Source organism: Lycium barbarum, chromosome 1 (assembly GCF_019175385.1).
Source record: "Lycium barbarum isolate Lr01 chromosome 1, ASM1917538v2, whole genome shotgun sequence".
NCBI lineage: Eukaryota > Viridiplantae > Streptophyta > Magnoliopsida > Solanales > Solanaceae > Lycium > Lycium barbarum.
The window spans coordinates 82,332,748-82,404,836 of NC_083337.1; the positions used below are offsets into that span (position 1 = coordinate 82,332,748).

General features: G+C 39.6%; 1 long non-coding RNA gene and 1 other non-coding gene across 2 annotated transcripts; one reads left to right on the plus strand and one right to left on the minus strand.

Annotated features, from left to right (window-relative positions):
* Positions 1-22,619: 22,619 nt before the first annotated feature.
* LOC132640986 (uncharacterized) lies at positions 22,620-25,505 on the plus strand. Its single transcript, XR_009582540.1, has 3 exons — positions 22,620-22,900; positions 23,774-23,824; positions 25,216-25,505. It is a non-coding gene; the product is annotated as an uncharacterized LOC132640986 (long non-coding RNA).
* A 32,564-nt stretch (positions 25,506-58,069) lies between these two features.
* Positions 58,070-58,175, minus strand: LOC132618909 (small nucleolar RNA R71). Its single transcript, XR_009574380.1, has one exon. It is a non-coding gene; the product is annotated as a small nucleolar RNA R71 (small nucleolar RNA).
* Positions 58,176-72,089: the final 13,914 nt, after the last annotated feature.

A 72,089-nucleotide genomic window follows, 5' to 3' on the forward strand; every position in this document is an offset into this window, starting at 1 on the left:
CCTCCTAGTCCGTGTCTGCGAGCCTGCCCCGCTACTAATTTAGTTAGCAACTATACTGCATCTCTCATCGCCCTATCCTCCGCTCCTGGCTGAGGAGCTGGAGGCTCGGGCGCTGGAGCCTCCGGAGCTAACGATGGAGCCGCCCCCTGATCCATAGCGGCAGCGGCTATTGCTCTAGGCTCCTCTGATGATGATGGCATAGCAGAGCCCACTGACTGGGGCATAATCTCGGGCATAGTCTGGGCACGGGCCCGAGTAACTCTCCGAGTCTGACTGGTCTCTCCTGCTACTGCTTTGCCCTTCTGGGCAGCTGTTGCTTTCTTCAGAGGTATCACTGTAAACATAGCAATTTGTTACAAAGGAACCATCCTAATAATACAGCTCTATCGCACGATCTAAGATCGAAGGAAAGGTGACATCCTAAATGTCCTGTAGCTTCCTGTTGATAGATGTGGTGCACAACACACCGATAAACAAGACTCTACTAGACACGGCCTGTAGACATTTCGAGGACGAACCGATCTGATACCACTTTTGTCACGACCCAACCCCGTGGGCCATGACTAGTGCCCGAGCTGGACACCCGTACACACTCACTTACCAGAATCGGCGTACAAATGACTTATCTAGATACGAAGATCAGATGTCGTCTCAAGTGGTCGCATATAAACAAATGTATCACACAGAATCCGGCATGGCTGTCATAAAACACATCGCCCCAGAAATATATATATGTATATACATACATGCCGATAAGGCTGTCACAACTAATGGAACCGCCTAAGACATGAATCACACAGACATAACTGAACAGTAACTACTCACAACCCACATGCATGTCTACAGGCCTCTAAGAGTCACAACAGAATCATATGTGTCACGACCCAACCCCGTAGGCCGTGACTAATGTCTGTGCTGGACACCCGAACGTACCCAATAACCCGAACCAACATATTAGCAGAGTATATCAAAATAAAAGTAAGTTGGCGTTACTAGATATCGCAGATGAACAGGTATATCACGTGGAAGCCGATAAGGCCATCACAGATCACAGCAACCCAAAACATATACAGAACCCACATGTATGTCTACAGACCTCTACAGAACATAGCAGAATCATAAGACGGGACAGGGCCCCGTCGTACCCCTAAATAGTATACATATGTACAATGGCAGAAACTGTACCAAAATATAGGCTCCGAATAAAAGAGCACTCCAAAATAGCAGAATAAAGTCCTAAGCGGGCGGATCAGCAAACCTGTCGTCGGTACCTGCGCGGCATGAAAACGCAGCCCCCGAAGAAAGGGGGTCAGTACTGAATATGTAAAGCCTGAAGTACAGAAATAAAATCATAACTGGAACAGAAGGTACAAAAAATGAATGTAATACCCAGAACATCAAATGCATATTTTCAAAACATAAAAAGTGTATACAAAAACATATGCCATATCGTATCTGGCCCCCGCCAAGGGACTCAGTAGACAAAACGTGGTCACCCCCCCCCCCCCCCCCCCGACACTGGTGCCACAACACAAAATGCTCAGAATAGGGAATAACCCGTAACATAACGTATCATATCAGATGGCCATATCAGATCATATCATATCATATCAAAATGTGTGTACATGGCACAGCATACTCCACAACCCATGTACATGTATACCTGCCCCCTCACATCGAGGCACGGCGAACAATGCAGAGGAATACGCTTGACAACATATCCTGGCCCGGGCTCAGTGGGGGAAACATTGAGGCATCCACGAATGGAGTAGTGAGAAACCAAATGCAATATAAAATATCATATATTTCCAGAGACTCAATAAGACATATTGGATGACAAATCAAAATAATGAAATCGGACAGAATCATAGTAAGTGCATCTCGGAAGTCATAATGGATTACGGAGAAATAACCTTTCTACAATCGTTTCCATATCCCAAAATAGTTTATAAGACATAAGGGAGTATTTAAAACATTTCTCATTTAGTAGTTAAAATAGTAATTAGAACATTTCCTTTAGGACCGCTCGAAGACACATCGTAAGTACAAAAAGGGTAGAATCGGAAATAGTGGGCCCACCTCGGGACAACCGAGCGATGGGCTCAGATTACATATATTAAGCTTGTGGGGTCACCTATAGAGATCCTAGAGACATTCTATAACTTTCTAAGCAATTTATGAAAGTTTGCATAATTCGTTCGACAAAACATACTTATAAAATTCAGTTCTATTGAATGAAAAAGTGGCAATTTCAATTGCGGATTCCGATGAACAGAACACTTTCCGAGGCTCAAGTCCGATCCTAGTACACCTAGGACATGCCAAAAGAAGAATAGAGGTAGCTTTACATACCTTATACGCTCTTTACGCCTTTCCAAATTCAATTCCCGTTTCGCCCAAAATCTACAAATGGTCACATTTACCAAATGTTAGCCATAAGACTTTAGGACCTAAATCTTAAATCAACACTTTTCTACAAAAATTTGGGCAGCATCTCCCCTATACATATAGCGTCCCCGAGAATTTAACTCGGCCAAAATAATCAACAACAACCCAACAATAACACCAACAACAACAACAATCACTATAAAACACAATATAACCTAACTAGTCATCTTTCCAACATAATGTCATAACCTTCATTCCAACTTCGTATTTTCAAATCAATATCAACATTCTCGTATTCATCACTAATCAAAATCATTACAACACAATTCGGAAGCATTTCATATCATTTCCACAAAATATTCACAAGATATACAAAATACACAAACTTTCCACCAAAGTCATAATTCATCCAAAGCTTCTAATCTTCAACATACTTATTCATAACATGTTTCCATCTTCTAATTTCATCAACAATCATCACAATTTTCACCTTAACAACTTCATTTCCATAATATCATAAAATCATACTAAGATGACATATTCTTCTACATTCCATTTTAATGCCAACTTAAACCATTTTGTCTTCATTTGCATTGCAAGGATCACAACAACACAACTAACATATTAAACAACATTAATCCATTTCCATTCCAACTTCCATATACCACACGGCCACATTCCATATTTTCAACTTCCATCAAATTCATTCAACTTTCATTTCCAATATAAATTCTACCATAACCACAACTAGAATACAACATAAAATTCAACTCATCACACTTATACACTAACACACACACACGGCCACACATACATATGCACACCCACTTTGCAAACCTCCATATTTCCATAGTTTCTACTTATTTCCATATACTACAACACAAACAAACCTCCATAACATAATAAAAAGGAATTGATTCTTACCTTTTTCCACAAACTTCTTCACTTGAACATGTTGTCAACTCGAAGAAATAAGTGCTCCTTCTTCCAAAACAACTACACCAAGTTATAAAGGACCCTTGAATTAGTGGAAATACCACAAGAAAATAATTTTTGGAGGACGATTTTAAGGAGCTAAAACTCCATGGTCATGGCCGAATACCCCTATTCTTTGGCTCTTGTTGTTCTTGCTTTGTCTCTTTCTAATTTTTATCTTGAAGGTTCTAAGTATTATGACTCATTAATGATCTCTTATATTAATTTAACACATGGAAAATTAATAAATCCATGGGCTTGGGCCTTTAGTTGGCCGGCCACCCCATCTCTTTTGGGCCTCATTTTTCTTTCCATTTGTTTTAGCCCAATTGGTTAAAATTCTTGTTTTGTAATTCCCGAAACTAATTTCTAAAATTTCAATTTTGCCCTTGGCCTTCCTCCGTATTTCCCCACCAATATTTTTCATGAAGAACACACATATATAAATTCAAATCAACATATGACCTTATTTCTTACAAATCATAATTATTTCGAATTTTTCGAATATGCGAAGGTACGGGGCATAACAATATGATGGGACAGGGCCCCGCCGTACCCCTGAATATATACATACATATATACAACGAAAGAGTCTATACCAGAATGTAGGCTCCAGAACAAGGGAGCACTCCAAAACAGCAGAATAGGTGTACTAAGCTGGCGGGTCACCAGAACGAGCGTCTGTACCTGCGGGCATGAAACGCAGCCCCCGAGAAAGGGGGTCAGTACGAAATAGGTACTGAGTATATAAAGCGTGAAATACAATAATCAGGATCATAACTGAAATAAGAAGTATGGAAAACGAGTACAAGAATCAATATACCAAAATATTTGTTTTTGAAATACAAATAATGCATATCAAAATCATGTATAGGGCTTGGGAACATGGTCGCCACCCCGTCATTGGCGCCACAGCACATCATACTCCAGAAGATTTCAAATCCCCGTAACATCTCCGTAATACATCATAGCAACATAACACATCATAACACCATAACATACATAAACGGTACCCGGCCCGCTAGTGGGGGACTCGGGGAACCGTAACACATCATACTGCAGAATATAACATAGTGCGCACGATGACAAAACCGGCTCGGGAGTCGGCGAAGGATATAATAACAGCATGCACGAGCAGAGTAGTGAGAAACTATATGCACATAAATTAATTTTTTAGACTCGATAGACAAGTACACTTACCGACACCTGAAGGATCATAAACACGTTTCGAGTCAACCCGATTTAGTATAAGAAAGTTATGGGCAATTTACTATAGGAACCTTTACGAACGATTCAAAGCAATCCGGGACTGCCTACGAAAGTTACAGACATTATTCGCTTTAAAACTCTCTAAGAACGTATCAGAGCGATCCGAGCTCGTCTAAGAAAGCTAGAGACATTATTCGACATAAGACCTTTAAAAAAACAAAGTTCTGTATACACGTTCATTATCCAATTATACAAAAGACCTAAGGACCATAGTTCGGCTATATTAGGAGTGTAATATCAAGAAGTGAATAAGAATCGTCGACATGCTCGGATCTTATGAAAGGAGTTACCCCGAGGTTTGTATCACATCTTATTTACATCTAAGGCATGCCGAAAGAAAGAAAGGGTAAGCTTTACATACCTTGCCCGCTTCCTAAGATAATCCCAACTCAAGTCTCGGGCTCCCCAAGATCTACAATAACGTCATTAAATACCAAACGTTAGCTACAAGTACTTAGGAATTCAATCCTAAGCTAGCACTTGTCTACAGAAATTTGGGCAGCATTTCCCTTGTAAATTCAACAACCCCGAGAATTCAACTCGGCCAAATCATCAACAACAATACCAACAACCATACTAACAACATCAACACTTAATTCAAAACACATTCTAACATTAGCAACTCCCTTTTACATAATCCAACGACATTCCATTTACATTCACTTCAACTACATACAATCAAGCTAACACCAATGCTCGCACACTCAAATACTAATCCGAAACCATTCAAACAAAACTCAAGAACACTTCAAACAATCCGCACAATATTCAAAATAATCTAACCAATATGCCACTCCACCTGAAACCTCCAAAATGGAACAATAGCAATAACAACACATTTCCGTCTTTCAAATTCATGAACTACACCAACAATTCACACACTAACAACATTATTTTCCATAAATACAAGAAGTGGTATTAAGATCACATTAGTTTCTAAAACAACTCTCCGACAATTACAACTTCAACTAGAATTATTGAACTTTCATATTCATCATAGAATCCATAACGACAACAACCAAAGTACTAAGTAAAAATTGGTTCATCACTCCTACAAAACACAACACATACACGGCCAACACCAACACATAGGGTTTCATGAATTTCATTCATTTCTACATACTACAACATGCACAAACCATCCATAACATATAAAAAGAAGATTAAACCTTACCTTTCTTCACTACACTTCTTAACTTGGCTAGGGTGGTAAAGTGCACAAATAAGTGTTTTGCTTGCTCCAACAACTACTTCACATTAAAGAGGACCTTCCAATTGGTTGAATTGCTAGAAGAAAATATTTTCTTGATCAAGATTTTCCAAGGTTCTTGTTCGGCTAGCTATGGCCGAATAGCCCTTGTTCTTTTTTTTTCTCCAAGTTTCTCTAAGCTTCTAAGTGATGAAGATGAATATGATAAATTTATCATCTTTTATCTAATTATATTATGCATCCATGTGGGCCAAGGCCCACACCACACTACACGGCCACTTGGCCCTTTTTTTTCAAGAATTATTAACTTCCCATAATTCACTTTTAACCCAAAATTTTCCTTAATATTTCCATGAGCCACCTTGTGAATTTCCCTTTTTACCCCTAGCCTTTCTTAATATTTCCACATCAAAATTTTCATAAATAACTTGTGTGTTAAACAAGATCAAAATTATAACCTTGCCCTGAACTTATCGCAATTATCTTGAAATATCCAAATGTAAAAAATACGGGATATAACACAGATAAAAATAATGGGTAACGATTCTGTGATGGCATAATGATGGTTAGAGACATGTTATAACGTCCCTAAGATTGGTATTGAGGTGTTAAGAGAGTACTAAGAAGGTTCCAAAAGGATCGGAGATCAAACGAGTCGACGAGAACAAGTCTCGAAAAACTGGGCAAACATACAGCCAGACATACTGGCCGTATAAAATCCACGGACCGTATGTCCAACGGTGGATTTGGCCCGGCATAATATAGCTCACTGGACCAAACATACGGTCCGTGAAAATTATACGGACCGTATGTTGGTCAGTATAAAGTCCCTCGGCCAGATTTCAATTTTAAATATAAGGGACCCTTTCCATTTTATTTTCATTTCATTTCCACTCTTCACTTCAAGAACCCTCTATAGAATACTCTAACATTCATCCATAAGAAAAATTCAAGGGGAATTGAAGATCAACAACATAAAATACATGGAGCAAAGCATATGGAACTCAAGAAGGATTCATCTTCTTCAAGAAAACCCTAAGGAGGCAAAGTGAAACTTTGGTGCAAGAGGAAGAATTCCATTCAATGCTTGTTCCACCATCATCTAAGGTATGTTTTATGATTTTACTATGTTGTTTAAGGTATTGGAAAGCTAAGATGCTTGGATTGTAGAAAAAACATGGAAAATGAGTTTTTAAAAGGATAAGTAGTGTTACAATTGAATGGTAGTTGGATGGAAATCATGAATGTTGATATGTTGTGATCATGAATACATTATAAGTATCGTATAGACCATGGGATAAGTGTGACGTATGAGGAGATGTGATGATAGGCTAAAACCACTAAATGTGGAGAAATTGGAGGAAATTGGTGGATTTTGCTAAATGTATATGAGCGATGATTGTTGGTCTCTATATTGTGATTATTGTTGTGAATGTTTGGGAGCTGAAGTAGAATATGGGAAACGTAGTAGAAACAAAGGAGATGCTGTCTAATTTTCCCTAGAAATAGAAGCCCCTTCTTATAATTGCTTAGCCAACGATGGCATGAACTCTCTTGAAGGTATACACGAGTGCATCATAAGGGAAGCGAGCAAGCGATAAGAATGGTAAACGTCCAAGGTATGTGAGGCTAGTCCTTTTCTTCCATGGCATGAATCCTAGGACATGATTCTTCTTTCATCCTCATGATTCTCCTACATTCTTAAAGGCTAAGAGTCCAAGATCATGAATAATTATACGAGATAAGAGCAATGTCATGAGCTTAGTAGTGATATGATGTCATTCCTTGCTTATACTCACCTCATACATTAATCCCTTCGAGGTGAGGCAAAATGGTTATAAATGTTCATAATGGAATCGAGGGTTCACGACCTTCTGTCACCTCGATAAAGTATAGTTGTTCTAGAATCTTCATGTATATATTATGATGAGAATATTACGATGAACATATATGATGAGCATGTTATGATGAGAACGATCTTATGTTTAAAGATTCCAAGTTTATGATTTCAAAGACGACATGAGAATGTTGAGCCATCTATTGACTTCTCGATTTTACTCATGAATGATGACTGCATTTTCTTTAAGATTCCAAAAACATATGGATTGACTCCTTATAAGATTATGACCCTATTTTATGTTTCCTCTTGATGTTATTATTCATATATGTATTCTTCATTGATAGTCTCACCTTGTAATAATTGTTCCTTCAAGGTGAGACATGACGATCATGATTGATCCATAATATAGTCGGAGGCTACCGACCTTACGTCACTCCGATAGAGCCATAGCTTTTTCTTGGGCTCTCATGCATGCTATGTATATTATATAAGTATATTGTCACGACCCAACCCCGTAGGCCGCGACTAGTGCCCGACAGGGGCACCCGTATATACTTACTAACCGAATTACGCTTACGTTTACAAATTTTGAATCTCGTGCGTACAAAATCATAAACGGATCATTTAAACCGCTATTTATATCATAATTCATAAACCGATTATGTTAACGTAGTGCAAGGGAGAACCAGACACAAACAAAAAAAGCATCTCTGAACAAACATGACCCATGACCCACATACATGTCTACAGGCCTCTAATACAGACAACAGAATCATATGACGGGACAGGGCCCCGCCGTACCCAAAATAGTCATAACACAAAAGCATGTACCACTGAAAGATCTGTACCAACAGTGTGGGCTCCGGATCAAAGGAGCACTCCGAACAGCAGAACAGATATCCTAAGCTGACGAGTCACCTCAATACGCGTCTGTACCTGCGTGGCATGAAACGCAGCCCCCGAAGAAAGGGGGTCAGTACGGAATATGTACTGAGTATGTAAAGCAGGGAATATAACATATAACTCATAATCAGAACCAGAAGTGTAGAAGTATAGCAGACAGAGCTATAATCAGAATCGAAAATACTGGGAATACTTACCTCGTTCAAACATAAAGAAAGTACTTACTCTTATATCACTAATCATGCATGCAGGGTCATATGCAGAAGCAGACAACAGATCATAACTAACAGATCCCGGCCCTTCCGTGAGGGACGCGGTGAGCAGGACCATACGACAGATTTATTCGTAATGTGATACTGCCGAGGGACATACGACCCGATCCATAAACATCATATGTCAGATGAAATACGGAAAGTGAATAGCTTATCACAGTATCAGAATGGTTCTTTTAAGTTCATAAATTATGCATATCAGAGTCATGTATAGGGCATAGGAACGTGGTCGCTACTCCTGCCTTTGGCGCCATAACATATCATAACACATACACGGTACCCCAGGAACCGGACATATACAACGAGAACCCGGGGACCGGTCACATCATAATCCATATACCCGGTAACTGGGGATGGACATATACCACAGTACCCCAGATCGGTACACAGTAACCGGAGACGGACATATACCACAGTACTCCGGAACCCCACATATACGGTCACCGGGGACGGACATATACCACAGTACCCCGGGACCGGACACATCCTACTCCATATACACGGTAACCGGGGACGGACATATACCACAGTACTCCGGCACCGGATACACCATACTCTGGAATTATATATATATATGGAACCCGGCCCCCAAACAAGGGACTCGGTGAACCATACCGGCCCGGGACTCGGCGAAGGAGATCATAACATATGCACGAGCGGAGTAGTAAGAACTAAATGCACATAAATCAAAACTCAATGAAAGAATCGAATGTGCTATCAGGATATTCGTAACAGATTACTTATAACCGAATGCTTATATCGAGATACTTATATCAGATTACTTATTTCAGAATGCTTATGTCAGAGTACTTATATCAGAATATTTATGTCAGAATACTCGTATCGAAATACTTGTGTCAGAATACTTGTATCAAAATATTTATGTCAGAATATTTATATCAAGGTACTTATAACATAATATTTATAGTAGAATACTTCCATCAAAATACTCATATCAAATTACTCATAACAGATTTCTCATATCAAATTGCATACCCACATCAGAATATTCACATCAGAATGTTCATATCTGGATACTTATATCAGAAAATACATACGAATTATAACGAGCTCGGAACGATGGATGATATCAAAATTGAGCCTTTAGAATTGTTTTACATATCCAAATACACTATAAGACTCTTTGGAGTAGTTACAACATTTATCATTTAATAGTTGAGAGGGTAGCTAAAGGTTTCCTTTAATTGATGCTCGAAAACAAGTCAATCGTGCAATAGACGCGAATTCGGAAATAGTGGGCCCACCTCAGCTCAACCGAGGTGGCGGACACAAATTACGTATCTTAAGCTTTATGGAGTCGCTTATAAAAGTCTTAGTGTCATTCAATCCCATTTGTGGAAGCTATAGATGGTTATGTTGATTTCCAACCAAACATAGAATCTCTAATTCAATTCCATTGAATGAAAAAGGGCTAAATTCAAACTTGGATTTCTAGAAATAGAGTTGCCCCCGGAGCTCGTATCCAAACCTATTATGTCTAAGACATGCCAAAGAAGGAAGGGTAAAGCTTTACATAGCTTTTCCGCTTCTTACGCTACACCAAATTCAAGTTCAAAACTCTCCAAAATCTACAAATGGTCACATTTACCAAACATTCATTAGAGTCTTTAAAAGTTGAATCTTAAAGTAACGCTTATCTACAGAAATTTCGGCAGCATTTCCCCTGTAAATGCGCCATCCCCGAGAATTCGACTCGGCCAAAATACCAACAACAACACCCACAATAATACCAACGACATCAACAATCACTACAAAACGCATTCTAACATGAATAGTCATCCTTTCTATATAGTGCCACAATTCCTATTTCAACTTCACACTTTCAAACTCATATCAATATTTTCATATTCATTTACTAACCAAGATCCTTCCAATTCAATTCGGAAGCATTTCATATCATTTTACAAAATATACAAAAATATATAGAAATTCCATCGAAACCACAATTCATCCGAAACCTCTAATCTTCGACATAAATATTCATACCACATTTCCATCTCCTCATTTCATCAACAATATTCATAATTTGCACCTTAACAATTCATTTTCATAATTATGCAAATTTCCCATAACTTTACTAATTTTCCTACAATCATTTTACACCCAATTTTCATACAATTTTGGCTAGCATTCTCCCACTTACTCCACAAGACCACTACAACACAATTAACATAACAGATAAAATTTAATTTTTCTTCTCCAATAACCCCATTTTCGTCCACCCTCATATACACATCCATAACACACAATTTTTATACTTTACATTTCTTTCCATATACTACAACATACACATATAATTCTTCCAATATAAAAGAGTAAAATTCTAACCTTTTTCTAATTTTTCCACTTGCCACAAGAAGCACTTTCTTGCCTCAAAATTTATATCATGTTGGAGAGGGTCTTGAGCTTAGTAGTAATTCAAAAAGAGGTGGATTTTTGAACCAAAGAATTGAGCCCCAAGAATTTTCTCTTTTTTTTTTCTTGGTCGTGCCTTCTCTCTTGCTCTCCTCTCTCACTTTTTTTTTCTTTCTTGAAGTTTCTAAAGATGAATGAAAATAATAAGCCCTTTCTAATATTTATTCATCAATAATAATAACACATGGGCTTGGCCCATTTTTGCAAGGCCATAACCGGCCACCCCTTGAAATTGGGCCTTCTATTTCTTTTTTTTTTTCTTTTTTTTCCTAGCCCAATTAATTATGGCCCTATTTTGTAATTTCCGAAACTAATTTCTGAAATTTTAATTTTTGCCCTTGGCCTTCCTCAATATTTCCGCATCAATATTTTTCATAAACAACACACACACACACACACACACACACACACACACACACACACACACACACACATATATATATATATATATATATATATATATTGAATAAAATCAAATATGGCCTTATTGCTTACAAATCAAATTTATTTCGAATTTTCCGAATATGCAAAAATGCGGGATATAACATCCTCCCCCCCTTTAGAACATTCATCCTCGAATGTTCAACTGACCTTAGGGGGTCTCGTGACACTTCGAGGAGGTCTCTTTCTTCCCTTCAAACCTTTTCAAACGTTGCAATTACTTGTTCCTTCTCCCTTCTTTTTTTTTTTTTTTTTTTGTGTACACGCTTCCTCTTTATTCCTGAACATCGTTATACTAAGACCTTCCGTCTTTAACTAGTGGTGAAACCGGCATTAGTCTACTTATAACGGTTATACCATGTCTTTCGCTTTGTCTTTTAGGCTCCGTTCGGTTATTGCCTTTCATGTATTACAACACCGACTGCTGGGGCCCACCGTCGATCGGTGCGGTCATAAATGGGATGTCATACACATACACGTATATTTGCTACCATTCTTCTCACAAAACATTTTCAAACACTTATTCAAACTTACTCTGATCCCAAAACTGTGTTGCGCTTCCTTTTTCTTCGCCGGCCGAGTCTGCCTTAGCCTACCCGACCTATTCAGGGTTTCCAACCGTTTCATATATTCAAATTTTCTTTTAAGTTACCCAACTTTCACATCTGTCTTCTATATCTACATTTATGAAAAATTTGGTGTACTTCCCAGGGGGTCACTCATCCCAGAATTGCTCTGGCCTCAGCACGCATAACCTCGAAACTTTAATGCATTTCGATACCTAAATGCTGGTATAATCGCGTCCACTTCCCGCACAACCTTTATCACATAATCTAGGGTAGGTCGGGGTCTTAACAATTTTCGAAAGGTTGTTGTAGCGGGTCCCACTGTGATTTAGAGAGGGCCCTTTATTATTATTATTATTATATAATTACTGAGTTAGCCTTTTTGGTTTTTAAAATTCACTTTTTTTTTATCTGCATATATATATAATTGTCTCAAACAGTCCTATTAATTTCGAATTTTTATCCTAATTCTTCTAACAATCAGGGGGGAAAATATATAACAAAATAAAGCCTGGACCTGTCAATGCATATATATTTCAAGAAAAGGTTAATAGAATACCTGCGTCCGCATCTGGCGGCGCTGCTGGGTCCTGTCGACTGGTCAAGGCATAGACGCGGTTCGAAGGACCGCTAGAACTGGAGACTCCGCTGCGGCCCCTACCACGGCCTGCTGGCGCTGGCATACCCTGCCCCGTAGGGCGCATAGCCACCGAAGGAGATAACCCAGCAACTGACCCACTAGGCAGAACTGCACCATCTAGACTATCCCTATACGAACACTCCCTCATAATGTGGCCTTGACGGCCACAAGAAAAGCAAGCACCCATGGCACGGTAACATTCTCCAGGGTGGCGTCCCCTACAATGGGGACACCGAGGTGTGGACGGCCTCATCTGACCGGAGCTCCTATCTACTCGCGAACTCGAAGCTCTGGAGCTCTGACCTAACCCTGATCTCTCTGCCCTATCTGATCTCCTGCCCGCAAACTATGGGGGTGTACTTCGCGCAGACTGAGAAAACTATCTAATATGCTGTCGAGACTGTCCGCCTCGAAACTCCCCAGAATACCCAACTGATCTAGCCCTCTTGGGCTGTCTCCTATCACGATCTGTACCTAACTGATCCTCTCTGTGCCGATTCTCCATTCCCTGCGCGTAAGCCTGTAACCGGGCAATGTCTATACCAGTCTGCGATGCCATCACCATACAGCTGTTAATCAAATAATCATCCAACCCCATCACGTACCGATGCATCCGGTCAGCCATATCGGCTACTATGGCAGGTGCATATCGGGCCAAGGAATCAAACTCCAAATTATACTCACGAACACTCCGACCCCTCTGCCGTAACTGCAAAAACCTATCAACCCTCGCCCTCCGCAACTCCAGGAGCAAAAAGTGGCGGAGAAAAGCGGCCACAAACTCATCCCATGTAGCTGGGGGAGCACCCTCGCCTCTGGACAGCTCCCAGGACTCATACCAATTATCCGCAACATCTCGTAATCTGCGCGAGGGTAACTCAACGGACTCGGTCTCAGAAGCCCTGACCAGTCCCAATGGGCGCCGCATCTGCCGAATGAAGTCCTGGGGATCCTCCTCGGGCTTAGACCCGAAAAACTCTGGGGGATTACATGTCAGAAAATCACGGACCCTCAGGCTATCACGCCTGTCATCATTATCATCTCTCAGCCCGCGTCTGCGAGCCTGTTGTTACATCCGGCATTTTTGCATATTTGAAAAATTCGAGATAACTTGACTTGTAATGGATGAGGCCATATTTGGACCTTACTTGGTATGAATGTGTTGGCTATGAAATTATTGACGTGGAAAATATGGAAGGAGATCAAGGGCAAAAATTGGAATTTTGGAAACTTGTTTCATGAATTATAAAATTTAGCTAATTGGGCTCAACAAAAAAATAAGAAAATAAGGCCCAATCAAGGGAGGCCCAACCGGCCAAGATGGCCTTTGGCCCAAGTCCATTAATTAGTCATGTGACTAATTATATTAAGTGGATAACTCTTAAGAAACTTCAAGAAAAATTGAGTGAAATCAAGAACAAGAAAAGGAAGAGCACGGCTAGAGAAAGAGAGAAAAGAAAAGGAATGAAATTTTTTTTGGAGCCAAATCCTTTGGTTCAAAAATCCATTTCTTGTGGGATTATTACTAAGTGCAAGATTCTCTACAAAGTGATACAATTATCTTGGCAAGAGGACAACTTTAGTGGCAAGTGGAAATTGAAGAGGAAAGGCAAGAATTAATTCATTTTCTTATGTTATGAAGTTTGGTTCATGTTGTGGTATGTAGAATTGAGTAGAATTTATAAAAATATGGAAGTTTGAAAAATGGGTATGTTGTTTGGAAGTTGGCCGTGAGTGTGTGTGTTAAGATGTAGGAAATATGAGTTGAATTTTATGTGGTAATCTAGTTGTAGTTATGGTGGAATTTGTATTAGAAATAAAAGTTGACTAAACTAGTGAAGGTTGGAAAATATGAGGCATGGCCGTGTGGCATCATATTGATGATGGAATGTGAATTAAATCTTGTTAGTATGTTAAGTGTGTTATTGTGAAGTGAATGAAAGGATAATGATTCTTGTTGCTATGGAAAAATGGTTGTTAAGTTGTTGTAGAAAAACATAGAAGCTTATTGTAACTTATGTAAATATGGAAATGAAAGTAGTAAGATGCAAATTATGATTGTCATTGATGAAGTCGGAAGATAGAAATAAGTCATGAACATGTTTGCTAAAAGATTGGAAGTTGTGGGTGAATTATGCCTTTGGTAGGAAACTTGTATATTGTGTATACCTTATGTATATTTGGTGAAAAGGATATGATATGCCTCCGAATTATGTTGTAGTGATCTTGATAAGTGATGAATAAGAAAATGGTAAGATTGGTTTGGAAGTGTAAGGTCGGAATGAAAGATGTTATGTTATGCCGGAAAGATGGCTAGTTATGCCATATTATGTGTTTTGTGATACTTGTTGTTGTTATTGATGTTGTTGTTGGGTGTTGTGTTGATATGTTAAGCCGAGCTAAGTCTCGGGGATGTTATATATACAGGGGAAATGCTGCCGAAATTTCGGTAGGCAAATATGTGCTTAAGTTTGGAGTCTTAAGGTTTGAATTTGACAATTGGTAAACATGACCATTTGTAGATTTTGGACGAAATTGGAAGTGAAGCCAAGCGAGCATAAGGCGCAATTGAGTTATGTAAAGCCTACCCCTTCATTCTTAGGCATGTTCTGAACATAATAGGCTCGGCCGCGAGCCTTAAATATGACTCCGTTCCTCGGAATTCGAGATGGAAATCCGCTCCAATTCCTTCAGTAAGATTGAATCACTTTTCTTATAACTTGTCTCTAAAGTGAACTTTTGTATGCAATTGTCCTAAACGGAGTCAGAATGCTTCCAAATGACTATGGACGACCTCATTAGGTCTATTATCAGTAATTTACGTATGTCGCCTCAAGTTGGTCCGAGGTGGGCCCACAAGGCCCCGACACTTTTGTATAACCTAAATTGCCCTATTTCTGTCCGTTTCTCACAGGCAACATCTAGACTATTATTCTGATCATGATATGACTACTTTTTATATAAATCCTACAAAATGGTTTTGACATCTGGAAATCTGATTCCGGTAATAATCTGTCGTGCCTTCCCAAGTAGGATATAGGCGCGTATTATGAACACTATTCGAATACTCTGGTTTGCCTCGCCGTTTGGAATACTTCAGTTTGATTGAGTCTGTATAATGATCTGTATGTATGTGGTTTCTCATTAATCTGTTCATGGATGCCTCAACGCTTCCTTCACTGCGCCCGGGCTAGGTTCTGTTATCGTGCATATTTCTCTGCATTGTTCACCGCGTCCCTCGGTGTGCGGGCCGGGATCTGTTTATATCTGTATGATATTATGATTTGTGTATGGGGATGGCGGCCAGGATGGCATATGATCTAATTCTGTCTGTCCACCGCGTCCCGTACTAAGAGGGCCGGGTTTTGTTACCGCGCCCCTCATGAGAGGGCCGGGATCTGTATGTATGTATGTATGTATGTGCTATCAGCATTTATATAAGCACATGACTCTGTATGACTCTGTATGACTCTGCATGCATGATTCTGTCTGTCTGTCTGGATTATGATTCCGTCCGTCCGTCTGGATTATGATTCTGTCTGTCCGTCTGGATTATGATTCCGTCTGGATTATGATTTCGTCTGTCCGTATGGATTATGATTCCGTCCGTCTAGACTATGATTCTGTCTGTCCGTCTGGACTATGATTCTGTCTGTCCGTCTGGACTATGATTCTGTCTGTCCGTCTGGGTTATGATTATGTCCGGTACATTTCTGTCTGTCCGTTCGGATTATGATTCTGTCCGGTATACTTCCGTCTGTCTGTCCGAATTATGACCTTGTCCGGTATACCTCTGTCTGTCCGTTGGATTATGATTCCGTTCGCTACATTTCTGTGCTTCTGATTCAGACTATGATTATGTTGTTATATTTCGCTTTACATACTCGGTATATTTTTCGTACTGACCCCCGGTTCTTCGAGGGGTGCGTTACATGCCCGCAGGTACAGACGCACCCAGAGATACGCCGCCAGCCTAGGGCACTGATTCTGCTATTTTGGAGAGCTCCTTTTGATCCGGAGCGTGTACTTTTGGTATATATCTTCTGACATCTGTATATTCTGTATGTATGGTAGTTCTGGGTACGGCGGGGCCCTGTCCCGTCATATGATTCTGTATGTCTGTTAGAGGCCTGTAGATATGTATGTGGGTTACGGGTTGCTACGATTCAGGTAGGTACGTATGATTTTGTGACTCTGTCCGTTATGTTAGCCTCATCGGCCTATATGAAATTTCAGTATGTTCGGGTATGTGTATGTTATGGCGTGCGTTGCCTTTGTATTGGCTTAAGTCTGTATACAGCTAGTGTGGATTATCTGTCCGGTATACAGACTTTGTCAGGTAGGTACGTTTGGGTATCCAGTTAGGATACCAGTCGCGGCCCATGGGGTTGGGTCGTGACAGAAGTGGTATCAGAGCGGTTTGTCCTCGGAATGTCTACAGGCCGTTTCTAGTAGAGTCTTGTTTATCGGTGTGTTGTGCTCCACATCTATAAACAGGAGGCTACAGGGCATCTAGGATGTTACCCTTCTTTGGATCTTAGATCGTGCGATAAAGCTGTATGGTTAGGATGTTGCTTCCTTACGAATTGCTATATCTACAGCGAGGCTCCAAAAAAAGAGCATCAGTGTTAGTATTTGGGGAAAATGTTTCTGACCCTCTTCCTGCAGGTGATTGTAGATTGACAAGAATGAAGAGGACTGCTTCTGATGATGGGAGTGGGGGTGCTAAGAAGGCCCCTAGGATATCACCAGGACCGAGTAGGCAGATCCCCAGCTACTCGATTGAGACAGACCCTTCGGAGGATCCAGAGACAATTCCTCCAGAGTTTCTGATCCCCAGAGCAGAGGATCTCAGAGAAGATAGTTATGATACTGACCCTTCGGAGGATCCGGCGACGATACCTCCAGAGCTTCTTACTCCTAGGGAGGAGGATGGCCATGATGCAGATCCCCTCGAGCATTCCTCTGGGACGCCGGAGGAGGAGGTTTCCGGGGATGTGCCAGCAGCTCCTGTGATAGAGCACTATGTTAGACAGGCTTCCCCGGAGAGTGTCACGCCCTACTCCAGTCCATTGTCCTGGCCATCAGTGAACCAGGAATTGCCAGGCTACCTATACTCCTCTGATTCGGACGCAGGTAATAGCGGGGGCCAGGCGAGTGGGGGCCAGACAGACGACGATGATGATGGACACAGTTCCCACGGCAGTTCCCCAGGTTAGACCCGAGATTGATCATTTATAAGTATATAAGTTTCCTAGAATTTTTCGATGTGTGTATGATATCTGTAAAATATTATTCGATGACGACGACGGAAAGTTTAAAAGGATTAAAGACCTAGTGGTTAAAAGCAAGGGTGACTGAGATGTCCCCACTATCAGTGCGAATCTAGAAACCCCAGATGAAGGTGAGTATTGAAGATTCAGAAAGACAACATGGTAATTGTATGGTATAGCCCGGGTGGGACCCACTACGAGAATTTTTTGAAAATTTACTAAGATCCCGATCTGCCCTAAATTACGTGACAAAAGTCGTGCGGGGCAGTCGACGAAATTATACTAGCCTTAACGCGTCAAAATGCATGAAAGTTTCGAAGTTAAGCGTGCTAAGGCCAGAGCAATTCTGGGACGGGTGACCCCCTGGGAAGGATCATAAGTATGAGTACGATATGTAAATGGAAATTTGGGGTAACCTAAGGAAAAGAGAATGTGTGGAATAGCTAGTGCCCTTACAGGAGTAGCGCAGACCGAGGCGGACTAAATGGGCGAAAAAAAGAAGCGCAATACCGCCCGGGAAATTGAGCGAATTTGAATAACGGTCGGAGACGTTCGCAAATAAGATATTAGTAAATATATGTGTATGTATATGATTTTCGTCTGGTGATCATATGGATCAAGAGCCGAGTCCCGGCGACTAATGTTGTGATAGACGAAAGGTTTACTAAGCGGAATACATGAAACGAAGCGGAAATTAGAATACGAATGTTATCAAAGAATAGATAAACTCTGACTACATTACAAACTAGTCCAGTGCGACGATATCTGGAAAAGAAAATGAGTACGGATATGAGAAGAGATGAAGGACAAGAAATGTGAATAAGTAGAATCTTGAAGGAACCGACCAACGAAGCAGGAAATTAATTGTGTAGGAATTGAGAAAAAAAAATTAAAGGTGAGACTTTATTTGGAGACTTGACCTATGAATCACGTTGCAATGCCTAGGTCGAGTAAGAAGAAATCGGAAAAGAGTTCGAATGAGAATTGGAACCATTGCGAATAGATATATGTGATTGCACTTTTGCGATGAGACACAATAAGGGAATGCTATGTATCAGAGGTATAAGAAGGGAATCCAAATAAAAATCTGAGAAATATGGTGAAGGAAAATATCGTAAGTGTACCTCTGTAACAACGCAACAACGATAAGGAAGTGGTATGCATGAGGAAGTAAGAAGGGGCCTAAGGACTATTGTACAAGGTAAGCAGAGCTCCATAAGGATATAAACTTATTTGTTATATCTGATTGGATAATTTGATGAAATAACCCGTGGTACAACGATCAGGGAGAGGCATGAAATGTCGACAAGGGAAATTTTTCATAAATCACTGAAGCGTCAGTGGAAGTGGTCTGATTCTAACCAAGATCCTGTCTGTTGTACTTCTGCGCCTCTGATTTCGATAAGGCTCTGTTTATTACGTCTCTGTACTTTTGAATCCGATTACGTTTTATCCGATATGCCTCTATATGTCCGACTCTGATCACGAATCTGTCTGATACATCTCTGTACGTCTGACTCTGATTACGAATTTGTCTGGTACATCTCTGTACGTCTAACTCTGACCACGAATTTGTCTGACATAATTCCATACGTTTGACTCTGACTACGAAGCTATCCGCCATAGTTCAGTACATCTGACTCTGATTATGGATCTGTCCGATATGCTTCTTTGTATCCGATCCCAGTTATGAATCTATTTGATATGACCTGGAATTAGGATAATGTGGTAAGGAACAGAGGAGTGTGACAAGAAGTGATATTAATTATAATGTTTGAAAAGCTTCGAAGGAGAGGAAGAAGGGACACAACGTCTGTGAAGGAGCGAAAAGCATTCACCCGTTACTAGAATATAGTTCATGACCCAATGACTGTGTGGGATATGAGAAAATACGTTATGAAGGCATATGAGTCAGTAACGTGAAGAATTACTCCATCATATTGTTAAGGAATTCATATTGGAAGGTCAATAAAGGACGATTATAAAATGAACCCTCCCGAGGTCAATTTAACATTCGAGGATGAATGTTTTTAAGGGGGGGGAGGATGTTACATCCGGCATTTTTGCATATTCGAAAAATTCGAGATAACTTGACTTGTAATGGATGAGGCCATATTTGGACCTTACTTGGTATGAATGTGTTGGCTATGAAATTATTGACGTGGAAAATATGGAAGGAGATCAAGGGCAAAAATTGGAATTTTGGAAACTTGTTTCATGAATTATAAAATTTAGCTAATTGGGCTCAACAAAAAAATAAGAAAATAAGGCCCAATCAAGGGAGGCCCAACCGGCCAAGATGGCCTTTGGCCCAAGTCCATTAATTAGTCATGTGACTAATTATATTAAGTGGATAACTCTTAAGAAACTTCAAGAAAAATTGAGTGAAATCAAGAACAAGAAAAGGAAGAGCACGGCTAGAGAAAGAGAGAAAAGAAAAGGAAAGAAAATTTTTTTGGAGCCAAATCCTTTGGTTCAAAAATCCATTTCTTGTGGGATTATTACTAAGTGCAAGATTCTCTACAAAGTGATACAATTATCTTGGCAAGAGGACAACTTTAGTGGCAAGTGGAAGTTGAAGAGGAAAGGTAAGAATTAATTCATTTTCTTATGTTATGAAGTTTGGTTCATGTTGTGGTATGTAGAATTGAGTAGAATTTATAAAAATATGGAAGTTTGTAAAATGGGTATGTTGTTTGGAAGTTGGCCGTGAGTGTGTGTGTTAAGATGTAGGAAATATGAGTTGAATTTTATGTGGTAATCTAGTTGTAGTTATGGTGGAATTTGTATTAGAAATAAAAGTTGACTAAACTAGTGAAGGTTGGAAAATATGAGGCATGGCCGTGTGGCATCATGTTGATGATGGAATGTGAATTAAATCTTGTTAGTATGTTAAGTGTGTTATTGTGAAGTGAATGAAAGGATAATGATTCTTGTTGCTATGGAAAAATGGTTGTTAAGTTGTTGTAGAAAAACATAGAAGCTTATTGTAACTTATGTAAATATGGAAATGCAAGTAGTAAGATGCAAATTATGATTTTCATTGATGAAGTCGGAAGATAGAAATAAGTCATGAACATGTTTGCTAAAAGATTGGAAGTTGTGGGTGAATTATGCCTTTGGTAGGAAACTTGTATATTGTGTATACCTTATGTATATTTGGTGAAAACGATATGATATGCCTCCGAATTATGTTGTAGTGATCTTGATAAGTGATGAATAAGAAAATGGTAAGATTGGTTTGGAAGTGTAAGGTCGGAATGAAAGATGTTATGTTATGCCGGAAAGATGGCTAGTTATGCCATATTATGTGTTTTGTGATACTTGTTGTTGTTATTGATGTTGTTGTTGGGTGCTGTGTTGATATATTAAGCCGAGCTAAGTCTCGGGGATGTTATATATACAGGGGAAATGCTGCCGAAATTTCGGTAGACAAATATGTGCTTAAGTTTGGAGTCTTAAGGTTTGAATTTGACAATTGGTAAACATGACCATTTGTAGATTTTGGACGAAATTGGAAGTGAAGCCAAGCGAGCATAAGGCGCAATTGAGGTATGTAAAGCCTACCCCTTCATTCTTAGGCATGTTCTGAACATAATAGGCTCGGCCGTGAGCCTTAAATATGACTCCGTTCCTCGGAATTCAAGATGGAAATCCGCTCCAATTCCTTCAGTAAGATTGAATCACTTTTCTTATAACTTGTCTCTAAAGTGAACTTTTGTATGCAATTGTCCCAAACGGAGTCGGAATGCTTCCAAATGACTATGGACGACCTCATTAGGTCTATTATCAGTAATTTACGTATGTCGCCTCAAGTTGGTCCGAGGTGGGCCCACAAGGCCCCGACACTTTTGTATAACCTAAATTGCCCTATTTCTGTCCGTTTCTCACAGGCAACATCTGGACTATTATTCTGATCATGATATGACTAATTTTTATATAAATCCTACAAAATGGTTTTGACATCTGGAAATCTGATTCCGGTAATAATCTGTCGTGCCTTCCCAAGTAGGATATAGGCGCGTATTATGAACACTATCCGAATTGTTACATCCCGTATTTTTGAACGTCGGATTAATTATAAGTTGAGGTGGGGCCCACACGTCAAGATTTTTTTTGGGACATGTGACAAATTATATGAATCATATATGTGAAGTTAAACACAACTCAAGAAGGACCCTTGGGCCAAATCAAAGTGAAAGTCCTTCAAACGAATATTTTTAAGAAAACGTTTTCGGGTGACCTGACTTTGGGGGGCAAAAACGATATTATAAGTTTGGAATTTGGAAAAATACCAAGAAATAGAAGTTGTAGATAATTGAATTATCTTTCCAACCATAGGTCGTGGGTTCCCAGGTGACGTCGGGACAAGGAGATATGGACGTTTGAATGCAGAAAGGTTAGTGGGCTAGGCCCAATCCGAGCCCAACCGGGTTAGGCCCATTACCCAAGTTTTTATAAGTGAAAATTTCGGCCTTCCTCCTCATTTTAAGACCTGTAACAACCAGAAAATTCTGGAAAGAGAGAGAGAGGAGCTTTGGAGAGAAGAAAAACTAATTTTGACCAAAATCCGAGCCCCGAATCCCGAAGCCCATGAAGGGAAAAGTGTTGTACGCTGCGTTGTCTTCAATTTGAGCTAAAAATCAACCAAGGAGGAGGGTGATAACGTGGTGGCTGAATTCTTAAGGTATGAATAAGGTTCCTTTTCATTGCTAACAAGTTTATTTAAAGTTTTAACGGATTAGAACGGGAAAATAGCGATATAAATTCGTCCGTTGGCATTGTGAATTATGGAATGAGATTTGAAGAGAATTTTGGATGAAAATAAATGTAGTTCACTTGTATAATGTGGAGGAAAAATGGTTTAAGATGGCATGAAAAATTGTTGGAAAATGATTATAGGAACTTATGTGATTTTAATGTAATTTTATGTAAATATGGAAATGAAGTTTTAAATGTGAATGGCTATGTTGGTTGGTGGATTTGGAGGGATGTAAGTCCATATTAGCATGAAAGGTTGGTTGTTAAGTTGTTATGGGAAGTTTTGTGATTTTATGGTAGATTTATGTAATTATGAAAATGGAATTGTTAAGGTGTAAATTATGATTATGGTTGATGAAATTGGAAGATGGAAATATGTTATGAATATGTAGGTTGAAGATTTGAAGTTTTGGGTGAATTATGTTTTGGTGGAAAGTTTGTATATTTTGTATATCTTGTGAATATTTCGTAGAAATGATATGAAATATTTCCAAATTATATTGTGATGATCTAGATGATGAATGTGAAACCATTGAGGTTAGTTTGGAAATTGAAGTTGAAATGAAGGTTATGACATTATGTTGGGAAGATAGCTAGTTAAGTTATATTGTGTTTACAGTGATTGTTGTTGTTGTTTATGTTGTTGTTGGGTTGTTGTTGATTGTTTTGGCCGAGTTAAATTCTCGGGGATGCTATATGTATAGGGGAGATGCTGCCCAAATTTCTATAGGCAATTATGAATAAAGATTGAATACTTAAAGATTGGAAATTGAGAATTGGTAAATGTGACCAATTGCAGATTTTGGGCGAAACGGGAATTGAATTTGGAAAGGCGTAAAGAGCATACAAGGTATGTAAAGCTATCCCGATTATTCTTTTGGCATGTCCTAGGTGTACTAGGATCGGATTCGAGCCTCGGAAAGTATTCTGCTCATCGGAATCCGCATTTGAAAATACCCCTTTTTCATTCAATGGAATTGAACCCTATAAGTATGCTTTATTGAAAGAATTGTGCAAACTTCCGCAAATTGTTTAGAAAATTATGGAATGTCCCCAGAATCTCCGTAGGTGACTTTATAAGCTTAAAATACGTAATTTGAGCCCACCGCTTCGTTTGTCCCGAGGTGGGCCCACTATTTCCGATTTTACCCTTTTAGTGGTTATGACTTGTCTTCGAGCGTTTTTTTTTAAAGAAATGTTTTTAACTACGCTTGTAATTACTAAATAAAACTTGTTTTAAATATTCCATTAAGTCTTGTAAAACTGTTTCGGAACTTGGAAACGAACTTAGAAAGATTATGCTTCTGTAATCCATTATGACATCCGAAATACACTCACTATGATTCTGTCCGATTTCATTATTTCGATTTGTCATCCGATAGGTCTTATTGAGTCTCTGGAAATATATGACATTCGTTTGAATTATTTTGATAAGCCCCATAATGTATTTTGAAACATGAAAATGATTACAAAAAGCTTATTTTGACATATGCTATTGGGATATCCGAAATGCATACACTATGATTACTGCTCCGCTTCTGTCATATGGTTTGTCATCTGAATTATGCTACTGAGTCTCCGTAAATGTGCTATATTTTAATTTGCATTAGTTTCTCACTACTCCATTCGTGGATGCCCCAATGTTTCCCACACTGAGCCCGGGCCAGGATATGTTGTCAAGCGTATTCCTCTGCATTGTTCGCCGTGCCTCGATGTGAGGGGGCAGGTATACATGTACATGGGTTGTGGAGTATGCTGTGCCATGTACACACTCTGATATGATATGATATGATCTGATATGGCCATCTGATATGATATGTTATGTTACGGGGTTATCCCCTATTCTGCTCCTTATGTGTGGTGGCACCAGCGTCGGGGGGTGGCCACGTTCTGTTTGCCGAGTCCCTTGGAAGGGGTCGGATATGATATGGTATATGTTTCTGTACACACACCTCATGTTTCGAAAATATGCATTTGATACTTCGGATGTTACACTCACTTCTCTGTAAGCTCTGTTTCGGTTATGATCTTGTTCCATAATGGGACCAGGTACGACATATGTTTCCAGCGAATATTATTTATGCTATATGATCAGCATTTTGCTAATCTGGATATTCAGTTCATTTTCTGTATCTTCTGCTTCGATTATGACTTTGTTTACTACGTTTCGTGCTTTACATACTCAGTACGTATTTCGTACTGACCCCCTTCCTTCGGGGGCTGCGTTTTCATGCCGCGCAGGTACAAACGACAGGTTTGCTGATCCGCCCGCTTAGGACTTTATTCTGCTATTTTGGAGCGCTCCTTTATCCGGAGCCCATATTTTGGTACAGTCTTCTGCTATCGTATATATGTACATTATTCAGGGGTACGACGGGGCCCTGTCCCGTCTTATGATTCTGTTATGTTCTGTAGAGGTCTGTAGACATACTTGTGTGGGTTCTGTATATGTTTTGGATGATATGATCTGTGACAGCCTTATCGGCTTCCATGTACTATGTCGGTTCATTTATGATAATTACTAACGCCAATTGATTTTTTTTCATTTAAAAATATTCTGCTGATATGCTAGTTTGGGTTATTGGGTACGTTTGGGTGTCCAGCACGGACACTAGTCGCGGCCTACGGAGTTGGGTCGTGACACGAATACTTTGGTTTGCCTCGCCGTTTGGCATACTTCAGTTTGATTGAGTCTGTATAATGATCTGTATGTATGTGGTTTCTCATTAATCTGTTCGTGGATGCCTCAACGCTTCCTTCACTGCGCCCGGGCCAGGTTCTGTTATCGTGCATATTTCTCTGCATTGTTCACCGCGTCCCTCGGTGTGCGGGCCGGGATCTGTTTATATCTGTATGATATTATGATTTGTGTATGGGGATGGCGGCCAGGATGGCATATGATCTGATTCTGTCTGTCCACCGCGTCCCGTACTAAGAGGGCCGGGTTCTGTTACCGCGCCCCTCATGAGAGGGCCGGGATCTGTATGTATGTATGTATGTGCTATCAGCATTTATATAAGCACATGACTCTGTATGACTCTGTATGACTCTGCATGCATGATTTTGTCTGTCTGTCTGGATTATGATTCCGTCCGTCCATTTGGATTATGATTCTGTCTGTCCGTCTGGATTATGATTCCGTCTGGATTATGATTCCGTCTGTCCGTCTAGACTATGATTCTGTCTGTCCGTCTGGACGATGATTCTGTCTGTCCGTCTGGGTTATGATTATGTCCGGTACATTTCTGTCTGTCCGTTCGGATTATGATTCTGTCCGGTATACTTCCGTCTGTCTGTCCGAATTATGACCTTGCCCGGTATACCTCTGTCTGTCCGTTGGATTATGATTCCGTTCGCTACATTTCTGTGCTTATGATTCAGACTATGATTATGTTGTTATATTTCGCTTTACATACTCGGTACATTTTTCGTACTGACCCCCGGTTCTTCGGGGGCTACGTTACATGCCCGCAGGTACAGACGCACCCGGAGATACGCCGCCAGCCTAGGGCACTAATTCTTCTATTTTGGAGAGCTCCTTTTGATCCGGAGCGTGTACTTTTGGTATATATCTTCTGACATCTGTATATTCTGTATGTATGGTAGTTCTGGGTACGGCGGGGCCCTGTCCCGTCATATGATTCTGTATGTCTGTTAGAGGCCTGTAGATATGTATGTGGGTTACGGGTTGCTACGATTCGGGTAGGTACATATGATTTTGTGACTCTGTCCGTTATGTTAGCCTCATCGGCCTATATGAAATTTCAGTATGTTCGGGTATGTGTATGTTATGGCGCGCGTTGCCTTTGTATTGGCTTAAGTCTGTATACAGCTAGTGTGAATTATCTGTCCGGTATACCGACTCTGTCAGGTAGGTACGTTGGGGTATCCAGTTAGGATACCAGTCGCGGCCCACGGGGTTGGGTCGTGACACCTGTGCTGCCACCAATGTCGTCAGTAACTGTACGACCTCCCTCATAGTCCTATCCTTCGCCCCAGGCCGGGGAGCTGGAGGCTCGGGCGCTGGAGTCCCTGGAGCTACTGATGGGCCTGCTCCGGGCTCCTCTGGTGGTGGTGTGGCTGAACCCTCTGACTGAAGTACAACATCGGGCATAATTTGAGCATGAGCCCGTGTAACTCTTGGCATCTGACTAGTCTCTCCCACCACCGCCTTGCCCTTCTGGGCAGCCGTTGCCATCTTCGGAGGCATCACTGAAAAAAAACACAACCGGTCAGAAAAGAATCATCCTAATAGCACAGCTCTATCGCATGATCTAAGATTCAAAGAAAGGTAACACCCTAAATGTCCTGTAGCCTCCTGTTTGTAGATGTGGTGCACAACACACCGATAAACAAGACTCTACTAGACACGGCCTGTATACATTCCGAGGACAAACCGTTCTGATACCACTTCTGTCACGACCCAACCCCGTAGGCCGCGACTAGTGCCCGACAGGGGCACCCGTATATACTTACTAACCGAATTACGCTTACGTTTACAAATTTTGAATCTCGTGCGTACAAAATCATAAACGGATCATTTAAACCGCTATTTATATCATAATGCATAAACCGATTATGTTCGTATTGCAGGGGAAAACCGGACACAAACCAAACAAGCATCTCTGAACAAACATGACCCATGACCCACATACAAGTCTACAAGCCTCTAATACAGACAACAGAATCATATGACGGGACAGGGCCCCGCCGTACCGAAAATAGTCATAACACAAAGGCATGTACCACTGAAAGATCTGTACCAACAGTGTGGGCTCCGGATCAAAGAAGCACTCCGAACAGCAGAACAGATATCCTAAGCTGACGAGTCACCTCAATACGCGTCTGTACCTGCGTGGCATGAAACGCAGCCCCCGAAGAGAGGGGGTCAGTACAGAATATGTACTGAGTATGTAAAGCAGGGAATATAACATATAACTCGTAATCAGAACCGGAAGTGTTGAAGTATAGCAGACAGAGCTATAATCAGAATCGGAAATACTGGGAATACTTACCTCGTTCAAACATAAAGAAAGTACTTACTCTTATATCACTAATCATGCATGCAGGGTCATATGCAGAAGCAGACAACAGATCATAACTAACAGATCCCGGCCCTTCCGTGAGGGACGCGGTGAGCAGGACCATACGACAGATTTATTGGTAATGTGATACTGCCGAGGGACGTACGGCCCGATCCATACATATAGTATAATACTAACATCATATGTCATATGAAATACGGAAAGTGAATATCTTATCACAGTATCAGAATGTTTCTTTTAAGTTCATAAATTATGCATATCAGAGTCATGTATAGGGCATAGGAACGTGGTCGCTACTCCTACCTTTGGCGCCACAACATATCATAACACATACACGGTACCCCGGGAACCGGACATATACCATGAGAACCCGGGGACCGGTCACATCATAATCCATATACCCGGTAACTGGGGACGGACATATACCACAGTACCCCAGAACGGTACACGGTAACCGGAGACGGACATATACCACAGTACTCTAGAACCCCACATATACGGTCACCGGGGACGGACATATACCACAGTACCCCGGGACCGGACACATCCTACTCCATATACACGGTAACCGGGGACGGACATATACCACAGTACTCCGGCACCGGATACACCATACTCCGGAATTATATATATGTGGAACCCGGCCCCCAAACAAGGGACTGGGCGAACCATACGCACGATACATACCGGCCCGGGACTCGGCGAAGGAGATCATAACATATGCACGAGCGGAGTAGTAAGAACTAAATGCACATAAATCAAAACTCGATGAAAGAATCGAATATGCTATCAGGATATTCGTAATAGATTACTTATAACCGAATGCTTATATCGGGATACTTATATCATATTACTTATGTCAGAATACTTATGTGAGAATGCTTATGTCAGAGTACTTATATCAGAATATTTATGTCAGAATACTCGTATCGAAATACTTGTGTCAGAATACTTGTATCAAAATATTTATGTCAGAATATTTATATCAAGGTACTTATATCATAATACTTATAGTAGAATACTTCCATCAAAATACTCATATCAAATTACTCATAACAGATTTCTCATATCAAATTGCATACCCACATCAGAATATTCACATCAGAATGTTCATATCTGGATACTTATATCAGAAAATACATACGAATTATAACGAGCTCGGAACGATGGATGATATCAAAATTAAGCCTTTAGAATTGTTTTACATATCCAAATACACTATAAGACTCTTTGGAGTAGTTACAACATTTATCATTTAATAGTTGAGAGGGTAGCTAAAGGTTTCCTTTAATTGTTGCTCGAAAACAAGTCAATCGTGCAATAGACGCGGATTCGGAAATAGTGGGCCCACCTCGGCTCAACCGAGGTGGCGGACACAAATTACGTATCTTAAGCTTTATGGAGTCGCTTATAAAAGTCTTAGTGTCATTCAATCCCATTTGTGGAAGCTATAGATGGTTATGTTGATTTCCAACCAAACATAGAATCTCTAATTCAATTCCATTGAATGAAAAAGGGCTAAATTCAAACTTGGATTTCTAGAAATAGAGTTGCTCCCGGAGCTCGTATCCAAACCTATTATGTCTAAGACATGCCAAAGAAGGAAGGGTAAAGCTTTACATACCTTTTCCGCTTCTTACGCTACACCAAATTCAAGTTCAAAACTCTCCAAAATCTACAAATGGTCACATTTACCAAACATTCATTAGAGTCTTTAAAAGTCGAATCTTAAAGTAACGCTCATCTACAGAAATTTCGGCAGCATTTCCCCTGTAAATGCGCCATCCCCGAGAATTCGACTCGGCCAAAATACCAACAACAACACCCAGAATAATACCAACGACATCAACAATCACTACAAAACACATTCTAACATGAATAGTCATCCTTTCTATATAGTGCCACAATTCCTATTTCAACTTCACACTTTCAAACTAATATCAATATTTTCACATTCATTTACTAACAAAGATCCTTCCAATTCAATTCAGAAGCATTTCATATCATTTTACAAAATATTTACAAAATATACAAAAATATATAGAAATTCCATCGAAACCACAATTCATCCGAAACCTCTAATCTTCGACATAAATATTCATACCACATTTCCATCTCCTCATTTCATCAACAATATTCATAATTTGCACCTTAACAATTCATTTTCATAATTATGCAAATTTCCCATAACTTCACTAATTTTCCTACAATCATTTTACACCCAATTTTCATACAATTTTGGCTAGCATTCTCCCACTTACTCCACAAGACCACTACAACACAATTAACATAACAAATAAAATTTAATTTTTCTGCTCCAATAACCCCATTTTCGTCCACCCTCATATACACATCCATAACACACAATTTTTATACTTTACATTTCTTTCCATAAACTACAGCATACACATATAATTCTTCCAATATAAAAGAGTAAAATTCTAACCTTTTTCTAATTTTTCCACTTGCCACAAGAAGCACTTTCTTGCCTCAAAATTTATATCATGTTGGAGAGGGTCTTGAGCTTAGTAGTAATTCAAAAAGAGGTGGATTTTTGAACCAAAGAATTGAGCCCCAAGAATTTTCTCTTTTTTTTTTCTTGGCCGTGCCTTCTCTCTTGCTCTCCTCTCTCACTTTTTTTTTTCTTTCTTGAAGTTTCTAAAGATGAATGAAAATAATAAGCCCTTTCTAATATTTATTCATCAATAATAATAACACATGCGCTTGGCCCATTTTTGCAAGGCCATAACCGGCCACCCCTTGAAATTGGGCCTTCTATTTCTTTTTCTTTTTTTTTTCTTTTTTTTCTTAGCCCAATTAATTATGGCCCTATTTTGTAATTTCCGAAACTAATTTCTGAAATTCCAATTTTGCCCTTGGCCTTCCTCAATATTTCCGCATCAATATTTTTCATAAACAACACATATATATATTGAATAAAATCAAATATGGCCTTATTGCTTACAAATCAAATTTATTTCGAATTTTCCGAATATGCAAAAATGCGGGATATAACATATATGATATGTATATGTATTCAGGGGACATGGGAAAGGTGAGGCGCTATAGACGCATAGCCACCTGGTCAGCTGACATATTATGATCTCATCCCGGACGCGGGATATATGGGTGATGGATCGGGCCGTATGTTCCACGGCATTATATTGATATATGATGATATATGGATCGGGCTGCACGTTCCGCAGCAATATATGTGTCACGACCCAACCCCGTAGGCCGTGACTAGTGCCCGAGATGGAGACCCGTACATACCTACTAACCAAATTTCATTTTCCGTTCCCGCTTAAGTCTTCGTGCATACAAAACCATATACATATCATTTAAGTCATTACTTGTATTATACATAAATTGATCAGGTTATCGTAGTATATAAGAAAGCCGGACACAAACCATATAAATGTCACTGATCAAGTGCGACCCACGACCCACATACATGTTAACAGGCCTCTACGAACCATAACAGAAACATATGACGGGACAGGGCCCCGCCGTACCCCTGAATAGTCACATACACATAAATATGTACAACGGAAAGATATGTACCAAAAGTGTGGGCTCCGGATCAAAGGAGCACTCCCAGTAGCAGAACGGTACCCTAGACTGGCGGATCACCACAATAAGTGTTTGTACCTGCGGGCATGAAACGCAGCCCCCGAAGAAAGGGGGTCAGTACGGAATATGTACTGAGTATGTAAAGCATGAAGTACAGAAAGCAGAACCATAACCGGAACAACGGTACAAAAAATAAGTACATTACCCAGATTACCAAAGCGCTGTTTTACCCAGTCACAAATCATGTATGCAAATATCATATGTCAGAAAAGTGCAGACTCAGAATATCAGGAAGATTGTTTTCCACACGCGGATCGTATATGCCGAGGCCTTATGTCAGAAGAAGTACGGATCCGGAGCGTCAGAATATTTGCTTTCCAGACACAGATCATGTATGTTGATATCGTATGTCAGGAGAAGTACAGAGGATACAGAATGCCAAACTGCTTACTTTACGAACACAAACCAAACATATCAGAATCATATATCGTATATACACATATAACAGATCCCGACCCTCCTGGTAAGGGACGCGGTGGACAGAATCATGTAACAGATCCCGACCCTCTGGTAAGGGACGCGGTGGACAGAATCATCAGATGCCAAAATCGGATACCATATATGCATGTAACAGATCCCGGCCCTTTAGTGAGGGACGCGGTGGACAGAGTAATCAATGCACGTCAGAATCATGTACCGTATATGCAGATAACAGATCCCCGCCCTCTATTGCGGAACGCGGTGAACAGAATCATCATGTGCCATCCTGGCCGCCATCCCCATATCATCATATACAGACATACGTATAACAGAACCCGGCCGCAAGGGAGAGGGACGCGGTGAACAATGCAGAGGAAGATGCACGATAACATAACAGAACCTGGCCCGGGCGCAGTGAATAACATACTGAGGCTTGCACGAACAGAGCAGTGAGAAACCATATGCACACATATCCAGACTTGACAGATACATACACTTACCGACATTTGAAGATCATAAACACGTTCTGAACCAATCGGAGTTAGTATGTGAAAGTTACGGACATTCTTTTTATCACAGAACTTTTACGGACATTCAAAGCAAATCCGAGATCACTTACGGAAGTTAGGGATATCTAGACTTACAGAACTCTTTAGGAACAAAATTCTTTATGCTTATCTTGTTATTCATTCATATAATAAGCTCCATTATGTCGAGCGTATTCATATCGAATGTGAACAAAAATTGTGGACAACTCGGAAATATCCCAAATAAAGCTTCAAAGGTCATAGATACGTATTAAAACTATATGCACGTAACTGAATAAATAAATTCCAAGACTCGATGGAAAAATATATTCACGACATCTGAAGGCTCAGAAATCAGTTTCGGGTCAATCAGAGTTAGTATGCAAAAGTTACAAACTTTTGAGGTACAGAACTTGCTAAAAGCATTTCAGAAGCTCTTTTTGGAAATTTCAAGTAGCAATCATATTAGGGAACTTTCAACTATCGCTAAGGAGCAAATCAAATGGGGTCTTAGAATCATATGTACATATCAAAATACATGTATCCAAAACTTTAGTCATATCAAATATTTTTCGGACATCGTTCGAAAGTATACCAACTAGAATCTTTCGAACATCATAAATGCGTAGCAAACCATATGGAACAGTTTATGGAGATCAAAGACAGCGGCCATCCTAGTGGCGCTAAGAATAGAATTTTCTTATAAGCATACATATACCTTTTTGTCCATTTCAAAGGGATCATGCCAAAAGAAAGAAAGGTAAGCTTTACATACCTCGATTGCTCGCTAGTCAAATCCCGAATCAAGTCTCGGGATCTCCAATATCTTCAATAATATTATCAATTACAAAATATTAGCTACAAGTACTTAGAAATCCAATTCTAATTAGCACTTGTCTACAGACATTTTGGCAGCACCTCCCCTGTAAATTCAACATCCCCGAGAATTTAACTAGGCCAAATTCATCAACAACCATACCAACAATACCAACAACCATACCAATAACATCAATAATCAATTCAAAATACATTCTAACATTAGTAACCTTCCTTTCAACATAATTCATCAACATTCAATTCAACTACGAATTTTCAAGCCGATATCGACACTTACGTATTCACTACTAATTCAAGATCATTCAAGTGCAATTCAAAAGCATTTCATACAATTCTACAAAATATTCAACAATCCCGCCAAAACCATATTTCACCCGAAACCGCCAATCTTCGACACGAACATTCACAACACATTTTTATCTTCCAATTTCATCATCAACAACAACACTTCGCACCTTAACAATTCCATTCCCATAATTATATAAATCTATAATAAAATCACATAATTTCCTACAACAACATAACAACCAATTTTCATGCCAACTTGAACTATTATTCTTCCATTTACATCACAAGGCCACAACAACATAATTTAACATACTAAATAAATTTCATTCTTCCCCGCTTCACCATACCCACACACGGCCACACACCCACAACACACAAATTCCATACTTTACATTCATTTCCATAAACTACAATATATATATATATATATATATATATATATATATATATATATATATATATATATATATATACATAATTCTTCCAAGACAAAAAGAGTAGGATCTTTACCTTTTTCCAATTTTTCCGCTTGCCAACAAAAGTACTTTCTTGCCTCAAAATTTATATCACGTTGAAGAGGGTCTCGAGCTTAGTAGGAATACTAGAAAATTTGGATTTTTGGATCAAAGTTGAAGGGCTTTAGATTTTTCTTTCCTTTTTTCTTGGTGGCCGAATGGCCCTTCTTGATCTCACTCTCTCTCTTCTTTTGTTTTCTTGAAAATTCTAGAATGAACAAATGGTCCCTTCCTTTATTTATTTGGTCTTAATTTGTCATGGGCTTGGGCCCTTCCTTTTCTCTCATGGCCGGCCAACACACACATCTTGGGCCTCTTATTATATTATTTTTTTTTGATTTTTTTTCCTAGCCCAATTTAATTATGGGTCTTATTTTGTAATTCCCGAAATTAATTTCTAAAATTTCCCGTTTTGCCCTCGACCTTCCTCCATATTTCCACATCAACATTTCATGAACAACACATACACATTAAATAAAATCAAAACATGGTCTTATTTCTTACAAGCCAAAATTATTTCGAATTTTCCGAATATGCAAAAATACGGGATATAACAATATGATACGATGTTTTATGAGTATGCATGCATGAATCCGCCTTAAGAGGCAAGCAGTTACTGGTTATCTTCTTGCACTTACTTTATCTTCTTATTCTCTCCTTATTTCTTAATGTATGCCTTACATACTTAGTACAATGTTCGTACTGACATCCTTTTTTTTTTGGATGCTGTGCTCATGCATGCCCACAGGTAGACAGGGAGACGCTGCAGATCTGTAGGAGCCATCTACAGATTTATAGGAGCACTCCACTATTCCGGAGGTGCTATTCGGTTGATCCTTTTGTGTATATTGGTAAATGTCATCCAATAGAGGCTCATAGATACTCGATGTGGGTTGTGTGGTTCCATGACGTGGATAGTATGTATGTGTATGAGTATATTGAAAGATGTTCTTGTGTTAGAGCATTATATTTTGTAATGAAAACCAGATTCTTTTTAAAGTTAACAGGGAATCGATGAATGATTGTTAAATGGGTTAAGGAAATGATAGCACGAGCGGTACTCGGTGGTTAGCCTCGGGTACCCGTCGCGGCCCCCATCTGGGTCGTGACAGAAGTGGTATCAGAGCAGTTCGTCCTAGGAAGTGTCTACGAGCCGTGTCTAGTAGAGTCTTGTTTATCGGTGTGTTGTGCACCACATCTATAAACAGGAGGCTACCGGGCATTTAGGAAAGATGACCATCTTTCTTCTTAATAGATCGTGCGATAGAGCTGTGCTGTAAGATTATTCCTCCCCTAACAGTGCGTTATAATTTCAGCAAAGCTGATGAAAGGAAAGCTGCAACGGCCCGGAAGGGCAAGATGGCGGTTGAAGAAGGGCTTGATCGAGAGCCGTCTATAGATATGGAGGAGGGCGAACCCTAGGATAAGGCCCCACCTCGGTTTTCCCATACTCTGCCTACTTTTGAGGATCGGAGGGGAGCCTTGACATTAGATCCAGCACCCCCCATCCCTTCGCAAGATACCGCGGGCCAAGAGATGAGACAGGCTATTCTTTTATGGACTCAGTTGGTAGCCGCTCAGGCTCAGCGGCAGGATGCGGACTACGATAACAGAGATTGGAGGAAGGGAATTAATTCTTTAGGGTCTGATCACGAGTTTATAGGTATTCCTCTGCAGTTTCCTAGACCCAGATTTGACGGACCTACTTATTCAAGGTCACCCCAGAGTCTCAGAGTTTCTAGTTCTCGGATTTGGATTGATTCTGGCCAGAAGAGATCCTCGGTACCGTGATGTACTCAATGTCGCAGGTTACATCGGGGACCGTATCGCTGGGGCACGGATGTTTGTTATGTCTGTGCTCGGCCAGGCCATTTAAAGCGTAATTGTCAATCGCTACGTGGTAAGGGTGAGGTTCGGACTACGGGAGTGGTGACTGGCTCTTCGTCATCGGCACGTTCTCCAAGGCCAGGGCCACAGATGTAGGTAAGGAGTGGTAGAGACCGAAGAACGCCCAGTCCAAGCGGATCCCAGCATCATATCCAGGTATTAGTCTGTCACACCTTAATCTCCCTAGGGTGTGATGGGCACCCGACCCCACATCCGGAGCCGAGCGAACCCACAGACTCTTAATACATACATAATCTGTTCGGACTCTCAAATCAAATAAAAGTAAAGTACATCGTAAGCTTTTAAAATCTTTCTTTATCGATGTTTCCAAATCAGACAAAATCTGTATTCATATAGAGTTTACCACATAATACAGAATGACATAACGACTGATGGAGCCGCTTACAAAACTGACATGCTATACCCACGACTCTGTCTGCAAAGTATCTAACATCAATCCAGAAAGCATATCATACAAACTCTGACTCGGCAACACTCCAGGAACAAAACGGAGCTTGCCAACCTCGCTGGAACATCTTCTGCAATTTCTTCCACTTATCTGAGTGTACCTGCGTGGCATGAAGCGCAACCCCTGAAGAAAGGGGGTCAGTACGGAATATGTACTGAGTATGTAAGGCATGAAACACAAAAAATAGAACCATATCCGAAGTAAACAGTACAAAAGTGAGTACATTATTCAGATTACCAAAGCGCTCATTTTCCAATCACAAATCGAGTATACAGAGGTCGTAGGTCAGAATGGTGCAGATCCAGAATATCAGAATGTTTGTTTTCCAGACACAGATCATGTATGCCGATATCTTATGTCTGAGGAAGTACAGAAGGTACCAAATGCCAAAATGCTTACTTTCCAAACACAAATCATGCATGACAGAATCATATTTCATATATGCATATAACGTGCCCCAGCCCTCCCGTGAGGGACGCGGTAAATCATATATCATGTAAGCATATAACGTGCCCCGGCCCTAGGTGAGGGACGCGGTGAATCATATATCATGTATGCATATAACGTGCCCCGGCCCTTGGTGAGGGACGCGGTGAATCATTTATCATGCATGCATATAACGTGCCCCGGCCCTTGGTGAGGGACGCGGTGAATGAAATCATGTATGCCAATGTCATGTATCATATATGCATGTAACGTGCCCCGGCCCTCTTTTGCGGGACGCGGTGAATGTGCCATCCTGGCCACCACCCCGTCATCATATCATAATGTCATCATATCATATATAACATGCCCCGGCCTGCAAGTGAGAGGGACGCGGTGAACAATGCAGAGGAGTACGCACGAGAACATATCCTGGCCCGGGCTCAGTGAAATCCAAACTGAGACTTGCACGAACAGAATAGTGCAAAACCATATGCACACAAATCAAGACTCGATAGACGAGCATACTTACCGACTCCTGAAGGCTCAGAAACAAGTTTCGGGTCAATCCGACTTAGCATGAGAAAGTTATGGACGTTTGAAGTACAGAACCTTTTACGAGCATTTCAGAAGCCATTTTTGAAAAATCGAAGCGATAATCATATCAAGTATCTTTCGGATATCATATAGATCAAATCAAATATAACTTTTAGAATCATATGTATATATCAAAGTTTATCAAAGACTCAATGGAATAATCAAACATACTATCATTTGGAAATCAAAACATTAATCATACCAATTGTCTTTCGAATGCTATTTGGAAACATATCAAACAGAACTTTGGACATTTACGCATACAGAACTGTTTAGGAACAAAACTCAGAATCCAAGAGTAGAATTACCCCAAAATGCATATCATATCATACCTTATGTGGCTCTAGGACATGCCAAAGAAAGAAAGGGTAAGCCTTACATACATATGCCACGCCTTATATTAGCTACGCTTATTTATCCAAACTTGCTAGTCTACATTCAAGAAGGTTAACATAATCATTAGATTCATCGACATATACTCGTCTTATTCTTTCAAATGAATTCACTTATATTCTACCAAAATTTCAGCAGCACTTCCCCTGTTAATACACCATCCCTGAGATTCCAACTCGGCAAATTTTATCAACAACAATCCGAGAATTTAACTCGGCCAAAATACCAACAACAATGCCACAATTATTCTAACAATTTCCATAATCAATCCAAAATATATTCTAACATTAACAACTCTTATCACATAATTCAACGACATTTCATTTGTATCCAATTCCATCATACATACTCAAGCCAACATCAATGCTTACACATTCAAATACTTACCCAAAACCTCACAAACACAATTCAAGAATGCTTCAAACAAGTCATACAATATTTAAAACAATCTAGCCAATATGCCATTTCACCCAAAATCTTCCAAATGTAACAAGAACCATAACAACACTCTTTCTTCTTTCAAATTCAATTACAACAACCCAACTTAAAATCTTCCAACACATGTCTCACTTCCAAATTCATGATTTATGTCATCACCCATACATTAACAAATTCATTCTTACAAATATAAGAAACCATACTAATGTCACCCTAACTTCTTCAATAATGCGCAAACAATTTCAAATTCATTTCAAGCCACCAAACCTTCATTTTTCATTATGGAATCTACAACACAACAAGCAAACTACTAAATAAAATTAATTCATCTTTTCTACACAAACCATCCCATTCGGCCACCACTTGCAACACACTAAATTCATGGTTTTCATTAATTTTACATCATGGAATTCACAACGCAACAATAAAATTACTAAATAAAAATCAATTCATCTCATCCTATCATCATAGCCCTATTCGGCCACCATCACATACATATATATTCCATGAGTTTCATTCGTACCTACATACTATAGTATTCACAAATCATCTCCAACACATAGAAAAGAGATTAAACACATACCTTTCTCCACACATCTTCTTGCTCGGCTAGGTTCACCACTTGCACAACAATTGTTTTTCTTACTCCCACAATCACTCCACGTTAAAGAGGACCTTCCAATTAGTTGTTTTGCTAGAAGAAAATATTTTTTTTGATCAAGATTTTCCAAGGGTCTTGTTTGGTGAACCATGGCCGAATGGCCTTTTATGTTTCTTACTTTCTCCAAGCTTCTTCATCTTTCTAAAAGATGAAGAGAAATATGTCTTATTTATCTTCTTTTTTTTTTACCACTTATCCATATTTACACTTAAGTCCCTTAACTAAAAAAAATATGGGCACATAGCCCATCTCCCTTTTTCTTGAATATTCTAGATAATGAAATGAAAATATGACTTTTTGGTCATCTTTTATACATGTGGACAATTTATTTATTTGGGCTAAAGCCCACCCCATAGGGCACGGCCACATGGCCTCTTTTATTCAAGACTAATATATTTATTTTTTTGTCTTGCAATTTATGAAAAATTATTTTTCCAAATTCCAAATTTTCCCTTAGCTTTCCTCCATATTACCATAAACCATATTGTGAATTTCCCTTTTTACCCTTAGTCTTTCTCAATATTTCCACATCAATATTTTCATGAACAACTTATGTATTGAACAAGATCAAGAACATAGCCTTGCTCTTAACTTCCCGCAATTATCTTGAATTATCCGAATGTACAAAATGCGGGATATAACATAGTCGAACGATCGGATTCTGAGTCTTCCCCTGATATTGCTCCAGGTATATTGTTAGCACCCTTTTATGATCAATGCGAATACGTGGGTAAATAATCCATATGGTAAATGTAATGTGACTTACTAAAAAGTATAGCAGGTTGAGTACGCCTGCTTCATAAGGCTATCCTATGTTATAAGCAGGTTTGGAAACGAGATCAAGAAGTGTCACTCTATAGGGTAGATTATGATTTGGATATAATGAGCACGTAACAAGAATTGTAATGTAAAGTATAGCGAGGAGACACCTAAGGGTATGTTAAGCTTTATATGAATACAAGAGTGAAACCAGCAAGCGAACCGGGAGCAGGAAAGTAGGACAATTAGTAGGAGGAGGGTCAACGTGATAGGAGTGAGAGGGGATGATTAGAACGAACAGAGTCAGTTTTGGCAGTAAGAGATGGATTGGCAAGGGCGGTACATCCTAAAGGATAAAGCTGTACTAAGTTAAGAATATGGTTCCTCATACGAAGAGTCGAGAATCGAATATAAGACAGGAGGAAATGAGATAAGTCAAGCAGGAAGGAATAAGGGCGAAAATATAGCAAAAAGGAAATATACGAAGTATGCGTACCTAAGGAATAGTTGCGTGGTAGTCAAAGGAGAAAGTATTTCCTACGAAGGTCCTATATCAAGTTAGAACGAGTGAAGTATGTGAAGTAAAGAGTTGAAGATGAAAGATGATCATGAGTTATGAGTTTACTGTATGACGATGAATCAATGGAGCAGAGTCATAATTAATAATGATAGTGGTACGACATGGTTATGAAATTGGTACCAAGTGTAAATCGGAGTAAAAGAATAGGTGGCATGGGGCGTATTAGTGGCGTAAGAGACCTAAGCCCTAGGGAAATGAAGATGGCCTTACAAGCAAATTTCGAGCGCCCAAGAAGAGGGCAAGTGACATTAGATGGGTGGCATGGATAACTAGACCTACTACTAATGCAAGCATCCCTATGGGGCAGGAAGTTGTTAATTGGAGCAGATTCAGATATACACTCGTAACTACCGGGTGAGCTAAGTAAAATACATCTTTGCTCAGATTGCTACATTGGGTGCATTACTTGGTTACAAGACTGTAAGGTGAGTATGTTAAGATTTCACGTATGAATTGTTATAGCCATAGATTGTGGGGAATGGCATGAGTAAGACGTAGTGTAGTCAGGAGTACGTGAACTCAAGATTTGCAGGCACGAGTAAAACCCTTAAAGGGGGGAGCGCATAGAGAGGATACCAGTGTGAAGGTTGAAATAATGAACCCTACGGGAGTGTATTGACTAAAGGCAGTAGAATAAGGTGACACCCAAAAGCAAGAAGAAGAAGAAGAAGAAGAAGAAGAAGAAGAAGAAGAAGGGTTGTGAGTCGGCAAAGATAGTAAAGCATCGACGACAGGTGGGGGTGGACCCACAGTTCTTCAAGATTATACCACCTCCTCGTCCCTCTAAATTACAAATCTCAGATGAATTTTTAGCGAAATATAAGGCCGATCTGTGAGATGTTGTGTCCCTTAAGGCTCTAAGTGGCGCCAAATGGGGAGTAAAACTGTAAAACTCTGATTGTGTGACATGGCTGAAGAAGAGCTGGAATCAGTTTAAGGAGTACTATTCAATTGGTTGTGGTTACTTTTTACTCTTTCAGTATAATGGAAACTCTCATCTCTCTCTTTCCTCATAGTTGATTTAATTGCTCCCGAGATTGAATACCCCTCTAGCCCAAATGAAGATATGACACCGGAGAATGTTGTAAATATAGTGGGTGATGGTAGTCACAAGAAGAAGGCATGCTGGCCTGAGACACAGAATAATTCATGAGATTAACATGTTTATTGTGGGGTTACCCCGTTCTCGAGACAAAGACGTTGACGGTAAAGTCGTTGTGAATGATATTGATATCTATATGAACATGACCATAGATGCGATAAGCGAGTGAGTATGATTATGAATGCGAACATGGATATAGATACATGTACAGGGATAGATGTGTATGAATGCGAATCGCGCAAAGATTATGTAACTTGTAGATATTTACACGTCACCAATGAAGTCAAGTGAGTACTTAGATGAGGGGTAAGAGGTAAAACAGGGATAATGGAGTCATAATGCTCCGGCCAGGAAAACATATGATAAACTAAGTTGGAACGTTGATTGGGGATTATTGTTAAGGGCAAATAGGACAATCACTTGGAATATGACATCAGTATATGCTATACGCTTACTACCATAGCCATGGGATGTGATAACTTACGAAAGCGACAGAGAAAGGGATCTATAAAAAGGTACCCATTACCAAATTAGATAGGCAGGTGCGAAGACTTCAGAATAAGGAGGTAGTTTGAGACAAGTTTGGTAGAAAAACAAAGACCGGGAAGAAACGACTTAGAGAGCAGAAGAGAATATAGATAGCCAAATACCCGCGCCTATTCAAATCTCCAGGAGAAGTTCATGATGACAGGCCGAGATCTTAAGGCATGTATGCTTACTTTTTGCTCTTTTGGTCGTGTGTGGCCATAGATATGTTTATGCTGTGCTGTAGCCCTGTGAGGCAGTGTTATTGTGGATTGTTGTGACAATTTGGTAGTGCCAGGTTACAGGGGAAACTCTGGCGAAATTTTCCTAGAATTCCCGAGTATTTTAACATTCGAGGACGAATGTTCAAAAAGGGGGGAGGAATGTTACACCTTGGAAATCCTCCGTACATGTACAGTGAATGGGTGAGCGGAGGACATAACATATGTGATGTTTTGACGAGCAAGGAATGATATAAATGGCCCTAATTAAGATTCTCAAGGACATCCGAGATGAGGAAAGAAAGTTAGCAAGGAAAAGCAAACCATATGTTGTGTATCAGATGAAAATAATGGGTAACGATTCTGTGATGGCATAATGATGGTTAGAGACATGTTACAACGTCCCTAAGATTGGTATTGAGGTATTAAGCAAGTACTAAGAAGGTTCCATAAGGATCGGAGATCAAACGAGTCGACGAGAACAAGTCTCGAAAAACTGGGCAAACATACGGCTAGACATACTGGCCGTATAAAATCCACGGACCGTATGTCCAACCGTGGATTTGGCCCAGCACAATATAGCTCACTGGACCAAACATACTGTCCGTGAAAATTATACGGTCCGTGAAAATTATACGGACCGTATGTTGGTCCGTATAAAGTCCCTCGGCCAGATTTCAATTTTAAATATAAGGGACCATTTCCATTTCATTTCCACTCTTGACTTCAAGAACCCTCTAAAGAATACTCTAAAATTCATCCATAAGAAAAATTCAAGGGGAATTGAAGATCAACAACATAAAATCCATGGAGCAAAGCATATGGAACTCAAGAAGGATTCATCTTCTTCAAGAAAACCCTAAGGAGGCAAAGTGAAACTTTGGTGCAAGAGGAAGAATTCCATTCAAAGCTTGTTCCACCATCATCTAAGGTATGTTTTATGATTTTACTATGTTGTTTAAGGTATTGGAAAGCTAAGATGCTTGGATTGTAGAAAAAATATGGAAAATGAGTTTTTAAAAGGATGAGTAGTGTTACAATTGAATGGTAGTTGGATGGAAATCATGAATGTTGATATGTTGTGATCATGAATAAATTATAAGGAACATATAGACCATGGGATAAGTGTGACGTATGAGGAGATGTGATGATAGGCTAAAACTACATAATGTGGAGAAATTGGAGGAAATTGGTGGATTTTGCTAAATGTATATGAGCGATGATTGTTGGTCTCTATATTGTGATTATTGTTGTGAATGTTTGGGAGCTGAAGTAGAATACGGGAAACGTAGTAGAAACAAAGGAGATGCTGTCCAAATTTCCCTAGAAATAGAAGCCCCTTCTTATAATTGCTTAGCCAACGATGGCATGAACTCTCTTGAAGGTATACACGAGTGCATCATAAGAGAAGCGAGCAAGCCATAAGAATGGTAAACGTCCAAGGTATGTGAGGCTAGTCCCTTTCTTCCATGGCATGAATCCTAGGACATGATTCTTCTTTCATCCTCATGATTCTCCTACATTCTTAAAGGCTAAGAGTCCAAGATCATGAATAATTATACGAGATAAGAGCAATGTCATGAGTTTAGTAGTGATATGATGTCATTCCTTGCTTATACTCACCTCATACATTAATCCCTTCGAGGTGAGGCAGAATGGTTATAAATGTTCATAATGGAATCGAGGGTTCACGACCTTCTGTCACCTCGATAAAGTATAGTTGTTCTAGAATCTTCATGTATATATTATGATGGGCATATTACGATGAGCATATATGATGAGCATGTTATGATGAGAACGATCTTATGTTTATAGATTCCAATTTTACGATTTCAAAGACGACATGAGAATGTTGAGCCATCTATTGACTTCTCGATTTTACTCATGAATGATGACTACATTTTCTTTAAGATTCCAAAAACATATGGATTGACTCCTTATAAGATTATGACCCTATTTTATGTTTCCTCTTGATGTTATTATTCATATCTGTATTCTTCATTGATAGTCCCACCTTGTAATAATTGTTCCTTCAAGGTGAGACATGACGATCATGATTGATCCATAATATAGTCGGAGGCTACCGACCTTACGTCACTCCGATAGAGCCATAGCTTTTTCTTGGGCTCTCATGTATGCTATGTATATTATATAAGTATATGATATGTATATGTATTTAGGGGACATGGGGAAAGGTGAGGCGCTATAGACGCATAGCCACCTGGTCAGCTGGCATATTATGATCTCATCCCGGACGCGGGATGCCCGGATGCAAGATATATGGGTGATGGATCGGGTCGTATGTTCCACGACATTATATTGATATATGATGATATATGGATCAGGCTGCACGTTCCGCAGCAATATATGATACGATGTTTTATAAGTATGCATGCATGAATCCGCCTTAAGAGGCAAGCAGTTACTGGTTATCTTCTTGCACTTACTTTATCTTCTTATTCTCTCCTTATTTCTTGATGTATGCCTTACATACTCAATACAATGTTTGTACTGACATCCTTTTCTTTTTGGATGCTGTGCCCATGCCCACACGTAGATAGGGAGACACTGCAGATCCGTAGGAGCCATCTACATATTTATAGGAGCACTCCACTATTCCGGAGGTGCTATTCGGTTGATCCTTTTGTGTATATTGGTACATGTCATCCAATAGAGGCTCGTAGATACTCGATGTGGGTTATGTGGTTCCATGACATGGATAGTATGTATGTGTATGAGTATATTGAAAGATGTTCTTGTGTTAGAGCATTATATTTTGTAATGAAAACCAGATTCTTTTTAAAGTTAACAAAGAATCAATGAATGATTGTTAAATGGGTTAAGGAAACGATAGCCCGAGCGGTGCTCGGTGGTTAGCCCCGGGTACCCGTCGCGGCCCCCAGCTGGGTCGTGACACCCACCACCGGCTTTGATACCAACTGATCAGGTGGTTACGCGTATATAACACTTACCTTTCCCCATATCCCCTGTATACATATACATATCACATACTTATATAATATACAAAGCATGCATCAGAGCCCAAGGAAAAGCTATAACTCTATCGGAGTGACGTAGGGTCAGTAACATTCGATTACATTATGGATTAATCATGATCGTCATGTCTCACCTTGAAGGAACAATTATCATAAGGTGAGACTATTAATGAAGGTTAACATCAAGAGGAAACATAAAATGGGGTCGTAATCTCATAAGAAGTCAATCCATATACTTTTGGAATCTTAAAAAAAAAATGGTCATCATTCATGAATAAAGTTAAGAAATCAATAAATGGCTCGACATTCTCGTCTCGTCGTTGAAATCGTAAACTTGGAACCTTTAAACATAAAATCGTTCTCATCATAATAATATTCTCATTTTTGATATCATCGGTGTCATGGCAAAACATATCCATCGTTTTTATCCTAAGGGCTCACGTAGTCACAACCTTTGGTTTGGAGAGTGCGAATATTTTAGAAACACATTTATGGGTTAACAAGAAAGAAATCATGCTTTGAAATGGTAGACCTTTAACCCTTGATAACATGGAAAATATGGAAACATTTATGAAATCATAACCTAGGGATCATGCCTTCGAAAGAAAGGGACAAGCCTCACATACCTTGGACGTTTACTATTCCTATCGCTTGCTCGTCCTCCTTTAATGCACTTGTATACCTTCAAGAGAATTCATGTCGTCGTTAGCTAAGCAATTATAAGAACGGACTACTATTTCTAGGGAAAATTGGGCAGCATTTCCTTTGTTTCTACTACGTTTCCCATATTCTATTTCAGCTCCCAAACATTCGCAACAATAATCACAATCTAGAACCCAACAATCATCATTTATACACATTTAGCGAAGTCCACAAATTTCCTCCAATTTCTCCACATTTAGTGGTTTTAGCCTATCATCACATTTTCTCGTACGTCACACTTATTCCATGGTCTAAACATCATTTATAATGTATTCATAATAACAACATATCAACATTCATGATTTCCATCCAACTACCATGCAATTGTGACACTACTCATCCTTTCAAAACTCATTTTCCATGTTTTTCTACAATTCAAGCATGTTAGCTTTCCAATACCTTAAACAACATAATAAAATCATGAAACATACCTTAGATGATGGTGGAACAAGCTTTGAATGGAATTCTTCCTCTTGCACCAAAGTTTCACTTCACCTCCTTAGGGTTTCCTTGAAGAAGATGAATCCTACTTGAGTTTCATATGCTTTGCTCCATTAATTTTATGTTGTTTATCATCAACTCCGCTTGAATTTTTCTTATGGATGAATGTTAGAGTATTCTCTAGAGGGTTATTGATGTGGAGAGTAGGAATGAAGTGAATTAAAATGAAAACGGTCCCTTATATTTATTTTAAAAAAATCTGGCCGACCCACTTTATACGGACCAACATACGGTCCGTATAATTTTCACTGACCGTATGTTGGACCTTATGTTTGGTCCAATGAGCTATATTGTGCTGGGCCAGATCCACGGTTGGACATACAGTCCGTGTATTTTATACGGCCAGTATGTCTGGCCGTATGTTTGCCCAGCTTTCCGAGACTTGTTCTCGTCGACTCGTTTGATCTCCGATCCTTATGGAACCTTCTTAGCACTTGTTTAACACTTCAATACCAATCTTAGGGATGTTATAACATGTCTATAAACCATCATTATGCCATCACAGAATCGTTGCTCCTTATTCCCATCCGATACACAACATATGGTTCACTTTCCCTTAATAACTTTCGTTCCTCATCTCGGATGCCTTTGAGAATCTTAATTAGGGCCACTTACATCGTTTATTGCTCGTCAAAACATCGCATATGTTATGTCCCTCGCTCACCCATTCACTGGTCATGTACGGAGAATTTCCAAGGTGTAACATTCTTCCCCCCCTTTTGGAACATTCATCCTCGAATGTTAAAATACTCGGGAATTCTAAAAAAAATTCGCCAGAGTTTCCCCTGTAATCTGGCACTATCAACCTGTCACAACAACCCACAATATTACTGCCTCACAGGGCTACAGCACAGCATAAACATATCTATGGCCACACACGACCAAAATGTAAAAGGTAAGCACACATACCTTAAGGCCTTGGCGTATCATCATGAACTTCGCCTGGAGATTTGAATAGGTGCGGCATTTGGCTTCCATATTCTCTTCTGCTTCCCAAGTCGTTTCTTCCCGGTTATTATTTTACCACCAAACTTTGACTAAAGCTACCTCCTTATTTCGAAGTCCTCGCACTTATCTGTCTAATGTGGCAATGGGTACCTTTTCATAAATCAACTTCCTTGTCATTTGAGCATCATTTGATTGACATGATCCTAGTGGAAGTTCTAACATATTTGTAAGCTACCTTGCCTATTGCATACGATCTCATAGGATCTAATGCAACGGGGACTAAACTCCCCCCTTCATTCAGTGTTCTATCGCTCTCGTAAGTTGTCATATCCCAGGGCTACTGTAACAAGCGTATCATATGCACTTATATCACATTCCGAGTAATTTACATATTTGCCCTTAATGATAATCCCAACTCAACGTTCCAACTTAGTTTACCATATGTTTTCCTGCCTGGAGTATTATAACTCCATTATCCTTGTTTTATCTCTTACTCCTCATCTAAGTACTCACTTGGTTTCATTGGCGACGCATAAATATCGACAAATTACATAATCTTTTTGCGCGATTCGCATTCATACACATCCATCCATACACATGTATCCATATCCATATTCGTATTCATAATCATACTCATTTACCTATCGTATCCATGGTCATGTTCATATAGATATCAATATCATTCACAACGACTTTCCCGCCAATGTCTTTGCCTCGAGAACAGGGTAACCCCACAATAAAATCCATGTTAACCTCATGAATTATTCTGTGTCTCAGGCCTGCATGCCTCCTTCCTGTGACTACCATCCCCCACTATTATTTACAACATTCTCCGATGTCATATCTTTATTTGGGCTAGAGGGGTATTCAATCTCGGGAGCAATTAAATCAACTGTAAGGACAGAGAGAGACGAGAGTTTCCCTTATACTTGAAGAGTAAAAAGTCACCACAACCAATTGAATAGTACTCCCTAAACGGATTCCAATTCTTCTTCAGCCATGTCACGCAATCGGAGTTTTGAAATTTTACTCCCCATTTTGCGCCACTTGAGACCTTAAGGGACACAACGCCTCACAGATCGGCCCCATACTTCACTAAAAATTCGTCTAGGATTTGTAATTTAGAGGGACGAGGAGGTAATATAATCTTGAAGAACTGTGGGTCCACCCCTACCTGTCGTCGGTGTTTTACCATCTTTGCCGACTCACGGCCCTTCTTCTTCTTCTTCTTGCCTTTGGATGTCCTTATTCTACTGCCTGTAATCAATACGATCCCGTAGGGCTTATCATTTCAACCTACACACCGGTATCCTCTCTATTCGCTTCCCCCCCTTTAAGGGTTTTACTCGTGCCTGTAAATCTTGAGTTCCCGTACTCCTGACTACACTACGTCTTACTCATACCGTTCCCCAGAATCTTTGGCTATAACAGTTCATGTGTGAAGCCTTAGCGTACTCACCTTACAATCTTGTAACCAAATAATGCACCCGTTATAGTAATCCGAACAAACATGTATTTTACTTGGCTCATCCAGTAATTATGAGTCAACATCTAAATTTGCTCCAATTAGCAACTTCCTGCCCCATAGGGATGCTTACATTAGTAGTAGGTCTAACTATCCATGCCACCCATCTAATGTCACTTGCCTTCTTCTTCGGCGCTCAAAATTTGCTTGTAACGCCATCTTCGTTTCCCTGGGACCTAAGTCTCTTCCGCCACTAATACGCCCCATGCCTCCTATTCTGTTACTCTTGTTTACACTTGGCACCTATTTCATAACCGCATTGTACCGCTATCGTTATTAATTATAACTCTACTCCATCGCTTCATCATCGTCCAGTAACTCATAACTCATGATCACCTTTTCCTCTTCAACTCTTTACTTCATATACTTCACTCGTTCTAACTTGATATAGGACATTCGTAGGAAATACATTCTCCTTTAATTACCACACAACTATTCCTTAGGCACGCGTACTTCGTATATTTCCCTTTTGCTATATCCTCGCTCTTACTCCTTCCTGCTCGACTTATCTTATTTCCTCTCATTTTATAATCGATCTTTGACTCTTCGTATGAGGAACCATGTTCTTAACTTAGTATCGCTTTTTCCTCTAGGACATACCGCCTTTATCAATCCACTCTTTGACACCACCTTTGTCAATTCATCCCTTGCTGCCAAAACTGATTCTATTCGTTCTGATCATCCCCTCTCACTCCTATCACGTTGACCCTCCTCCTACTAATTGTCCTACTTTCATTATTTATCTTTACCGTAGTCTTGGTCTTTTACACCCAACTAAAGGTATCATTCATACTCTTAATTATACCAATCGCAGCTACTGCCATTTCGCTATATCACTTTTCGCCGATTCTTTTTCAGGTTGACTTCCCCCTTTTTGCTGGCTGTTATCTCGGTCATTGAGGAATCCCTACGCTGAACTTTCCCCAGCATGGTCCTTCAAGCTTTCTCACCTGCGGCTCCCTGGTTCGCTTACTGGTTTCATCCTCGTATTCACATAGAGCTTGGCTTACCCTTAGGCATCCCCTCGCTATACCTTACATTATGATTTTCGTTACGTGCTCATTATATCTAGATCATAATCTACCCTGTAGAGTGACACTTCTTGATCTCGTTCACAAGTCTGCTTATAACATAAGATAGCCTCATGAAGCAGGCATACCCAACCTATTATTCTTTTTAGCTAGTCACATTACACTTACCATAGGGATTGTTTGCCCACGTATTCACATTAATCATAAAAGGGTGCTAACAATATACCTGGAGCAATATCAGGGGAATACTCAGGATCCTGTCGTTCATTTAATGCATGGATGTGATGCTGAGATCCACTTAGACTAGGCGTTCCTCCTTGGTCTCTATCACCACCTATTAACGTCTATGGCCTTAGCCTTGGAGGGCGTACCGACGATGAAGAACAAACTACTAACCCTATAGGTCGAATCTTATCCCTATCACACCTCCACGGGCAATCACGCATAATATGGCCTGGCCGGGCGCAAGTATAACAAACATCTAAGCCCGAACGGCACAGTCCAGAATGTAACTTGCGACACTGAGTACATCGCGGCACCAGGGATCTCTTCTGACCAGAACCACTCCGAATCCGAGGACTAGAAACTCTGAGACTCTGGGGTAACCTTGAATAAGTAGGTCCTTCAAATCTGGGCCTAGGGAACTGCGGAGGAGCACCTCTAAACTCCTGATCAGACCCTGAAGGATTATCTCCCTTTTCCAAATCCATGCTATCGTGGGCCACATCTTGCCGCTGAGCTTGGGCGGCTACCAATTGAGTTAGCAACAGAATAGCCTGTCTCGTCTCTTGGCCCGAAGTATCTTGTGAAGGAACAGGGGGTGCTGAAGCTAAAATTAAGTCTCCCCTGTGACCCTCTAAAGTGGGCGGAATATGGAAAAACCGAGGTGGGGCCTTATTCTGAGGTTTGCCCTCCTTCATATCTATAGACGGCTCTTGATTAAGCCCTTCTTCAACCACCATCTTGCCCTTCTGGGCCGCCGTAGCTTTTTCTCTCATCGGCTTTGCTGAAATTATAACGCACCGTTAGGGGAGGGATAATCTTATAACACAGCTCTATCGCACGGTCTATTAAGACGAAAGATGGTCGTCTTTCCTAAATGCCCGGTAGCCTCCTGTTTATAGATGTGGTACACCACACACCGATAAACAAGACTCTACTAGACACGGCTTGTAGACACTTCCTACGACAAACTGCTCTGATACCACTTTTGTCACGACCCGACTAGGGGCCGCGACGGGTACCCGGGGCTAACCACCGAGCACCGCTCCTGCTATCATTTCCTTAACCCATTCAACAATCATCCATCGATTTCCGGTTAACTTTAAAGAAAGGGATGTGCTTTTCATTACAGAATATAATGCTTTAATGCAAGAACATATTTCAATATACTTATACACATGCATATTACCCACGTCGTGGAACCACATAACCCACATCGAGTATCTACGAGCCTATATAGGATGACATATACAAATATACACAAAAGCATCATCACGAGCACCTCCGGAAGATGGAGTGCTCCTCAGATCAGCTGGTAGCTCCTACCAGTCTGGACCGCCTCCCTGTCTACCTGTGGGCATGAACACAGCGTCCAAAGAAAACGGACGTCAGTATGAGTGGTGTACCGAGTATGTAAGGCATGAATGAAAATTCAGTATGGGATACAAGCATGAATAATAACAGGATAGAAATATAGAGCATATCATGGGGTAACGGAGTAACCTGTACATATGAGTGCCTCTTAGAGCAGATGCCATGTATGCATACTCATAAAGTATTATCACATCATGATTTGCTGCGGAACGTGCAGCCCGATCCATATATCATTATATATTCATATATCGCCGTGGAACGTACGGCCCGATCCATGACCCATATAGCACGCGTCCGGGATGATATTAACCGATGTGGGATTCGCCTAAGGCAAGCCTTACACTCACCCCCCTCCTTGGGACTCAGTGTCTTTACTGAGGTTTGCCCCATCATTGGGTTTGCCCCACCACTGGGTTTGCCCCACCACCAGCTTTGATACTAACTGATCAGGTGGTTACGCGTATATAACGCTTACCTTTCCCCATATCCCCTGTATACAGATACATATCACATACTTATATAATATACATAACATGCATGAGAGCCCAAGGAAAAGCTATAACTCTATTGGAGTGACGTAGGGTCAGTAACCTCCGATTATATTGTGGATTAATCATGATCGTCATGTCTCACCTTGAAGGAACAATTATCATAAGATGAGACTATCAATGAATGTTAACATCAAGAGGAAACATAAAATGGGGTCGTAATCTCATAAGAAGTCAATCCATATACTTTTGGAATCTTAAAAAAAAATGTGTTCATCATTCATGAATAAAGTTAAGAAATCAATAAATGGCTCGACATTCTCGTCTCGTCGTTGAAATCGTAAACTTGGAACCTTTAAACATAAAATCATTCTCATCATAATAATATTCTCATTTTTGACATCATCGGTGTCATGGCAAAACATATCCATCGTTTTTATCCTAAGGGCTCACGTAGTCACAACCTTTGGTTTGGAGAGTGCGAATATTTTAGAAACACATTTATGGGTTAACAAGAAAGAAATCATGCTTTGAAATGGTAGACCTTTAACCATTGATAACAAGGAAAATATGGAAACATTTATGAAATCATAACCTAGGGATCATGCCTTCGAAAGAAAGGGACAAGCCTCACATACCTTGGACGTTTACTATTTTTATCGCTTGCTCGTCCTCCTTTAATTCACTTGTATATACCTTCAAGAGAATTTATGTTGTCGTTAGCTAAGCAATTATAAGAACGGACTACTATTTCTAGGGAAAATTGGGCAGCATTTTCTTTTGTTTCTACTACGTTTCCCATATTCTATTTCAGCTCCAAAACATTCACAAGAATAATCACAATCTAGAACCCAACAATCATCATTTATAAACATTTAGGAAAGTCCACCAATTTCCTCCAATTTCTCCACATTTAGTGGTTTTAGCCTATCATCACATTTTCTCGTACGTCACACTTATTCCATGGTCTAAACATCATTTATAATGTATTCATAATAACAACATATCAACATTCATGATTTCCATCCAACTACCATGCAATTGTGACACTACTCATCCTTTCAAAACTCATTTTCCATGTTTTTCTACAATTCAAGCATGTTAGCTTTCCAATACCTTAAACAACATAATAAAATCATGAAACATACCTTAGATGATGGTGGAACAAGCTTTGAATGGAATTCTTCCTCTTGCACCAAAGTTTCACTTCACCTCTTTAGGGTTTCCTTGAAGAAGATGAATCCTACTTGAGTTTCATATGCTTTGCTCCATTAATTTTATGTTGTTTATCATCAACTCCCCTTGAATTTTTCTTATGGATGAATGTTAGAGTATTCTCTAGAGGGTTATTGAAGTGGAGAGTAGGAATGAAGTGAATTAAAATGAAAACGGTCCCTTATATTTATTTTAAAAATATCTGGCCGACCCACTTTATACGGACCAACATACGGTCCGTATAATTTTCATTGACCGTATGTTGGACAGTATGTTTGGTCCAATGAGCTATATTGTGCTGGGCCAGATCCACGGTTGGACATACGGTCCGTGTATTTTATACGGCCAGTATGTCTGGCCGTATGTTTGCCCAGCTTTCCGAGACTTGTTCTCGTCGACTCGTTTGATCTCCGATCCTTATGGAACCTTCTTAGCACTTGTTTAACACTTCAATACCAATCTTAGGGATGTTATAAAATGTCTCTAAACCATCATTATGCCATCACAAAATCATTGCTCCTTATTCCCATCCGATACACAACATACGGTTCACTTTCCCTTAATAACTTTCGTTCCTCATCTTGGATGCCTTTGAGAATCTTAATTAGGGCCACTTACATCGTTTATTGCTCGTCAAAACATCGCATATGTTATGTCCCTCGCTCACCCATTCATTGTACATGTACAGAGAATTTCCAAGGTGTAACAAGAATACTAAATGAATGTAGGGTAAGTATGATGAGTAGTAAAATGAGTGGTGCTCGGTAGTTAGCTCCGGGTACCCGTCATGGCCCCTAGCCGGATCGTGACAATTTCATTCAGTTGATTTTATGTACGAGTGCGTTATTCCACAGTACTCACATTTCTTTTGTCTGGGGCATTGCAGTTCACAATGCGGGTACATATATTCATAGCGACACTACTCCACGCTAGATTTACGCACTCTCAACTATTAGTGAGCCCCACTTGATCTTCGGGGCGTAGTTATATTAATTTTTGCATTTTAGCTGTATTGGGTATGCTAGGGGCTTGTCCCGGTAAACATTTTGATTCATGGCTATGTCAATCAATTTTAATTTTAGCCGTTTTGAAAGTAATTGCAATTAAAGTCAAATAAATTGTAAAATTGAGATGTAAGTGATTATTTATTCAATTAATTAAATTTCTTGATTTAACGGAGTAAACACCTATCAATTAATCATTAATAGCTCTTAAACAATTAACTAAATAATTATTTTCACAATTTTGATTTAAAATTTTGATAAATGTGTTTCAAAATTTTAAAAAATATACAAAATTCATAGGATGATATACATTAATATACTGGATGATATTTTGCCAAATGAAATGGCAAAACGTCACCGAAATAATTTTCTAAAATCATTTTGACTTGTAAAAATGTATATTTCACTCTGTTTGTGAGTCAAGAACTTATAATAATTTACTAGAGGGAAAAAATTAGGTGTCAACACTGATAGTTTTCACTTTTGATGTTTATTCCCTTATGGATATTGGCTCCACCCTATCATATGTTATCTCATTTATTGCTAATAAATTTGGGATAGAGCCAAAAAAGTTGCATGAACCCTTTGAAGTGTCCACCCCAGTTGGAGAGTCAGTTACAACTAGACGTGTGTATAAGGGCTGTCCAGTTAGAGTCCATCACTGCAACACCGTAGCCGACTTAGTAGAGTAGGAAATAGTAGAATTCGATGTAATCATGGTCATGGATTGGTTGGCGTCATATTATGCCACAATAGGCTGTAGAGAAAAATTTATAAGTTTCGAGTTTCCTAACGAACCAGTTATTGAATGGAAGGGCGATGAAGTAGTACCCATGGGTAGGTTTATTTTCTATCTTAAAGCTAGAAAAATGATCTCCAACGAGTTTATTTATCACTTAGTTCGAGTCAAGGATACAGATGCCCAAACCCCAACTCTTTAGTTCGTACCAATTATCAATGAGTTTCTAGAAGCCTTTCTAGAAAATCTTCTCGCAGTCCTCCCGATAGAAGATTGACTTTGGAATTGATTTACTCCTCGGCACCAAGCCAATATCTATCTCATCATACAGAATGGCTCCAACAGAGTTGAAAGTGTGAAAAGCCCAGTTGAAAGCTCTTCTTAATAAGGGATTTATTAGGCCAAATGTGTCAGATTGGGGTGCGCTGGTCTTGTTTGTCCGAAGAAAGGATGGATCATTGAGAATGTGCCTTGACTATAGGTAATTGAACAAGGTCACAATTACAAACATGTACCCCACTTCCCAGGATGACTTGTTCGACCAAGTTTATGATCCCCAGTGTTATTCTAAGATTGACCTCAGATTAGGGTACCATCAGCTGAAGGTTAAGAAAGTTGATATGCTGATGACCTTTTTCAGAATATGTTATGGTCATTTTGAATTTCATGTCATGTCGTTGGGCTGATGAATGAACCAACAACTTTTATGGACCTTATGAACAGGGTCTTCAAGCTTTACCTTGATTTATTCATCATTTTCTTTATTGATGACATACTGATTTATTCCCGTTGTGAGACCGACCATGCAGAACATCTCAAAATAGTGTTGCGGCCAATTCAAGATCGCAAGATTTGTGAGAAATTTTGAAAGTGTGAATTTTGGCCGAAATCAGTGGCGTTTCTAGAGCATGTTATTTCAGGGCGGGCGTGAAAGTGGATTTTTAGAAAATTGATGCAATAATAAATTGGCCCAGACCCCTTCAACAACAAAGATAAGAATTTTCTTAAGGCTGGCAGGTTACAGACGCTTCGTAGAAGGTTTTTCCTCTATCTCAGCTCTGTTGACTAAGTTGACTCATAAGAAATCCAAGTTTCAATGGTCAGATGTATGTCAGTGAAGTCTCAAGGAGTTGAAAACGAAGTTGACTTCTGCTCCAGTTTTGATGCTACCAAAGGGTTCCTAGTTGGTGAGATATGGAATTACGGCACATTTGATGTCTTTTACATGTAGTTCTTATTGTTTTTAGTTATATTATATGTCATTTCTTAGATGTTTTTTCGGGATAAATTACTCAATGTGTCAAAACCAAGCAAAAAAGCCAAATCAAAGCAAGAAATGACAAAATGCGACGCAGAGTGTGAAATGAAAATGTAGAGTCAAACGCATATTCAAAACAGAGAACCCAGAAATCTGGCAACTGAAATGTGGCGCAAAACGCAATATGTGGCACAAACTGGTGCATCAATGTCGCATTCTAGTCCTTGTTCTACGTTGGAAAAACACTGAAATGTGCCGCATATGACCAAAATATGGTTGATTATGTGGCGCAGATTGGCCTGACGGGGTATTTTTGTCTAGTTTTTATGCACGAATTGCGGAGGCTATAAATACATTTTCTAGGTTTTTTTTTTTTGATTCATTTTTCAGATTCTAAAACTTGTCCTACTTCTAAGGAGCATTGAATATTCCATTGCTGAATCTTTCTAGAAGTATATTCCAAATTTTCTTGACATCTTCCTTTATTGTAAGCTTTAAATATTGTCTTTATTAATTTGTCTTGTACTAGAACACATGAGTAGCTAATTTTAATTCTAAGGTTGTGGACCCAATGATGGGTGTTATGTTAATGGGTGTTTACTATTGAATATATGCATAATGGATTGTTGGTTTCTATTTATTTCTTATGCTTTAAAGTTGGTTGATGGTTGCAAAATTAACCTATGCCATATACCCTTTCTTTACCTGGGAAGGTGCGTTAGGGTTCAGTAGAAATGAATTGCAAGAACTCACGACGCTAACCCTCATTTAATAAACTCACTTAGGGATAAGAGGGGTTTACTTGACATAAATAAATCGTTCTTCAACTATACACTCTTACATTTGGGAAAGCTATAAAGCGGAAATACTTTCTAACTATTGGGAAATATTAGAGAGTCATTTAGATAATAAGTGCATACAATACAACGACCAATTAGGAATATATCATATTAACACCTATAGCATTACACTTTATCAAAAGGGGACACAATTGTGTTTCTTGCTCCAACTAAAGTTAATTTCATGTCAAAATAACAATTAGAAACATAATCTCTTTTACAACTTACCGGTATAGGATTACGACTAGAGTCAAGTACAAAAGTAACATTTTCACACCATATACCTGTGGGATTCGACCCCAACCTAGTTGTGTTATTATATTTGACAGTGACCACTTTATGCTGTTTGTTATGTGTAATTTGTGCGTATCAAATTTTGGGGCTGTTTTCGGGAAATACGGTTTGAAATTACTAAATAGTGTGTGCTTACTTCGAGTCTGTTTCTATTCCATCATACCTTGTTTTATTTTTGTTGTGAACCAAGTGATTATACATGACGAGGAGGAGGTTGTGGAGCACAAGATGGTCGGGGAGCAAATGTAATTCCTCCGCTAGTGGAGGAGAACGAACATGAAAATATGTTTGCTGATCTTATCGAAGAGGTTGAGTATGTAACCGCCATTGTTCGTCCGAAGGTTGATGCGATAAATTTTAAGATTTATAGTGGCATCTATCAATTGCTTAAGCTTGACCGTTATTTCAAAAATTCCATCGACAATGACCCACATCAACACTTGAAGAATATTATAGGTGTGTGCCAGACACATAAGCAGAACAATGTAACTCAAGATGCAATGGTGGAGGGTTTTCAAATACTCTTTAGCCGGTGAAGCCAAGACTTTGTTCGAGAAATTTCCCCACAATTCAATTGATACGTGGGCCAAGCAAGTGAATTTTTTTCTCAAGAAATGGTTTCCTCCAAGTAAGAATGCCGAACTTAGAGACAACATTTTTGAGTTCTAGAAACTTTCGGGGGAACAAATTATGAAGCTTGGGAGAGGTTCAAGCAATAATTAATGAGGTCTCCGAATCATGGCTTTCCAAATAACATATTGATGGAGAAGTTGTTACACCTTGAAATATTTCACGTCGTCGTATAGTAGATAGACTAATGCAGTGTGAGAAGTATATGATGTTTCTATAAGCAAGAAGCAGTATTTAATGGTTCTAAGTGAGATTCCAAAGACATTTGAGGCAAGGGAAGTAAGTTTGTTGAGAAAGGCGAAGTATACGTTGTGTTTCGGAAGAGTTTTATAAAGTACCGAGCTAAGGTTGATCTAATAATGTCTTGAGAAAAAGCTATAATGCTCCTTAAGTTGTTCACAAAGTGTTAAACAAGTGTTAAGAAGGTCCCATAAGGATTGGAGATTAAACGAGTTGACGAGAACAAGTTTCGGGAAGTTGTGGATTATATGATCCTTTATACGGACCGTACAAAAGATACCGTCCATATGTCTGACCGTAGAATCCTTCCAGAGAAGGATGAGGTTCTAGAAGAAATGTACGGTCCTATATATAGACCGTAAAAATTATACGGTCCGTATAATAGGCCATAGGTTCGGGTCGGGACAGATTTTTAAGTTTTATATAAGGGACCCAAGTTCATTATTTCATTTCCATTTTTCTCTCCACACCTCAAGAAACCTCTAGAACTCTCTCCACACTATACCGACACATATCCAAGGGAAATCAAGGATCAACTTCATCAAACCAAGGGAATCAAGTGCAAGGAGCTCTCTAGGGTTGCTTGGAGTCAAGAAATCTCCTTGGATTGAAGCTAGGGTTTTTCTCAAGTGAAGTGTTTTCATCCAAAGGCCGTTCTCATACTATCAAAGGTAAGTTTTATGATCAATTCATGTTATTTAGAGTATCGAGGGGTTGAGAGGCTTGAATTATGAAAGAAGGTAGAAGAAGGGTCATAAATATGAGAATAGCGGCATTTTGAGTAGTAGCTTAATATGAATCATGATTCTTTATATGTTACGAGTATAGTTATGAAAGAAACATTATATGAGGATGAAGGTAATGTTGTATTTATACCATGGTTACGAATTCCCTTGAAATGGAAGTAGAAGAATTGAATAATGTATGGTTGATAAAGATTGTTGAGTATGATATTATGAATATTGTTGTTGATGTTTGGGAGTTGATATGTGATATGGAGAAAGTTGTATAAACAAAGGAGATGCTACCTAATTTTCTCTAGCTTTAGTTCAAGCATGCTCGTGTTATCGATTATCTAATATTAGTACGAACTCTCTTAAAGGTAGAAATGCAGATATTGGAGGGGAACGTTCAAGTGATAAAGTAGCTAAACGAAAAGGTATTGTTACACCCCGGAAATTTTTTTCGTTAATGCACAGTGAATAGACTAACGAAGGGCATGACGTATACGATGTTTTAATAAGTAATAAATAACAATTGATGATTCTAAATGAGGTTTCAAAGACATTTGAGGTAGGAGACGAAAGTTGTTAAGGAAAGCAAGGTATATATTGTGTGTCGGGCAGGATTTACGAGTATCGAATGAATGATGGCTTAATGATGCTTTGGAGAAGAGTTATAACGTCCCTTAGAATTGTTAATGAAGTGTTAAACAAGTGCGAAGAAGGTTCCATATAGATTTGAGATCAAACGAAGTGACGAGAACAAAAATCGGAGAAGAGATAGATTATACGACCAATTATACGGTCCGTATAATATTATACGGTCCATATAATGGTCCGCAGAATCGTCACAGTGAAGGTCCCTCACTAATGGGATTATACGGTCACTTATACGGACCGTATAAAATTATACGGACCGTATAATGTGCCGTATAATGGTCAAAAAATGAGTTATTGCTGGGATAATTTTACGGTCACTTATACGGACCGTATAAATTTATACGGACCGTATAAGTGTCCGTATAATTTAGTCGGGACAGAATTTGTGTTTTTAAATAAGGGACCCAAGTTCATTATTTTCATTTCCCATCTTCTCATTTCTTCTCCACGACTCAAGAACCCTCTAGAACTCTCTCATCTCTTCATCTACAAGAATCAAAGTGAAACTAAGGATCAACTTCATCAAATCACGAAAAACAAGTGCAAGAAACTCACTAGGGTTCATCTAAGGCAAGAAATCTCATGGGAAGTGGAACTAGGGTTTTGGTCAAGTGAATTATTTCCACTTAATGCTCATTCCCACACTATCAAAGGTAAGTTTTATGATGATTCCATGTTGTTTAAAGTATTGAGAGGTTGAAAGACTTGAATTGTAGAAGGAGATGGAAAATGGGTTATGAATGTAAGAATAGTGTCATTTTTGAGTGGTAGTTTGGAGTGAATCATGAATATTGATATGTTGTGATTGTAAGTATGCTATATGTGACATTAATAATATGGGATAAGCATTATATGTGAGAAGACACACTAGTGAACTATGACCACGATTATGGAGAAATTGAAGTGAAATTGTGAATGTTGTTATGGATGTTTGGGAGTTGATATGTAAAATGAGGAAAGTTTTATAAACAAAGGAAATGCTGCCCAATTTTCTCTAGCTTTAGTAAGCATGTTCTTATAATCATTTAGCTAATGTTAATACGAACTCCCTTGAAGGTAAAGACGTGAGCATTGAAGGAGAACGATCAAGCGGTAGAATAGCTAAAGGAAAAGGTATGTGAGGCTAGTCCTTTCTTTCTAAGGCATGAATCTTATGGCTTGATTTTCCCTCCTTCTCCATGAAGTTCCGACATTTCGGAAAACTAAGAGTCTATGTTCATGAATAGCCATATGAGTTCAAAATAAGAGATATTATGAACATGATGATGATGAGCTTAAGTCCAAAGATTCCAGAGTTCACGAATATGATGTTTCTACAAAGCTAATGATGTTAACTACGATCCATTGATGTTGTTCATTGTATGCACTCACCTTATATGCTAATTCCTTCAAGGTGAGGCAGAATGCTTATGAATGCTCCATAATGGAATCGGGGGTTCACAACCTTATGTCACCCCGATAAAGTATAGTTGTCTTTGAGTTCTGTGCATGCATTATGGCGAGTACATGATGATGATATTACACTGCGCCTATATGGCCGGGCAGACACCGCTAAAGCGGGCAGCGTATACACCATGTCTAGATGGCATGGGCAGACACCACTAGTGGGAGGCATAAGATTGTTACCCCAGACACGGGCTAATGATTATCACACCGTACCTATATGGTCGGGCAGCTTATACATATATGCATACATGATATGATGATGATTATGGAGTAAGCCAGCATGCATTATTTCTTTTATAATTGATAGTCAGTTACAGGTTGCTCCTCATTTGATACTTCCTTATTTCGTTGATGTATTATTATTGTTGAGGACTTACATACTCAGTATAATGTTCGTACTGACGTCCGTTTTATTTGGACGCTGTGTTCATGCCCACAGGTAGACAGGGAGGTGATCCAGACTCTTAGGAGCTACTAGCAGACTTGAGAGCACTCCATTGTTCCGGAGGTGCCATTGATTTACTCTTTTGTGTATATATATGTTTTGGGCATGACAGGGTCCTATCCCGTCCATATGTCTAATACTCTAGTAGAGGCTCGTAGATACGCATGTGTGGTTTGTATGGTATCACGATGTCCTTATTGTATGTACATTATTTTGATAGCCGAAGGACTTATATATATAAAGGTAATTATGTTTCTAAGTGAAAAATGATTTTCCTCTGATTTGAGTATAAGATTAAATAATGAATGCTTGATGGGTAATGGTATAAGCGGTGCTCGGTGGTTAGCCCCGGGTACCCGTCATGGCCCCTAGTCGGGTCGTGACAAAAGTGGTATCAGAGCAGTTCAGTCCTAGGAAGTGTCTATGAGCTGTGTCTAGTAGTGTCTTGTTTATGGTGTTTTGTGCGCCACACTAATAAACAGGAGGCCGCAGGGCATTTAGGAAAAATGACCATCTTTAATTTTAAGAGATCGTGCGATAGAGCTGTGTTATAAGATTTTCTCCTCTTAATAGTGTGCTATGATTTCAGAAATGCCGCCAAAGGGAAAAGCTACAGCCGTCTAGAAGGGCAAGACTACGATGAAAAGGCGGGTAGAAAGAGAGCCGCCAATGTATGTAGAAGAGGCCGAATCACATAATGAGGCTCCATCTAATACTTCTCCCATTCCGCCTATTATAGAAGAACAGATAGGGGCATCAGCTCCAGCTCCTATGCCTCCAGTTCCTCCACCGGCTACTTCGGGTCAACAAGTGATCTAGGCTATTCATCTATTGACGCAGTTAGTTGCCGCCCAGGCACAGTGGCAGAATGCGGGTCCAAGTGATCGGGTAGCTAGTACTAGAGCCCTTGATTTCATGAGTTTAAATCCTCCGGAGTTTTTCGGATCAAAGCCGAAAGAACACCCGCAAAGTTTTATTGATGAAATGTTGAGAACATTGAAGATTATTCATGCCTCCGAAACTGAATCTGTGGAATTGGCATCTTATAGAATCCGAGATGTGGCAGTATTATGGTGCAATAATTGGATATCATCAAGAAAAGAGAATGTGCCTCCTCCCGTTTGGCGAGAATTTGTAGATGCCTTCATCCACTACTATTGAGTGCCTGGGAGTATAGCCTTTGGTTTAATTCATTAGCTAGATATGCCCCGACTATAGTGGCCGACATGGGGGATAGAGTGCACAGATTCGTGAGTGGATTAGGGCCACATTTATTCAAGCTCTGCTTGACGGATTCGTTGCAAGATGGGATGGATATTTCCCGCATTCAAGCCCATGCCCAGAATTTAGAAGGACAACAACATCCGAAAAGGGGTGATCATGATATTACTAGAGGGCAAAGCAAGAGGGACAGATCTATGGGAGCAGGTAGTGATTATAGAGGGGGATCGAGGCAAACATATTCTAGACACTCAGGCCAGTCGGCGACTAGTGCGCCTCCATAATTTGCAGGTAGGAGATTTGATTTCTCCTTTCTTTCAGGATAGGGTCAGAGTTCGAGGGCCTCAGATTCTCAGTTTGGGGGAGATTATAGCCAGAGGAGATCCCCAGTACCGCAATGCAACAAGTGCGGTAGATTACATTCCGAACAGTATCGCCAAGGTTCAGATGCTTGCTATGCCTGTGGCCAGGTTGGGCACATGATGCGAGATTGCCCGTCAATGAGTGGTAGAATTGGGGTCCAGCCCACAGGATCAACAGTTGGTTCTTCTTCAGTGCGCCCGGTATGGCAGACTCCCCAGATTCAAGCAGGTCGAGGTAGAGGCAGAGGGGGAGCATCTACTTCAAGTGCCACTCAGCCCCGTATGTATGCTTTACCCAGACAACAGGATCTTGAGTCCTCGGATGTGGTTACAGGTACATTATTCGTATTTTCCCACGATGTGTATGCATTGATAGATCTGGGTTCTACCCTATCTTATATTACTCTGTTTGTTGCTAGTCGTATTAGGGTGAACCCGAGCCAATTAAACCTTTTGAGGTATCTACTCTGGTTGGTGATCCCGTGATAGCTAGACAAGTGTACAAAAATTGTGTAATTGTGATATGCGACCGCCAGACTAAAGCTGATTTAGTTGAGCTAGAAATGTACGATTTCGATGTGATAATGGGTATGAATTGGTTTGCCTCATGTTATGCTAATGTTGATTGCCAAATGAAAGTAGTTCGATCTCAATTTCCAGGAGAGCCCGTGCTTGAATGGAAGGGTTGTTACACCTCGGAAATTTCATGTCGTCGTGTAGTGAATGAACCAATGCGAGCTTAAGGGTAACAAGAAGTTATTAAGACTATAAGAAGGATATTTAGTGGTCTTAGAATGCATACGTTAAGATTTTGAAGTTATATGAATTGATGAAATAAGGATTTATAAGGACAAGTGGAGTATAAGTGGGGTTTAGGAAAGGTTTCGTAAATTATTGCGTTAAGGGTCGTTTGGTAAGGCCTTGAGGATGAGTTATACGGATGTTTAGATTGTTAATAAAGTATTAAACAAGTGTCAAGAAGGTTCCATAAGGACTGGAGATCAAACGAGTCGACGAGAACGAACTTCGGAAAGCTGGGCATTATACAGCCAAACATACTGGCCGTATAAAACATACGGACCGTATGTCCAACCGTATGTTCTGCCCAGAATGAGTGTCTTTACTGGACCAAACATACGGTCAGTATAAAATATACGAACCGTATGTTGGTCCGTATGTTCATGTCGGGTCAGATTTTAGAACAATATAAGGACCCTCTCTCTCATTTAATTCATTTCATTTCCACTCTCCACACCTCATGAACACTCTAGAATCCTCTCCACTCTTCACCCACAAGAACCCAAGAGAAATCTATGATCAAGTTCATCAAACCCACAAAATCAAGTGTATGAAACATATCAAAGTTCATCTAAGCCAAGAAATCCCAAGGGATGTGAGCTAGGGTTTTGGTGAAAGAATAGAATTTCCGCTCAAGGCTTATTATTCCATTATCTAAGGTGCGTTTATGATCATTCTATGTTGTTTGAGGTGTTGAAAAGTTAAAACACTTGGATTGTAGAAGGATATAGAAGATGGGTCATGAATGTGGGAATAGTGTCATTGTTGAGTAGTAGTTTGGAGTGAATTATGAATATTGACTTGTTGTGATTATAAGAATGCTATAAGTGATATTTAGAACATGGGATAAGTATTATATGTGCGAAAACATGATAGCGAACTATGACCATGATTATGGAGGAATCGAAGTGAATTTGTGAAATGTGGATAATGTAGATGAATGATGATTTTTGTGTATAACATTGTGAATGTTATGATGGATGTTGGTAGTTGATATGTAAAATGAGGAAAGTTGTATAAACAAAGGAAATGCTGCCCAATTTTCTCTAGCATTAGTAACACGTTCATATAATCGATTAACTAATGTTGATGCGAACACTCTTGAAGGTAGAAACACGAGCATCGAAGGAGAACAATCAAGCGATAAAACCATTAAACGAAAGAGGTATGTGAGGCTAGTCCCTTCTTTCTAAGGCATGAATCATATGGCATGATATTTCCTCCTACTCCATGAATTTCCTACATTCCGGAAAAACTAAGAGTCTATGCTCATGAATAGCCATATGAGTTGAGAATAAGAGATATTATGAACATGATAATGATGAGTCTAAGTCTAAATAGTCTAAGGCCCATGATACTATGTTTTTACAAAGCTAATGATCCTTATTATGATGCATTGATGTTGTTTATCGTATACACTCACCTTATATGCTAATTCCTTCAAGGTGAGACAGAATGCTTATGAATGCTCCATAACGGAATTGGGGTTCACGACCTTATGTCACCCCGATAGAGTATAATTGTCTTAAGTTCGCAGTCATGCATTATGATAATAGTATGATGAGAATATGATAAGTCCATGAGATGTACATGATGATATCACACCGCTCCTACATGGCCGGGCAGACACCGCTAAAGCGGGCAGCGTATACACCATGTCTAGATGGCATGGGCAGACACCACTAGTGGGCGGCATGAGATGGTACCCCAGACGCGGGAGGCCTGGACGCAGGCTATGATTATCACACCGTACCTATATGGTCGGGCAGCTTATACATATATGCATACATGATATGATGATGATTATGAAGTAAGTTAGCATGCATTATTTCAGTTTTAAGTGACAGTCAGTTACATATCGTTCTTCACTCGATGTCTCCTTATTTCATTGATATATCATTATTGTTTATGCCTTACATACTCAGTACAATATTCGTACTGACGTACGTTTTCTTTGTATGCTGTGTTCATGCCCACAGGTAGACAGGGAGACGGTGCAGACCTATAGGAGCTATCAATAGATTTACAGGAGCACTCCATTATTCCGGAGGTGCTATTTGGTTTATTCTTTTGTGTATGTATATGTATAGTCCATATGTCTAGTACTCTAGTCGAGGCTCGTAGATACGCATGTGTGGGTAGTATGGTCTCACGATGTTACGATTGGATATATGTATTATTTTGATAGCCGAAGGGCTTATGTATATAAAAGTAATTACGTTTCCAAATGAAAAATGGTTTTCCTATGATTATGAGTAGATGATTATTAAAGAGGTGTATAATTAGTATGATGAGTAATAGAATGAGTGGTGCTCGGTGGTTAGCCCCGGGTACCCGTCATGGCCCCTAGTCGGGTCGTGAAAAAAGTGGTATCAGAGAAGTTCAGTCCTAGGAAGTGTCTACGAGCCGTTTCTGGTAGAGTCTTATTTATGGTGTGTTGCACGCCACACTAATAAACAGGAGGCTACAAGGCATTTAGGTAAAATGACCATCTTTCATCTTAAGAGATCGTTCGATAGAGTTGTGTTATAAGATTTTCTCCTCCTTAATAGTGTGCTATGATTTCAGAAATGCCGCCAAAGGGAAAAGCTATAGCCGCCCAGAAGGGCAAGACTACGATGAAAAGGCGGGTAGAAAGAGAGCCACTAATGAATGTAGAAGAGGGAGAGTCACATAATGCGGCCCCATCTAATACTTCCTCCACCTCGCCCAATGTAGAAGAATGAGGAGGAGCTTCAGCTCCAGTTCCTCTACCGGTTGCTTCGGGTCAACAAGTGACTGAGGCTATCCATCTATTGACACAGTTTATTGCCGCCCAGGCACAGAGGCAAAATGCGGGTCCAAATGATCGGGTAGCTAGTACCAGGGCTCGTGATTTCATGGGTTTGAATCCTCCAAAATTTTTCGGGTCGAAGCTGAATGAAGACCCGCAAAGTTTTATTGATGAAATGTTGAGGATGTTGAAGATCATTCATGCCTCCGAAACTGAATCTGTGGAGTTGGCATCTTATAGACTCCGAGATGTGGCGGTATTATGGTACAATAATTGGATATCATCAAGAAAGGAGGATGCGCCTCCTCCTGTTTGGCAAGAATTTGTAGATGCCTTCATCCGCCATGATTTGCCACCCGAGGTCCGCCGAGCTAGAGCGGGTAGATTTTTAAATTTAAAACAAGGAAATATGAGTGCCCAGGAGTATAGCCTTAAGTTCAATTCATTGGCTAGATATGCCCCGACTATGGTAGCCGACATGAGAGATAGGGTGCATAGGTTTGTGAGTGGCTTAGGGCCACACTTATTTAGGGATTGTTTGACGGCTTCGCAGCAAGATGGGATGGATATTTCCCGAATTCAAGCCAATGCCCAGAATTTAGAAGGACAACAACATCCGCAAAAGGGTGATCATGATATTGACAGAAGGCAAAGCAAGAGGGCCAGATCTATGGGGGCCGGAAATGATTATAGAGATGGATCAATGAAGGCAAATTATAGTCATCCGGGCCAATCGGCGACTAGTGCGCCTCCACGGTTTGCAGGTGGGAGATTTGATCGCTCCTTTCGTTCAGGACAGGGTTAGAGTTCGAGGGCCTCAGATTCTCAGTCCAGGGGAGATTATGGCCAGAGGAGACCCTAAGTGCCGTAGTGCAGCCAGTGCGGTAGACTACATTCCGGACAGTGTCGCCAAGGTTCAGATGCTTGCTATGCCTGTGGCCAGGTTGGGAACATGATGCGATATTGCCCGTTGATGAGTCGTAGAGTTGGGTTTCAGCCCACAGGATCAGCAGCTGGATCCTCTTTAGTGCGCCCGTTAGGGTAGACTCCCCAGATTTCAGCAGGTCGAGGTAGAAGTAGAGGGGGAGCATCTTCTTCGGGTGCCACTCAGCCCCGTATGTATGCATTAGCCGGACGACAGGATATTGAGTCCTCTCCGGATGTGGCTACAGGTACATTATCCGTATTTTCCCACGATGTGTATGCATTGATAGATCTGGGTTCTACCCTATCTTATATTACACCGTATGTTGCTGGTCGTATTGGGGTGAAACCCGAGCCAATTAAACCTTTTGAGGTATCTACTCCGGTTGGTGATCTCGTGATAGCTGGATAAGTGTACAAAAATTGTGTAATTGTGATATACGACCGCCAGACTAAAGCTGATTTAGTTGAGCTGGAAATGTACGATTTCGATGTGATAATGGGTATGAATTGGTTGGCCTCATGTTATGCTAATGTTGAGTGCTGAATGAAAGTAGTTCGATCTCAATTTCCGGGAGAGCCCGTGATTGAATGGAATGGTTGTTACACCTCAGATATTTCATGTCGTCGTGTAGTGAATGAACCAATGCGAGCTTAAGGGTAACAAGAAGTTCTTAAAACTATAAGACAAATATTTAGTGCTCTTAGAATGCATACGTTAAGATTTTGAAGTTATATGAATTGATGAAATAAGGATTTATAAGGACAAGTAGAGTATAAGTGGGGTTTAGGAAAGGTTTCGTAAATTATTGCGTTAAGGGTTGTTTGGTAAGGCCTTGAGGATGAGTTATACGGATGTTTAGATTGTTAATGAAGTATTAAACAAGTGTCAAGAAAGTTCCATAAGGACTGGAGATCAAACGAGTCGACGAGAACGAACTTCGGAAAGCTGGGCATTATACGGCCAAACGTACTGGCCGTATAAAAACATACGGACCGTATGTCCAACCGTATGTTCTGCCCAGAATAAGGGTCTTCACTAGACCAAACATACGGTCCAGACATACGGTTAGTATAAAATATACGGACCGTATGTTGGTCCGTATGTTCATGTCGGGTCAGATTTTAAAACGATATAAGGACCCTCTCTCTCATTTAATTCATTTCATTTCCACTCTCCACACCTCAAGTGTTATACCCCGTATTTTTGTACGTTGGATTAATCGTAAGCTAATCGACGTAGGTTCAAGGACAAGATTATTTTGGGATATGAGACAAGGGCTTTTAATCCCCGATTTTTAATAAGTGCACGATTTGTTATAAATTTCAATTAGTATAGAAATATTAATGGAGATTAGGGATTAATTTACTATGATTAGATTATTAAGTGGAGATTAGTGATTAATTAAGATTAATTAAGTTAGCTAATTAGGCAATTAAGTGGGCCTCACCGAATTAAAATAAAAAAAAAAGTGATGACTCATTGTAGTGGGACACGTGTCCTATATATAGAAAAGATATAAATACCTATGTTGATGACTAATGTTAGTCATATAATTCATTTGCAATTGCCTTTCTAATTGAGAGAAAGAGAGCTTCCATGCCATGGCAACTCACGGCCATGGCAGATTTGGAGCAGCTCACGGCCAGCTTCCATGGTAAAATAAATAAATTATAATCTCCTAACGTCAAGAAGGCGGCAACCTAGGGGTGTTGAAGTGAGGAAGAAGAAGTGGTGTGAATTGAGCAAGTTATTGTAGGATCTGTCCTAATCAATTCAAGGTAAGATTTCTTCATCTTGAAATGTAATTGGAGTTAAAGATGTTGTAATGGAAAGATTAAAATTGTATTAGACGAAATTGGAAGTAAGAAATTGCATGAATTCGTTGGTATTAGGAGTTGAGTTGAATTGGAGTTGTTTCGATTTAATCGAGTTTATTTGTTGTTGGTGTCGTTGATTGTGTGATGAAAGTGAAGGAATTATGATAATTAAGGTTGTAGTAGATATATGGAATTGTTGAAATATGAATTGGATTAAAGGTTCATAAAGTTGTGGGCTGTTCTTGTTGAGTTGAAAGATTAAAAGTGTGGTTTTATGTTCATGTGTTGTTGTTCTTGCTGTTGTCGTGTTGTTGGTGATGTGGCTCCTAAATTTGGAGGAAAGAAGTGTATAACGTATCGTATACAAAGCGTATGTTGGTCTGTTTGGTGTATAATTGTTATATCCCATATTTTCATACATTGGGACGTTTTAAACTAAACGCGACAAGTTAAAGACAAGACTATTTTAAGGTACGAAGTAGAGACTGTAACTTCCGATTTCGTTTCAAGTCACAATTTACCTACAAATTTCGTTTGGCATTGAAATATTAATAGAAAATTAGGATTAAACTAACCATAAGTGGATTATTAAGTGGGATTGGGAACAAAAATCAGCCCATTATTTTAAGCCATAGTTGGCCGTGTAATTTAGTGGAATGGTCAATGGTTTTTGACCCAAAAACTTGAGTGGACACATGTCCAAGTCTTGTAGGGAATACATATAGTGAAAATCTGATTCACTCCACAACTCACTACATCATTTCAACAATTACAAGTTAAGAACACATAGAGAGAGAAAGGGAAACTCTCGGCCTAGAGCTAGCCGAGAGTGAGGGTTCAAATTTCTCCAAAAAAATCAGTTTTTCCTAAGCAATCCAACTCCATTGAAGGTATATTAACGTGTAGAATCCATTGATATAGCAAGAACAAGTGTTAAAATTCAAGAAGTGAAAGTGAAGGCTAGCCGATTGAAGTGTAGTTACAAGGTAAGAATGATCATTGTTCTTGTGTTGCATGATGATTTGAATGTATAATTCATGCATGTTGTTGTTGGATTGTTGTTGTGGTTGAAGTAGGGGGGTGAGCCGTGAGCTTGGTGAAGCCATGGTTGGTTTCATTTTTGCATGTATTGTTGATGAATTGAATGTGTGTCAACATATGTAAATGAACAAAAATTGTAGAAGTTGGTTTATGATGTTGCATGTTGGTATTGGACTGTTTTTCTTAAAATTTAAATGAGCCGTGTGTTGTGGGCTTTAATGGAATCATGTTTAATCTTCTTGTACATGTATTGGAAGTGGATTGAATGTGTTGTAGTATGGATAAATGGATGAAAATCGTGAAGTTGTTGGAGTGGTGTTGAAGCCGTGTAAGGGGACTGTTTTAGGGGGATTGTGGACTGTTTTATGCCAAGTTTTGATTGTTGTTGTTATGGACATTGTGGTATATTGTATGCATGTTGAATATGTGAATTGAGGTGTTAAAGAAACGAATCATGTTGAAGTATACAAGCAGTCCAAAATCGTGGACTGTTTTAAGGTTAGAAGTGAATAAGTGTATGTTGAATGTTGAATGTTGTTATGAACATATAGTGAAAGTGAAGTGCAATGATTCAAGTTGAAATTGAAATGATTTGTGGGCTGTTGTAAGAATGATGCTAAAACAGTTCCAAGAATCGTGAAAGTAATGTTATTAAACGTGTTGTTGTCGTTGTAAGTTAAAACTGGAAAATTGCTAAGTGAAAATGGTATTGTGGTATGTGCTGTTTGGCCGTGAGTTTGGGACTGATTTGAATGATGTGCAAGCTGTCCAAAGTCCCCTAAGTCATGTTAAACAAGTTTGGATTGATATATGAAAGAATGATTAGCAATGTTAGCTTGTAGCACTAGTTGGTTTGAATGCGAACGAAACGTCGTTTAAATGTTAGAAAGGGATTGTGAGCGTCAAAATACGTATTAAATTCCTTTGTATACTAATTGTAGCTCTTGATATCTTGATATAGGATAAGTGTTTTTGGGCAGCAAGTACAACTATAATACGACTAAACGCTAAAGGTATGTAAAGCCTATTCCTTCTTTCTTTTGGCATGTCCTAGACGTAAGTATGAAATGATATGAACCTTGGGGTAAACTCTACTCTCTAGTTCCAAGCATGATTTGTGATTCTTTCATTCTGTAATGTTATTGTCACGAGCCTACTATATGATTGACTAATGAATGATGTATAGAAGTTCTTACTCTTAAAAGAATGGCATGAACAGAAGCATGCTTGACTTTCAAAAACTACATCATGGAAATTGATACATGTACATGGAAGCTGAAACGTTCCTTGCTATGGCTTATAATGAGAGTTGAAAAGAATTGAATATGATTATTATCCCAATACTTTAGAGCTGGTTAGTTGCTTATCAATTGAGTCTCAAAAGATGAATTGCATATATGTGGTTGCTTATTATTCTGCTCGTGCTTACCGCTATATCCTTCACTGAGTCCCGGGCCAGGACACGTTTTCGTGCGCATGTTTACTATATTATTCACCGAGTCCCTCACTAGAGGGCCGGGACACGTTATATATATATGACATGATGACATGATGATATGATGATATGATGATATGA